The 72,089-nt window shown below is 35.5% G+C and overlaps 2 protein-coding genes and 1 pseudogene across 2 annotated transcripts in view; 1 reads left to right on the top strand and 2 right to left on the bottom strand.

Annotated features, from left to right (window-relative positions):
* The window catches only part of LOC143544217 (uncharacterized), a 2,767-nt gene extending 146 nt beyond the window's left edge, over positions 1-2,621 (top strand). Inside the window, exons 1-2 of the mRNA XM_077036367.1 lie at positions 1-1,616; positions 2,509-2,621. The exon at positions 1-1,616 is cut by the window's left edge and continues 146 nt beyond it. Coding sequence (XP_076892482.1) covers positions 1-1,616; positions 2,509-2,621 — 1,729 coding nt within the window. The remainder of the gene's footprint in view (positions 1,617-2,508) is intronic.
* A 29,092-nt stretch (positions 2,622-31,713) lies between these two features.
* LOC143544218 (uncharacterized) lies at positions 31,714-32,187 on the bottom strand. Its single transcript, XM_077036368.1, has 2 exons — positions 31,840-32,187; positions 31,714-31,764 (listed from the first exon to the last, which is right to left on the bottom strand). The coding sequence occupies exons 1-2, from the start codon at positions 32,185-32,187 to the stop codon at positions 31,714-31,716; spliced, it is 399 nt and encodes a 132-aa protein (XP_076892483.1).
* Positions 32,188-52,825: 20,638 nt separating this feature from the next.
* LOC143544224 (sugar carrier protein C-like) lies at positions 52,826-55,413 on the bottom strand (annotated as a pseudogene).
* Between the last annotated feature and the right edge of the window lie 16,676 nt (positions 55,414-72,089).

Raw genomic sequence — 72,089 nt, forward strand, 5'->3', positions numbered from 1 at the left:
AATCCTCAACGTTCTCAACTCCTTCCCGCCGGAATTTTATTCCGGCACCGGCGACGGAGAAAGTAATACCCTGTTCACAATCATTCAAACCCTTGAAGAAACAATAAATTGCTGTAACAAATTGGCCCAGAAGTGTATTGAAAACACATACAGTGGCAAACTGTTAATGCAGAGTGATCTTGATATTATTACCGCGAAATTCGACAATTCCTTCAAGGGTTTGTCTGAATATGTTACTGGTGATAATGGGTTGTTGTTGTTTTTGAATAATAATCACGCGATTGTGGTTTCGAAACCTGGGATTGGTGCGTCAAGAGACGATATTAGGTTTTATGTTAATGATTTGCTGTGTCGGTTTAAAATTGGGCGAGTTGAGATGAAGATGCAGGCGTTGGTTCTCTTTAATGAGGTGATTCAAGAGGATGAAAGGTATGTGAGAATTGCAATGGAGATTGAGGGGTTTGTTCCTGCGGTTATGAAGTTTTTTAGTTCGAAAGAATTGGGGATTCAAGAAGAGGCGTTGAAATCGGTGGCGGTAATTTGTGGGTTTGATTGTTATAAGAGTGTGTTGGTAGGATTTGGGGTTATTGGTTTGTTGATTAAGGGTTTGGAGAGTGAAAGCGAGTTGGGTAAAGAGTTGTCTGCCAGGTGTTTGATGAAAGTCACGGCGAACTGTGACAACGCGTGGTCGGTTTCTGCTCACGGTGGTGTGTCTGCGTTGTTAAAGATTTGTGAAAATGGTTGTGATGATGCTGTTGTGTCTGGTTCGGGTGGTGAGTTGGTTGGTTTGGCGTGTGGGGTGTTGAGAAATTTGATCGGTGTTGATGAAATCAGGCGGTTTGTGATTGATGAAGGCGGAATTCTGTTGTCGATCAAGCTTGTTAAATCGAAAAACGAGGCGTCACAAATAAGTGCGATGGAATTTATTCAGGTTATGGCGTCAGGGAACGAGTTTGTGAGGGGTTTGATTGTGAATGAGGGCGGGATTCGTATTCTTGTACGTGTACTCGATCCAAAATCTTTGTATTCGTGGAAGGCTCGAGAGAAATCGATTAGGGCGCTCATGATATTATGTGCAGATTCAGTTGGATACATGAACTGTTTGAAAACTTATGGGTTTATGGATCATATACTCTATTTTCTTCACAATGGTGAGATTTTGGTTCAAGAATCTGCGTTAATGGCTGCATCTTGGCTCTCTGCAAGTTCAGATGAGTTCAAGAAGTTAATGGGTGATGCAGGGTTTATTCAAGAGCTTGTTAGGTTTCTTGATGCGAAGTCGTTTGAGGCTCGTGAAATTGCAGCCGAGACAATTCTTCGACTAATGGCAGTGCCAAGAAATCAGAAAAGATTCGTGCAAATTGATCAAAATGTGAACTTGATTCTGCGACTGATTGATCCGGAAGAAGGTAATTCGAGTAACAGAAAGGTTTTGCTTTCAATAATAACGTCGTTATCGTTATGTAATGAAGGTAGGAAGAAGATATTAAGCTCTGGGTACTTGAAAAACATTGAAAAACTTGCTGATGATCAAGTTCTAGACGCGAAAAAGATCATTAAAAACCTCTCATCGGGTCGGATTCGAAGCATAATTAGGGGATCTGGCATTCTTGAATGTAATTCACTTGTTAATTGCATGTAAATCTTGATTTTGTTTATAAGAAAACAATGAAACATTAGATCCTTTGTGTGTAGTTTGTACCATTTCTAGAACTTCAAATAAAACTAGGCAATGCTATCAAATTCTGATTTTATTCATATAAAGTTTTCTGAATAAATTGTACTTGCTGAATATAGTGTTAGGGTTGTTGAGAGAAAATTATTAGTTTCTTCATTAAATGTTAGTTGGCAAATCCACCAGAATCATGATGTAACAGTTTTGTATTATACTAATTAGTAATTAATGTTAGTATGACTTTGATGACTATCACATTTTAAGTCATCACAAAAAGCATGTATTATCAGTTGCATTTGTCCACATGTCCTGAATTTATTTTTGTGGCATGTTTCTTAACATAACATAAAATTAAGAAGTATATGTCACACTTAGCAGGGAGAACATCACTATAACTCAGGTAAGGAGCGGTTGATATAAAAGCTTTTTATTTGAAGACCTGTCTGTCAGACTAACGCCTTTATAGAATATAAGAATATATGGTGGAAGAGAAAGACTTAAGTTTTATATGGTGTATTTAAAGCAAATGGTAACTTAAAATTGTTTGTAAGGTAGTAAAAGAGAGATTAGTTTTATTAAATAAAAAGAATTATAAAACTACATGATGATTAAATTATTGTACTAATCTTGTCAGTTTATATAGATTGAAATGGGTGATTTGAGGTGGGATAGGAGTTGCACATGGGGGGAGGGGCATATGAGGTGTAGCAATCAATATTTTGTCTACCTCTAATGATGTACAAGTGATACAGCAGACAGTACCATGAATAGTAGCTGTTCTTTGTGTCCATTTTTGTCCTTTTCAACTTCTTATGCTGAATTGGTATATGCAGGCAATAAATTTTGTTTGCTGGTATTGGATGATATGAGTGACCACTTCTTGTTATTGCTTTTGCAGAAACAGAACCATACAGACAGCATAAGCTTCCTCATAGATTCTACATAAGCTTGCTCAGAGATTCTATGATAAATTGAATAACCTAAGTAGATTTTCTAGGGACACCGCCCAATTGCTAAAACACCGGTCTATACGCCGCGTATAGGTTTATACGCGACGTATAGGCCGGTGTTCCTAGAAAATCCAACCAATTATGTCTTATTATGTTTTTTTTTTTATATTTTTTTTCTTTGTTATTTTGTTATTATTATTATTATTATCATTATATATTAATTAATTATTTATTTATTATTTAATATCCTTTCGGTGAAAAACAGTTAACACATATATATACAAAAAATCATTGTTAAATCTGTACAAATAAAAGAAAATACGACAACTAAAACATAAAATCTACGTGAAGTCTCCCATGTCCATGCCCATGTCGTCGTCGTGGCCCACGAGCCCTCCCGTACGCATCGCCAACGTCGGCGTCGTCCTCTCCCCTACGCCTCGGCCCCGAACCGTCCGGGGCATCCACGTCGTCACCCCGTCCGCGTCTCATGCCAGACGTGCTCGCCTCGTGGTCAAAACTGGGGGGTGGTGGCGGTGGCACGGTGTACCGCTGTCCAGACAGTTCCACTACCCGACAGGCAACAAGCCAGTCGATCTGGCGCGACATCTGGCTCATCCGCCAGTCCGTCTGGCACGACATCCGCCTCATCTCCAACTCTAGGGTCTCCAACCTAGCGTCGGTGGCGGGACCCAGACGCACCGCACGATATGTGCGTGGAACGTGCTGCGTCAGCCCCTAACAACAAAACCACAGAAATACGTTTAATACGAAGTCGAATTAAAATAAACGATAAAACGATAATATATTAAAACGTACCTGAGATGCGCCCGAATCCTCACGTCCGGCACCACCATCGTCAGGATCCCCGCCGGCCCCCTCCCCCGCGTCGACAGGCTCATGTACAAGCTCCACCTCTGGTGCCGCGATTGGGGGAGGCTTGACTAAAGGCACCTGGACGTAAGGCGCACGTACCCCCGCCCCGGCCACCAGTCGGTCCCACGGGCCGTGGGGCCCGGGGAACGAACGCACAATGTGCATGCCGCCGCAACGCTGGCGGTCCAGCGGGCATGGAGGGGTCGGAGTGATACGCAGGCCATCCACCAGGTCTCCATGGCCCAGAGATATCACAAGCTGGGTGACGTACCCGCCACCCATCAATGACCCTCGTCCCTGCCTGAACTGATAGGCAACAAAATAGTCTGAAAACCCCCTAGCGAGGTTGTAGTGCCTGTGAGTCAGCAGACACCTCAAAAAAAAAAAAATAGGTCGCGTAGGCTGTAGTGATCCGCGCCCTGATTGCGACCCGCAATGGACATCGCAATCAGCCTGTGAAGGTACCTGTGTAATATAAGATAACATAATTTATTAACAATAATAATAAAATAATGTTATATTATATTATATTATATTATATTATATTATATTATATTATATTAAACAATAGAATACATTTTAAGAACGTACCTGTGCAGCGGGTCCCTAATAGACGAGACCTTAGAACTGGTGCCCAAGGTCCTATCCCCGAAGTCGTAATCGCTGATGGCCCGCCACCATACCCGCAGCTCGTCCTCGGGCATCTGGTGGATGCTCTCCGTGTATATCGGGCTGCGTACCTCTTGCGCGGTGTATAAGCCCAGAGCAACCGCGAACTTCTCCATCGAGAGATGGACGTCATGCCCGAACATGCGGAAGTATACCTCCGACTGTGTCGTATCGGCGCCTGGCACCCTCATCTCAATCTCTGGCGTACCAGGCGAGCGGGGCCTGCAATAATATAATATAATATAATATAATATAATATAATATAATATAATATAATATAATATAATATAATATAATAATGTGGAGTAAACTTACGTAACGCGTATCATGGAGTAAACCTCCAGTGTCAGCTCCCGGTGAGCTAATAGTGGCATACTGAAGCATCGGCTCCAGGGCGTATCCTGTCCAATGTACTCAGCTGCCCGCTGGTGTGCGTCACAGGACTCCAAAAACGACCAGGAAATAATCGTGCTGGAAAACGGGTGCATCTGGCGTAGGCGAATGTATCGTGTGTGGGCGCCCGAACCCTCAGCGAACTGCACATGAGGGTAGGTGAGCAACACGTTGTTGCCCTAGGGGGGACCGCGGCCCCGCCCCTCGCCCTGCCCGAGCTGCTCGAGCTCGTGCTCAATCTCGTCGTCCACAAACTATAATAATAAAAAATAATAATTAAAACAATAACAATTACAATAATAACAATAAATAGTAATAATAAATATTAATAATAATATTTACAACAAATAATAATAATTATTATAATAATAATAATTATTATAATAAAAATATTAATAATAACAATAAATACTAATAATAAATATTACTAATAATATTTATAACAAATAATAATAATAATTATAATAAAAATATTAATAATAATAATAAATACTAGTAATAAATATTGATAATAAAATTTATAATAGTATTAAAAATAATATTTATAATAAGATTAATATTAATAATATTATTATTATAAAAATAAACAGAAAAAAAAAATATATCAGACGCGACGTATAGAGCTATACGCCGCGTCTGACAGTCCAGGTAAACCGACGGCCAGACTCCGGCCGACAGTTTTATCCATCCAAACAACATAATCAACATCATCACATCATCAACAACACATATTAATCATCATGTTAACCTAATCATCATCACTAATATAATATTAAAAAATTACCTCTATATCGTGTCGGTGTCGGTGTCGGGTGAAATCTCGTCGGCTCGTTTGGTATTCCGGTCGCCGTCCGATATAGGCTCGTGTGTGGGTGCTCGGTCGTTCGCGCGGGAGTTTTGAAATTTGAAAGTGGGCGTCTGAGCAGGCGTCCGCTGATAATATGGGGTCCTAGACGCCACGTATAGGCCTATACGTGGCGTCTTATGCCTAAGTCTGGTAGCTGAGCAGACGTCTGCTGATATAAGGGGTCTTAGACGCCACGTATAGTCCTATACATGGCGTCATAGGCCTATTATTTTTATTTAATTATCATTATTTATTAGTATTTATTATTTATTAGTTATTAATATTAATATTAATTTGTTATTTAGTTATTATTATTTATTATTATTATTATTATTTTTATTATTTTTTATATTATTTAGTTATTAATGTTAATATTAGTTTGTTATTTAATTATTATTATTTATTATTATTAAAATTATTGTTATTTATTATTTATTATTTAATATTTATTATTATTATAGACTTTTTTGTCCATTAATACTATACGTGGCGTCTTAGCCCTATATTTTTTATTTAATTATCATTATTTATTAGTATTTATTATTTATTAGTTAATAATATTAATATTAATATTAATTTGTTATTTAGTTATTATTATTTATTATTTATTATTATTATTTTTATTATTTTTTTATATTATTTAGTTATTAATATTAATATTAGTTTGTTATTTAATTATTGTTATTTATTATTATTAAAATTATTGTTATTTATTATTTAATATTTATTATTATTATTATTATTATTATTATTATTATTATTATTATTATTATTATTATTGTAGAGTTTTGTCCATTGATACAATGTCTTCTATAAGCTGTCTATATCTACGTTAAAGGATTCCCTTCGCCAACCCTGGCGTATGTCTTCGTACTCATTCAAACGCTGTCCGAACCTTGTTTTCCATTTGAGCGCCACCGGTACGGCGCTTCTTTCCTAATTAGGGTTTGGCCTAGGCATTGGGAAATCCCCTACCAGGTTTATATATATCCAGTGATCACCTCCCCAGTTAGCGATGCCTATAAGCTGTGGATCCGGAACCAAGTCAGGACCGATTCTCAATGGGAAGTAAGATTCGGTCTGATTGCCAACTAGGTTGACTAACACACGCGCGTATGTTTGAGCAGCCACGTGCCCGTGATCGGGTAAGCTGAACCAACGACTCAGTGGCGACAGTTTGACCGTGTTGTAGTACGGAATGCTAGAATGAACCTAACCGTACAATCTGTCATCCTCTTTGTTGAACATCGCCCTTCACCACCCTTCGTTCATTTCCAGCTCGTTCTGCATCGCCCGCCTAATATCCGGCCAAACTTTTTCATGTATCCCCAAACCCACTGCAATTGATCAAAAACCGCAGTTACCGTCTGGGCGTACGTTTTTGATTTCTGCGACGAACGGCTGGGCCCAGCTAGGAATGACGCTCCTAAACGTTTCTATCGCAGGTACTTGCGCAGGCGAAACCATCAAAGGAAACCCGAGGTGAGCTCCCGTAGGTCGTCCACGAGGAGTTTTAAACCACGACGCTGACTGGGACAACGAACGAGTGAGCGAGGATGGGGTGGGGTTTTCTTGGTTGGGCCCCTGTGACGAGGATGGGTTGTAGGAGCTGTGTTTGGGGAGATTTGGAACGGGGGTGTATGCGCTGTGCCTCGGGGGATCTGGTTTTTTGGGACACCCCCGAGGATCCTCTCTTTTTTTTTGGCTCCTTCTTTTTAGATCTCCCTGGAATAGCAGATAAGAGCCTGGCGAAAAAACTTTTCTTTTGATTAGGTTCATCTATGGACGATAGCGTCTCTGTGATGTCCCGTAGACCTGCAGCGTTGTCTGGCTCTTCGTTCGGCGGACAGGCTGGATCAAAATTAAGCCTCCTCCAGAACGGGTCAACATCCTCTATTGGGATACACGTGTCGTTAACTATGTATCCCTCAATCCGATAGGCACATGGCAGCCCCGAAGACGAATACAAATGGTGGTCGCATGAAGCGCCGCCGTCACGCATCTTGTGTATCAACCCATACTCGTTCACAAGTAGACCCAGAGCGTGAATCGACACCCTGTTTATTAGCTTCTTCAACCAGACGTGCTGTCGATGTCCTTCTATGACCTTTGAACGGGAGGCTTCAAAAGATTTACCGATTTCTTTCATCTGCGAGTTGACCATTTTAAGGATTTGCCTAGCAATTGTGTCGAGCGAGTTGTTGCTTCCATTGAGGTACCTTTTCAGATTTGCGTGCTGGCTCTCGACTCGGTTCGTCGTAGTTTCGCCGTAGTTTTGGCGTTCGTCGATCCAGCAGGCTACAAACTTGTGTTTGTATGGATCCAACCAGCTCTTGCGAATGTATTACCAGACCTCAGAAAAATAAAAGGAAACGTTATTAACACGTATGTTTAGGCTATTAAAAAATGTCAGGTGATACAAAGGACTCACCGGCTCTATCTTCCCGTATCAAATGACGCTCTATGTTGAGGCGACGGTGGTCGTACTCCTGAATCGTCGGCGATTGATACAGGACCTTCCACCAGTACGCAAAGTCTGTCCCCATTTCCGTGCTATATAGGCCCTTAAATTTTCTCCTTATATTCTCGGATATGTGCCACCTGCATAAATTTTTGGTGGCATTAGGGAAGACCGCGTCGCATGCGTTCATGAGGGACTGGTCCGCATCAGCCAGGATCACGCGTGGCTCCATGTAGTCGAAGAGCATTTGTTTAAGTTTCTCCAGAGCCCAGCCGAAGTTCCTCTGCCATTCCCTGATCACAAATGCGGCGGCGATACAAAACGACTGTGATGTCGAGGTCACACCGATAAACTGAACCAACGGCCAGTCGTACATGTTGGTGTTGTACGTCGTGTCAACCATCAGCACCTCAGAGAACGCACGCCACATCTTAATGTGACTTACTATGACAGAAGAAAATTTCCTCCATCCTGTCGTCGGTATCAGTCTCCCGGGTATAGAACGTGAAACCGTTGCCTGCGAGAAAGTTTTCCACCGCCTGCATTGGATGAAATAAAACTTTGCTAAATATTACAAGCACGACAAGTACACATTAAAACTACAAGTGTTTTGAACTACCTTGTCGCCTAGTAGCCCATCCCTCCTAATCTTGGCAGTGTGGTTGTATATATCTTTTAATACAGGTTGCACACCGGGAAACTTTTCGCAGAGGGCTGCTTCGATTTCTTACGGCTTCACGCCGGCCCTGTGTAAGCTCTCAACCATATCCAGCTGGTCGGTATTCATTTTTCTAAAAGAGGCACACCCCTCCTCGAATTCAACGGGATCGTGGTTGTGAGTCTCGTTTACCACTTGAACCCTTCAACATGCACCCCTCGAGTCGTACCTGCCCAGGATCTTAAACGTTCAACATTTTTTGATGCTGCCGGTACGTCTCATCGTCACCTTTATTTTGGGTTCGCCTCCACGATTGCATGCAAGGTGTTTTTCCTTGACCGCTGGACCATAACAACAAACCCATGCTCTCGTCCTCTAACTTTTACCCATTTCTCCAGTTCCTCGCGGCTCTCAAAAATCTGAAACAGTTTTACGCTAATTCTTAAGCCGTTTATTAAATAACATACAAACAAATAATATTAACTTAAACAAAACACACGGTGTCTTACAGCATCTGTTTTATACGAAACCTTCACCTCGCGTATGTAGTCGTCATCGTACCCATCTTCGTTATTTGGGTTTGGCCTGGCATCTTCATTTCGCCCGTGGTGCGATGAAGACTCGGTTCCATAAAACAGATCATTTGCTACTGGTGGCTGGTACGATGACGTAGCCTGACCTCCGTAATCCGACCAGGCGACAGATGACGGGTACGAAAGCTGTCTACCGTAATCTGACACGAAGTACTCCAACCATACATAAATTAGAAATTCAGACAACAGTGCCAGTGGTAATAATTAATAATAATAATAATAATAATAATAATAATAATGATAGCTATAATAATATAAAATATAATATTTTAATAATAAATAAGAATATTAAAATAATAATAACATAACCGTATATTTACAAAAAGACTGTATAACGAAACCTGGTTCAATTTTGGCAAGCCCGGCGAACCAGTGTTACCATAAAACTGTTCGGGCTGGGTATCATACCCGACATACTCCTAACAAAACGTAATGCAGCATGTGTTAGTAAAAAAACTACCAAATTCATACTAAATAAATATATAACGAAACCTTGTTCAAGTCGGGTAACCACGACGTGCCAGGCTGATCGTTAGCGGCGTAACCCGGTTCCTCCTCCGGAAATAAATGGTTAAACCAAGACATTATGGGTATACATAGTAGAAATGTTAAGTTGTTTTCCATTGAACGATGAAACAAGGACAACAACGACATTTATAATAAAGAAAGGAAAGGAGGGAAAGGAGGGTAGCTGGCCTCCAATAATTCAGCAACATCAAGACGTCACGTATAGGTTTATACGTGGCGTCTTAGTCATAAAAAGACGCCGCGGATAGGTCTCTACGCGGCCGATAGGGGAGCTTTTCTAGAAAAACCCACCCGCTTGTCTTGTTATGTTTTTTTTTCTTTTCTTTTGTTATTTATAATAATTATTATTAATATTATTTTAATTATGAATAATATATTATTATTCACAATTCGGCAAAGCGTGTTCGCTAGCAGGCCTTATATGGGAAAATTGACATTGTAAAACGACCCTTCAATTTATTGGCTGTTATCGTTATGGACATCTTGAATCAGTTACGGTGATTACCTTGGGAAAAACTGACAGTGCCAAACGAACCCTTTCTTGGATGCTCTCGGTATCGGCACCTCAAATCCGCCTCTTCGATATCTTCAAAATCCAATGCTCTTGACTTTCGGCCACCACCGGCAACCGTAGTTATGTTCACTCAATCACGTATCAGTCGTGCCTAAGCTTAAGCTTAGGCTTGTTATTAGTTTTATTTTTAGTTATGGGTATTCTAAGTTGGTCATGTTGCGTATATTAAAGAATTATCGGCTTTTATATATACGTATACATATATAGTAGATGTGCGTTATAAGAATTCATTGCGTCGAGATAACTAGCACCAGATCGAGACGCTAGTTTGATGAGTTTCAATCGCTCGGATCCGCGGTATATGTTAACGGCAGCGAGAACGTGAGCCCATATTTTGGACAAATAAGTGGAAATTCGATCATTGCTCCAGCTCAACGAGCACCAGACTGAGATATTAGCCGGGACCTACCTGAACCGGTTGACACGTATGCTGACGTGGATTTAGGCTCCGTGCTGGCACTGATATTAGCGGATACCGCGGATCCGAGAGATTCAAACTCATCAAACTAGCGTCTCGATCTGGTGCTGGTTATCTCGACGCAATGAATTTTTATACCGCACATCTACTATATATATATACGTATATATAAAAGCCGATAATTCTTTAATATACGCAACATGAACAACTTAGAATACCCCCAACTAAAAATAAAACTAATAACAAGCCTAAGCTTAAGCTTAGTGACGACTGATATGTGTTCAAGTGAACACAACTACGGTTGTCAGTGGTGACCGGCGATCAAGACCGTTGGAGTTTGAAGAAATCGAAGAGCCAGATTTGAGATGTCGATAACGAAAGCAGCCAAGAAATTGAAAGTTTATTTGGATATGCCAGTTTTCCCAAGTAAGCCACTGTAACTGATTGAAGATGCCCATAACGAAAGCAACCAATAATTTAAAAGTTCGTTTCGCACTGTCAATTTTCCCAAATAAGTCCTGCTACTAAACGCCCTTTATCGAATTTCCAATAATAATATGTTATTGATAATTAAATATTATTAATATTAATAATAATCATAAATAACATTAATAATAACAAAAGAAAAGAAAAGAAATAAAAAAAGGAAAAAAAAAACCATAATAAGACAATACTGGTGGGCTTTTCTAGAAAAACTCACTAACATAAATATAACATAATACAATATAACATAATATAATATAATTATATAATATAATAATATTATTATATTATATTATATTATATTATATTATATTATACAATACGCTATACAAACGCACCTCCGAAAGTCTTGCGTCGCCGCCTAACCCCGACATCTGACTCTCTGGCGTACATCAGGTACCTAATAATAATAATAATAATATTTTAGTACTAATAATAATAGAAAACTAAATGCTTTAATACTAATAATTATATGTTTAGAATAAAAATAATAATAATATAATAATTAATATTTTAATAGTATTTTACTATAATTATTTTAATAATATTTTAATAATAATAAAAATATAATAATTTATATTTAAATAGTATTTAAATATTATTGTTTTAATAATAATAATACTATTTTAATAAATACAATAATAGCATTTTATTTTACTAACAATAATATTTTCATAACAATAATATCTTAATAATAATATTAATATTTTAATAGTAATAATATAATAAAAATTTTAGCGCTGACGGTAACAATACGGGAAATCTATTTTAAGTTTAGGAGGCCCGACGAACTAGGGTTACCGTCAAACGGTCGGTGCCTAGACAAATTTCTAAAGTGAACCATTCACCAAATCTCTGTCTAAACATCTAAAATTATGTCCTAACATGTAAAAAATAAAGATAAAACAAAACCTGGTTTAACTCCGACTGACCGTTAGCGCCGTCCGGCATCTCCTCGTCCGACTCCGGAAACATACATGGTTTAACTCCGACTGACCATTACCCGTCCGACATCTTCTCTTCCGACTCCGGAAACATATATGGTTGTTGGTGTTGGTTGAATGAAGAGGGTGAGGGTTAAGAAAAAAAAAATAGAGGAAAAAAGAAATGGTAGAGAGGGAGGGGAGGGAGCTGGGCTTCAAAAATATATAAAAGCCAATGCGTCGCGTATAGGGCTATACGCCACGTATAGCCCGTACGATCCGACAACCCTATGACAGGCCAGGCTAGGACGTCAAATCGTACCCTAAAACGCCGCGTATAGGCCTATACGCGGCGCCTAGGGTGGTGGTCGGGCGGTGTCCCTAGCAGGACCCTAACCAAAGTAGACAAACTTTTTTTCTAGGATCAATAGTACGGTTGGTATAATAGGTCAGACACGATAAGACATGATTACATGTGGTGCTATACTTGAACACGATGCGATAAGTAATCGTGTCTTCACAAACCTGCTTAGAAACACGTTACCTGACGCGACATGCTTAGGGATGGCAGGCGCTATAAATATCATATATCATTATATCTAGTGAAACCAAAGTTGCCAAAAGTTCATAAAAGTCTTAATTCATACACAGTCTTTACATATTTGAAACAAAATTGATAAACATTTAATATAAAATTAAAACATCTACTAAGTAGGACATATACATTTTATTTTCTAAATAAGATTTCAAAATATAAACAGGTTTGAACATTTAAAAAAATAAAGCATATACCTAAAAGTGAGGATACAACACTGAATGTATAAACTGATAAAAGAAACGGATACCTGTTTTCTAATAGCGATTTTCTTTTAATTTTTGTGGTTTATTGGTGTCACACCTCGGTTCAGGGCCTATGCGTGACTACCCGGTTGGTACCTGTTTTGTAAACATATCAGAGTAGCATGTTCATTTTAGCCGAAGTCTTTTATATGTATTAAAATATTAATTTACCTTGCAAAATCTCTCGGGAATTAAATACCCAAGTTTTCAGTTACAAAACAATGTTATGTTATTATTACAAGGATTATATTGAAAATTTAACCATCTTGAGCGATCTTCTATCTTCATGACTCCTAATCCTTGTCTATCATTGTCAGCACCTAATTACCTGCATGGGTTGGAAAAACACGTCAGCTATGTGCTGGTGAAACGTTGACTCGATAAAACAGTTTTTAACAGTCGTTATATACAAACATAGTTTTCTGTTTCAAATCTCAGTAGGAACGCATGTCATTCCTGGGATTTGTACCACTGCCCTACACACACAATTCAAAGGTTCCCCGAGTACATAGCTCCTGTTCAGAGACAGCATTCCTCTAGACTATGTAACCCTATTGGACAACTGGTTATGACTGAATTGGTTTTGTATGCCAATTATCAGTTATGCATGGATCCAAACACATGTATATTCGGTCTAAGTTGCTTTTTATTATCTATTTTGTATTGTAACGATTTTAGAGACATATGATCTCATGCAAACATTTATCAGACTTTTTGCAATAAACAATTTGTTTATTACAAGAGTAAAATCAGTTCAGTAGGTAAAAGGTTTAATGTGTTCACCTGTTGTTGTCAGTTCGGTGATAATCAGAAACCTTTTCCTTCAGTATGCTATTAACCAATATTTATAATAGGTACGAATAAGTACATAAATGGTATATCTTGACTAATTTGCAGACTTTAAGTCTGTTTCAGTTCAGCAGACTCTTGGTCTGATCAGCAGACATTAAGTCTGATTCAATTCAGCAGACTCTTAGGTCTGACCTAACCTTAGTAGAGTTATAGTCGTTTTATGAAAATATACTTTGTATTTGATGTTTGGGATGGCACCCTTTGGCCTAATAGAGTCTATCACGTTGGCAAACTTCTCCAGGTAAGTAAACGGGTCCCGCGGCTGATTGGGATTTGTACGAATTACTTACCTTAGGCAAGAAGAATCTACTAATGATATCACCATTCCAGTTACTACTTGCCCGTCAAAATATAGTTTTGATAGCATTACTTCTTATGGAAGTAATGTCATTATTTATTTGGAAAATCAGTTATGTTTAACGACTATACCTTTAACTAGGTTCTAATTAACTATGAAATTAAATAACTAAAGTAATATCTTACCTTAGTCGGCTACTCGAGAATAAGAAGTAAGAAAATCAGCAGCTTGTCGGTTAGTGCTTCGCTTAATAAGGCAGCAGGCTATCAGCAGCGCTTCGGAACCTCGATTCTTGACTAAATTCGCTAGAACAAGCCCTCGGAACGTTGTAAAACCCTCGGCACACACTTCTAGGTTAACTATGTGAAAATGGAAGCGATTTGGGATGGTTTGAGGTTAAACCTTTAGCTGCTCTTTTATAGGCGATTTTTGGCTAACTTCGCGTCACGCGAACCGCCTTAGCGCCGTAATTTTATACGTGGCCTGTCTCGTGCTACCACGTGTTGACACATAGTAGGACACGTGAATTAGATTACTTAACCAGGTTTCACGCGAAGGAAGCCTTTGCGTCGCTCGAAGAATCAACATTTCTTGAATTGTGTGCCATCAGCTTTGCATAGCGCGAAGTAGTTTTATTCTCAGCTTCGCGCCACACGAAGATTCAGGAAAACCAGAATTTTCATTTTCAGCCCCTTAACTTTCAGATTTGACATTTTTAGCTCAAAATTAAACGGGGTATTTACACGGTGTTACAATTGGGCTTAAACTCAAGACCTCTCAATTCCAACCCAGGATGTTTGAAGGCTTTGCCTATGGATCACCAACCCAAGATGTTTGAAGGGTTTGCCTATGGATCACCAACCCAATGGTAAGAAAACAGATACTTGAAAACAATAAGTGAAAAATGGAGTATATTTTGTCTTAAAATAAAAAAGGAAAATGCTGTAAAAAAATAAAAACTAAGTTTCAAGTTTGTTATAATTAGTTGCTCATACTTTGTTTTGTCTCAATTAGGTCACTCAACTTTAAATTGTTTTTTAAAACGAGGGGGGCAACTACTATGTTATCGTACCTAACATATTTATTGACAACGAAATAAAAAAATGATGGTTTTAATGATGTTTTTGTTATTTATGAATATATAATATGAAGGTAAAAAAAATAGTACTAAAAGGGCAAATACCATAAAAAACCAACACATTTCCATAGTTTGCTCATAAAAGTCTGTTAACTTAGTTTTCACAATTAGGCTGTATGCTATGGTGAGGGGCATCGAAGCCCCTCCCAGTGCCACGTTAGCATCACGTGGGCACCTAGGGGGAGGGGGGGGGGGGCTTTGAAGCCCTTCTTCATAACGGCTCGCTATGGTTAAAGCCCCGTTAGGCGCCCTATTATATATATAAATATATATGTATATGTGTGGAAGAGAGAGAGAGAGAGAAGGCGCCGATCGTCGTGATGGCCGCCCCCTCCCCTCTGTGCCCGCCTCCACCGCGCCCCCCGGCGGTGTTCCTCCTCCTTCGGCGCCCATTATTCCCCTCCACCGCGCCCATAGCGTGGAGTCTTAAAGTCCCCCTGTTAAAATTGAAAGAGTGTGTGAATTTTTTTGAAAAAGAGACCTGGAACCTTTTGTAGCCGGTTGCTTACTTATCTTTACTTATTTCCATGTGATTTAATTTGTTTAAATACCAAAAGAAAACAAAATTCGTTGGAAATATTTTACAGAAACCCTAGTAAAGGAAACTGCAGAAGCGTCCTTGAAGGAAAGGGAGAACAGTAGAACGATGATTCAAATGCGGGCATCATTCTGACCAACGGATTTGAGGCATGTAATCGCAAATTGTAGTTCCAGATCGATTCGAATCTCAGACTCCGCGATCTTGACTCAAAGATTCGAAACATCAACCAGCAAACGAAAAGGCAGATTCATATGTCGAAAGAAATAAATCACATAAAGGAACCGAAAACATCTATCATTTCTCTGTTCTAGTATTGGGAGTCTGAAATGTAGATTGAAATTAGAAGCCAGTCACAACCCATAAAGGAGTTTGTACATCTGATTTTCAATCGCAAAACACAAACCAAATGGAAGAAAACAGAGGTTATATTATGTTTTTTATTAGAAAGTGGCAGAAAATTGTTTTATTTCAATTAAGGGTGCAGGTTCATATTATGAAACTATCGGTTATCATTTAATCCATGTTGGCTATCTATTTGGCTGCAATCTTCGTTTTGTTGTAACTGGAAACAATTTACTTACGAAACTGTAAAACACCTACTCTACAAGTTAAGGGTTTTGAATAATATTTCAATCTGTTTTTGTTTTCTTTTTGTGTTTAAATAAATTAAGCCACATTAGGGGAAAAAAAGACAAGTAAGCAAAACAACCAGCTATAAAGGTTCTAGGTCACTTTTTCAAAAAAATTCACACATTCAATTTTAACAGATGAAGGGACTTTAGTATGTGAAAATAGAGTTAAGAGACTTTTATGAGTAAAGTGTGAAAGTATGTTGGTTTTTACGGTATTTTTCCGTATTAAAACACTCATTGAAAGGTGAGTAATTTAATTGAGGTATCTTAAAAGTTAAAGTGAATTAATTGAGACAAAATTGAGACTTGAGTAACCTATCCGAGAAAAAAAAGGTTTTGAAATATAGAATAATAATTTATTTTATAACTTCGTAAATAAAACTCACATCATTACTATTTATGATTTCCTGAAAATTATGGGAAGTCATGCATCAGTCTTTGTGATATATTTTGTTTTTGTTAATTTTTAATTTTAAAACAACCGAATCTTATGAGTTAGGCTATGTGTGAAGGGCTATTTTTTAAAACAACCGAATCTTATGAGTTAGGCTATGTGTGAAGGGCTACAAAATAGGTGTGAATTTCGATACGTGGTTGATTTTTATTTTAGGGGTGTGATGATGGTTTTGTAGCCTCATCATATCTTCACGTCATATTAATTTTTTTTATAATTAAACTAGTTATTTTACCCGCGCGTTGCGCGGGGCAGCAACAAAACCCCAACGATGAAACTCGGGCGTTGGTAAAACCCTAGTGTTACGATGGCGAGTCGATGCGAATCCAGTAGGTATCGGTTACGTTCGTTACGGTATATATACCTTTGGTAAAATTTGAGCGTTAAAACCCAAAAAATAATTCGTCAAAATAACATAAAAAAACAAAATATTTGAAATGATGTTTATTTGGTCGGAAAACCCCGGCAGTGATAAAACCTAAGCGTTGTCGGTTCCGGACATTGAGGCAGTAACTCGACACAAATTCGGTGGGTTTTGATTACGCTTGTTACGGTACTGGAGCAAAAAAACGAAAAAAATATAAAAATTGAGGTGCACCAATGGCCAATTGGGTGGGTGGAAGGGGGGGGGGGGGGTAAACTTGCGCGTTGTGTATGCAAATTCGGTCGGTTTCCATTAGGTTTGTCATGGTACTGGAACTAAAACAAAAAAATTGATGTTTGGTTTGCTTCTATTACATTCGTTATAGTAACCGAACTAAAAAAACAAAACTCGCGGACTAATACGGTGCAGTCAAGTGACTCAGTAAAACACTTGCGGCACCAAAGTTGTTATTTATATATAGTAATAATTGAACAAATAAAAACTCATTAAATTAAATAAATAAAAATTCATGAAATTAAATAAATAAATAAATAAATAAATGCATTAAAATAAAAAAAAACTAGAATTTAGGACCCCATGCTTCGCGACAAGGCCATAAACTGGACAAAAAAAAGCATGTGTAAAAACGTTAAACCACCAACGCGTTGTGAGGTGACGCAAATATAGCCTGTATCGGGTTACAATATCAAAACTAAGCAAAAGAAATAAACCCGTCAATGGCAAAATACAAAAATTATCATATGTAGAACAAAAAAACTAGCACGTTACAGTTGTGAACGTGCGCAAATTCGGTTAATATTGGCGGTATCAGCATAAATTGGTAAACATGAATTAGTAAGCAAAAAAAAATTGTATTTTAAAGGCGTGGTATCAAACGTTGAAACACGAATGTAAAAACATGTGGCGATGGGATAGTTTAAATCATGAAAAAGTTTTGATCATTTGAAAGACCAACTATAACAAATACGAAAGCAAAGTTAAAAAAATCGTTTAATCAACAAATAAAACACGTAAATCTGGCACTTGCCCAAGTTTAAGGTTTAGAAATATAATTTGTTAAATATGATAATTAGTTGAAACAAAAAGTAAAATGAAGGAAATAAAAACATCTTATAATGTGTCGACTTCTACTGTATTTTTAAAAGTTAAAACATATATAAATAATAAATATTTAAGTAAAACTTAAGTAATAAAATATTAAAACAGAATATATGTTAAAAGTATAATAAAATAAATAGTAAATTGAATAGTGAACATATGAGTGAGGAGTAAGAATTTATTTTTAAATATATATACTAATAAAAAAACCAAACCTATGTTTGGTGAATCTGTAAAAGCATGTTAAAAAGAAAAATAAATAAAAAGTGAGTTTGTAGTGAGGATTCTAAATATCTGTTTTTTGTTTCCTTGTTTACAATTTACATAACCTTTCAGTTAATCAATCACAAATCAATTAATAGTTATATGAATTTGAGTTTTGAACAATGACCATGGTTTGAGCTATTAGAGGTCTAGACATTTGGCAAAACTAGCTGGTAGCTGTAGCTGAAAGTTGTTGGCTGGTGGCTTGAAGCTGATGGCTGTTAGCTGCAGCTTTTTAGATATATTAGATAGCTGGAGCTTTTAATAAAATGTATAAAATGATCAAAATAAGCATAACTAAAAAAATAATATTAAATATACTTACTTTGGAAGGTTATTTAAGTAATTAAAATACTAAAAGCTTGTAGCCTTTTTTAAACGCTACTAGTAGGAGCTTTAAACTTTTTCTCATGACCTAAAAGCTTCAAGCTCCTTCAACAAAACAAGACTTTTAATTAAGTATGGATTTTTTCTTAAAAGTTTGAAGTTTGAAGCCCTTAAAAGCTCATTTCCAAACATACTCAACGTCGCTTATTAGTTGGTTATATGAAATTGTCTCATGAAGTTCTAATCGAGTTGAATTCAAATGAGTTCAACGGATTCTTATACCAAGCTTACTAGGCTCGGGGGTCTATATATAATATATCTATTATTTTTTATAAATAGAATAATTTATTCAACACATTAAGTTATATATATTATTACACAAATAGTTATTATAAAATAAATTAACTTTATAAAACACGTGAATTTGGCTTAAACAGAAAACTCATATCTTTTAAATGTGAAATAAAAAAACCATGTTACTTTAAGAAAAATAAATCGAATACGCAAAAGTGGAGATAAAAATAGATAAGTGAAATAAAAAAAAGCAGATTATATATATATTGTACTTTCGAAAGACGATATGCAAAATAATGTATAAATTTTTGTTGTCTATGTTGTGGTTACATGATAAAACTTGTGTTACATTAACATAGGTATAAATATATATATTTAAAAAGAAAAAATAATGTTTGTGGTTTTCTTGTTAAATACCAAATGATAAAAAAGACATGAGATTATGCATTTTTATGATTTTTTTTGGGTTACTTTGTGTTTTACTTTTAAATATTGGAAGTTGAAACAGCGGAGGGTTTGTATATTACATAATACTAAACGGGCACTGACGGATGCTCGTGTGATGCGGCGGGCACAAGCCTTGGTAATTGCATAGCAATTATGAGTGTTCATGGTTTGGTTTAACATCTTGAAACTGATTAAACCGGTTGTCATTTCGGTTTCACGGTTGATTTCTTTTCATGTACTTTTAATTGGTTGGTTGGTTCCAATATTTCAAACTGTAGTGACGGTTTGGTTTGCGGTTTATACCGGAAATTGTCCATATGAAAGCGAACCAGACTGTAAATATGCATTTTAATCTTTTTAATTGTTTAGTATTAGACATGTTTTGTTATATATATTATAAATGTTAAAATATTTTTGAACAATGTCTTTTTTAACATAAGTAAACTTGATGATGTGCTAAAAGTAGTCTTAATATTATTAACTAAAATTAGGCTAATCTAGACACTAAGTAATAAATTCTAGACTCTTAACTTAACTAAAACTACTAACCGGCAAGTAAACCGGTCGACTCTAGTACAGCTAAATAAGCCAGATATCGAACCCACAAGACTCTTTAAATTACGTAACTAGCTAATTAGACTCAACTAATACTGACACGACTATTTGTTTGTTTAAAGGGGGGTTTTTTTTTAAAATACTAATTTAAGACTAATTAAAGAAAACAAATAAATAAACGAAAGTACAAGTTTGAGTAAATCAGATGATGAGAAAACTACCTAGGCTAGAATCTCCTAAATTTTAGTTATGAATTAATCGGGAAAATATTAAGTTATGGACTGGGATCGTAAAATAGACGCTTAAGAGAAAACCCGAACAGGACCCCTGACCCTTCTCAAGAGACACCTATGGGTTTCTAATAAGTTTTAATGCACACCAGTATTAAAAATCAAGTTTCCTTACGGTCACCTAATTAATTACAAACTAGTTCCTTTATACGAAATCCTACCTTACAGTGCGGAAATCAAAGGCAGCCTCATATATTCAATTGACTCGACAGACAAAGTTAATCAATCAAAACCTAGACGGACTCCTTACGAAGAACTAAATCTAGCAATCCTGATCAACAAAGACCTATCAATAACCTAGCACCTTACAGCTATTTAGGTTAGCAGCACACTTAGGTTTATTTAATTAAATAATATTATTCCTATGATCTTATTCGAAATCAATCATAAAATAGTCAAGAACACAAAGTAGATGACCTAATAGAAACCTATCATAATGACAAACAATAATTAAGGCAACTATGGAATAATAAAACTCAACAAACAACCCTAAGCACACATATACATCAATTTAATATAATTAAACCTTTCTAGTTAACAAAACCATAACGATAAATAAATCCCAAGTCAAAATCAAAATCAACAAAGGTTCATCATAAGCCTAGGCAGTCTATAATGTTTAGCCTAGCATGGTAAAATCAAACATAACAATAATAAAGGAATTGTCCACCCGAAAACATTGTCCCTACTAATGCAAATAATCCCCCACCTGATGCAAATAATGTCAACAACAATAATCCCCCACCAAACCCAAACAATAACAATAACAACCCTAATCCCCCTCGAAGGGAATATTCGATCAAAAACTTTATAGCCTGTAAATCGATTGATTTCAAGGGCACTGAAGGGCCAAACGGGTTAATCAAATGGATCGAAAAGACTGAATCTGTCCTCAATATCAGCAATTGTCCACCCGAAAACATTGTCAAGTATGTTGCCTCTACATTTACTGATCACGCATTAATGTGGTGGAACACTACGGTGCAGATAAAAGGTCAAGATACGGTAAATCGCATGACATGGGCTGAACTCAAAACATTGATGCTAGAACATTTTTGCCCAAAGAATGAAGTACATAGGTTAGAACATGAACTTTGGAGTTTAGAAATGAAAGGAGCGGATCATCTAGAGTATACCAACCGCTTCAACGAACTGGCTCGCCTAGTACCATGGTTAGTAACTCCCGAGGACAAATGAGTTGAACGTTATATCTGGGGTTTAGCCCCAGAAGTGAGGAGTTTGGTGAACTCTGTTGGCCATACATCATTTGAGAATGCCGTGACTCAGGCTGGCATCGTAACTTTTGACTTGGTAAGAAGCGGAGTGTTGAGAATGGTCGGGGAATCATCGAGTATGAAGCGAACCAATTATGGATCAGCGTCATAAGGAAGGCCAACAAATAAGCGTTCACGCCCGACAATACAAAATTATGTCGTGAGCAGTTCCGAGGTGAAACGAGACAGGTACAAGGGACCATGGCCAAAATGTGATAAATGTAGTTTTCATCATGTGGGTGAGTGCAGGTCATTAATCTGTCGGAAGTGTGGGAGAACAGGGCATGATGGCCCCAGTTGTAGAGTCAGTATGGGAATTGTCAACCGACCAACCCATGCAACTCAACCTCGTCGTCCGCAACCACCTAGACCGCAACCGATTCGTCAACAACCTATCCAACAAATCATAGCACCAGCAAACCGCCGTGCTTGCTATGAATGTGGTAGCACGGAGCATTTTAGAAAAGACTGCCCCAAGCTGAATCAAGGAGCAGTCACCGGTCGGAACCAAGCATCAACCTCTGGGGCGCCTTGGTGACGCGCGTTTGTTATCAGGTCTGGAGAAGCACGACAAGACCCGAACGTAGTAACAGGTACATTTGTTGTTTCTGATCAATATGCTTCTGTATTATTTGATACTGGTGCCGATAGAAGCTTTGTTTCCACTAGTTTTGTATCCCTGGGTAATATGCCAGTTAGTGAACTAACAAATCCCTATACTATAGAACTCGCTAACGGTAACTCTATAACTGTCAACCAAATAATCCAAAACTGTTCCATTATTCTTAATGACCACCCATTCCTTATTGACCTACTCCCGGTAGAGTTAGGAAGTTTTGATGTTATTTTCGGCATGGACTGGTCAACCAAGTATAAGGCGGTGTGTAACGACAAGACAGTTAAAATTCCCTTTTCGAATGGTGAGGTGATTGTAGTACAAGGAGAGAAGTCTGGTTCGATATTACCTTTCGTGTCTCATCTCAAAGTGTTGAAATGTTTATGCCAAGGTTGTATGGCATTTTTGGCAAACGTAACTATAAAGAACCCTGATGAGAAATGCATAGAAGAGATTCCCGTTGTACGTGAATACCCCGATGTCTTTCCCGATGATCTACCTGGATTACCACCGAACCGACAGGTTGAATTCCGTATTGACTTAATTCCATGATCAACCCTTATTGCTAAGGCACCTTACCAATTGGCACCCTCTAAAATGCAAGAATTATCTAACCAGTTACAGGAGTTGTTAGATAAGGGTTTCATTCGTCCTAGTTATTCTCCTTGGGGAGCACCGGTATTGTTCGTAAAGAAGAAAGATGGAAGTTTTAGAATGTGCATCGATTACCAGGAATTAAACAAAGTTACCATCAAAAACCGATACCCTCTGCCACGAATAGACGACTTATTTGACCAACTTCAAGGGGCAAACTATTTCTCGAAAATTGACCTTCGATCCGGTTACCATCAAGTTAAAATTCAAGCAGAAGACGTGTCTAAAACGGCGTTCCGAACTCGTTATGGCCACTACGAATTCCTGGTTATGCCGTTCGGACTAACTAATGCTCCCGCAGTTTTCATGGATCTTATGAATCGGGTTTGTAAACCGTATCTCGGCAAATTCGTTATTGTGTTTATTGATGACATTTTGATATATTCAAAAACCAAGGAGGAACACGAGCAGCATTTACGAACCATTTTGGAATTGTTAAGGCAGGAAAAGTTGTATGCCAAGCTGTCAAAATGTGAATTTTGGCTACAAGAGGTACAATTTCTAGGGCACGTTGTTAACAGACACGGTATCCATGTAGACCCGAGTAAGATTGAAGCCATCAAAAATTGGCAAGCCCCAAAGTCACCGAAAGAAATTCGCCAATTTTTGGATTTAGCTGGGTATTATCGGCGTTTTATTGCTAATTTTTCCAGCATAGCCCAACCTTTAACTCTTTTAACTCAAAAAGATCGTGCTTATGTTTGGGGAGAAGAACAAGAAGCGGCTTTTCAATTACTGAAACAGAAACTATGTCAAGCCCCGATACTGAGTCTTCCAGAGGGAACTAATGATCTGGTAGTTTATTGTGACGATTCTCGGAAAGGTTTAGGGTGCGTACTTATGCAAAAAAACAAAGTCATAGCATACGCTTCTCGACAATTAAAGGTGCACGAGAAGAATTATACTACCCATGATTTGGAACTGGGCGCGGTTATTTTCGCACTTAAGATCTGGAGGCACTATTTGTATGGCACCAAATGTACAGTATACATTGACCACAAGAGCCTACAGCATATTTTCGACCAGAAAGAACTAAACATGAGGCAGAGGAGATGGGTAGAACTGTTAAATGACTATGACTGTGAGATTCGATACCATCCAGGCAAGACTAATATAGTAGCAGATGCTTTGAGCAGAAAAGACAGGATCAAACCACTACTGGTCCGAGCACTTGAAATGATCGTCCAAACCAGTCTCACCGAACAAATTCGTATTGCTCAAAACGAAGCTCTGAAAGGAGATCACTTGGAAGATGAAAACTTGCATGGGACCGAACAAAACTTTGAAAAAAGAACTGACGAAATTCTATACTACAAAAAACCGAGTTTGGATTCCCACTTTCAGCAATCTGCGTGACTTGATCATGGACGAAGCCCATAAGTCCAAATACTCCATTCACCTAGGAACAGATAAGATGTACAAGGACTTGAAGGAGTATTATTGGTGGCCCGGTATGAAAAAGGATATAGCCACGTACGTTAGTAAATGTTTAACTTGTGCGAGGGTTAAGGCTGAATATCAAAAACCTTTGGGAGTGTTGCATCAACCGGAAATACCACAATGGAAATGGGAACAAATTACCATGAATTTTGTAACACACCTCCCAAAAACTTCCCGAGGAAATGATGCAATATGGGTGATAGTTGACCGACTAACCAAATCCGCACACTTCCTTCCAATCCGAACCACTTACACAACCGAAAAATTTTCTCACATTTACATAAATGAAATCGTATCCTGACACGGCGTACCCGTTTCAATTATTTCTGATCGTGATAGCCATTTCACCTCTAGTTTCTGGCAAGCCGTACAAGAAGCTTTGGGAACCCGAATTGACCTAAGTGAAATTTTCTCACATTTACATAAATGAAATCGTATCCTGACACGGCGTACCCGTTTCAATTATTTCTGATCGTGATAGCCATTTCACCTCTAGTTTCTGGCAAGCCGTACAAGAAGCTTTGGGAACCCGAATTGACCTAAGTACCGCTTACCATCCCCAAACCGACGGTCAATCTGAGCTAACCATTCAAACCTTAGAAGATTTGCTTCGCGCTTGTGTACTAGACTTCGGTGGGAATTAGGATCAACATCTTCCACTGGTTGAATTTTCGTACAACAATAGCTATCACAGTAGCATTCTAGCGGCACCATATGAAGCGTTGTACGGGCGGAAATGTAGATCACCCTTGTGTTGGACTGAGGTTGGAGATACCCAAATTACACGATCTGACTTGATTCAAGAAACCACTGACAAAATCCGTAAAATTACAAGTAAATTGAAATCGCCCGAGATCGACAGAAAATCTATGCTGATGTTCGTAGAAAGCCGTTATCCTTTGAAATAGGCGAGAAAGTTTTTCTAAAAGTATCCCCATGGAAAGGTGTCATTCGATTCGGAAAAACCGGTAAACTAGCTCCGCGATACATTGGACCGTATGAAGTAATTTCTAAGATTGGTCCTGTAGCCTACTGACTGAAATTACCTTTAGAGTTGAGTTCTATTCACGATGTCTTTCACGTATCAAACCTGAAAAAGTGCCTTACTGAAGAAACCGAAATCGTGCCATTAAAAGATTTAAACATAAACGAAAAACTGAATTTCGTTGAAGAACCGGCGGAAATATTAGAGGGAAAAAATAAAACAATTAAGACACAACAAAATCTCTCTCGTCAAAGTTCGATGGAACTCAGAACGGGGACCCGAATTCACGTGGGAGCGGAAATCCGAATTCAAAAAGAAATACCTGCACTTGTTTCCAAACAAAGACAAAATTGAATAATCAAATTTCGGGGACGAAATTTTCTAATGGAGGGAGAATGTGACATTTAAGCCAAAACAAGGTACACCTCAGTACGTATTTACCGATTAAGCAAATAAATGTCTTTTGCGTAACAAACGAACGATTAACCGAACGGGTCGGGTTATGACCTAGATATCTCGGGGGGCCATCTATAAGTGATATACGATCTACACAAGCAAAAATATTAGTAATATGGCCTTAGTTTGATAGCAAACAAGTTAAACGAAAACATGCTCGTTTAACTACCCGTTATAGATTTAAACGCGAAAGATAGTTACAAACCAAGCATTGTATCATCCGTTAAGCCGAAAAAGACTTACCAAACACTTATTGGAAATTTTTTAAGCGATTCGTGAAAATATTTTTGATTTTTACAAATATATAGTATGTTTTTATAAATTTACACAAAACTAGCCGAAAAACACTCGTTTTCGCGCTGTTTAACGCACCCGATAAGTTTTTCGCGCCAAAAACCAAGCCCGAACTAAATTTGGACTGGGATTTTCGTATTTGGGCTTGAAAAATCAGAAACTTGGGCCAAAATGGGCCCAAAGTGGGCCCATATGGCTTCCGATCGCAGCAGCCACCCCATCCCCTTTTTTTTTACTTTCACATATAAACTAGATTTGAGATATTTTTACACATATTTTCACATACAACTTCTGGAACTCTTCTTCTACAGCCAAAACCAGCAAGAAAACTAGGTAAAAACCTTATGATTAATCGATTTTTGATTCGTTTAAACTCGTTTAACAACATATAAACATGTCTTGATTGTTAAAAATCATAGTTAATCATGTAAAACTCTCAAAAATCATTCAAAAACATAATTTGATGTTAAACCTAGTTTCAAATCAGAATCATGATCTTTTTTGGCCATAAACACGGATTACAGGGTTGAAACGGCGTTTTTACGGTTCAAAAGTTCGTTTTTGTGTACCACCGAACCCTATGTTAAAGGGCTGTTCTATTGATGAAACTTGCTTGTTTTGTGATATAAGACTTGTATCTAGCCTACATAGGAGCACAAGAGCCTGAAAAGTTGATTAGAAAGGCGGAAACGAACCAAAACCGCTAAGGTAATGCCGAAACACTCGCTTATGTGCTATTTAGGTTAATTTTGTGATGTGCATATTATTAGGCCTTGAAATTTTTCAGAGACATCAGGGACCAGGTCTTTGAGTCCCTGTTCAAATTTGGTAATTTTTCGACCATCCGAGAATATTTGGCGAATTTATTACCGAATTGGGACGTTTATTTGGGAAAAATAGCTAAAATACTTCAAAAATTATGAAATTTTTCTTGGAACTCAGATTTGATGTATTTTGATCACATATGAATTTTGGGATCATTTGGAGAAGTCTAAAAGTGTTTTGTGTATATGCGTTCGTGTGAATTTTTATAGCCGAATTTGGGCCGAAAAGAATATTACATGAACTTTTTACATTCTGGAATTGATACAGGTTGTTTCGGGACATGATTTGAGTATTCAGGAAGTTTTGGAAATTGTTTGGGGTAAACGGACGATTTTCAGGCGAACTATAGCTGATAAAATGAATTTTTATAAATTAATAAATCAGTAAATAATTCCAGAAATATTTTTATAAAAATCTACATATTTTAATTGATAAGTTTCTAAATTTTCATAATTTAATGATTAACGGTTAATTAATTATGCTAATTTAAAGATTAAACAGATTTAGTTTTCATAAAAACCGGCAAGTTCGCGATTAACGAACCTGCGGGAATACCAGAACACCAAGAGTAATCAAAAATCATATTTTTGGACTAATTAAGTAAAAACGAACTTTTCTATGAGAAACCTGGACAATCCGGATGGATTGTGCGCGTTTCTTCTTAAATCAAACTAAATAAACGGAAACGGGCCCCGTGGCTAATCCGGGACCCCAGTATGTGATTCTTAACTTAATAATCTTGTTAACCAATACATTTACCCAAGCTTATTTTCCCATAACTGTTTTCTGAACGCGTAAACGAACAATTTGGCCCAGCTGGGAAAACAGGATTCTGAGCCAAGTTCGGTTTTAAGTATTAGACATTGAACAACATCACAACCTAAGCCTATTGCCACTCTCTGGGCGTTCCAGCGACACCCAGATTCGTTATACAGCCCAGTTTAGTATTGAGATTATAATAATATTAAAATATTAATATTATTATAATATTGATTATAGGAACTACTAATAGCAGACCGAACAAACCACAAGCTGATACAGTACTGATTATCTACTAAACAGTGAGTTTCATGACCCCACTTCTAAACTGTTTTACGAACTTTTGGGGTGATAAGCATGTTTGATTATATATACATACCTGAAACATGTATTGATGTGAATTATCTAAGTGCTAACACACGAAAGTCCCCACTGTAACATCCTAAAATTTTAATGATGAATAAACGAAGTTATGTTTAGTGATTTCGCGTAATTAATTAATATCGGGTAAGGAGCGGGTCTTGGACTTGGATTAATTGGGATGGGTTAAATGAGAATGGGATTTCAGGGGTATAAATACCCCCAAAATCCCAAAATATCTTCATTTTTACCATACTCTCTAACACTTCCAAAACACACACACCACACACCTCAACCGCCGGCGGCCGGAAGTGAGAGGCGAGATCCGAGAGTGTGAGAGAGAGAGACTAGTTGTGATTAAGCAAATAAACAAGACCCAAACAAGCTCAAAAAGGTATGATTCTTGATCTTTGAAGTTTAAAGATCCGAGCTTTTAGTGTATAAACGACCGAAAATGGTCGGGAAGCGTGGTGGGTGATGTTGAACCGTAACAAGGGTGTTAAATCGCTCGAAATGTTGGACAGAAACCGAAACTGCGGCTATCTGGGCAACTTCACCTTCATCTGGGCAACTTCGCCTTCAAAGCGATGAACTTCGCCTGCAAGCCAAGTTCGCCTGATGAACTTCGCCTGCAAGCTAAGTTCGCCTAAAGCTAAGTTCGCCTGATGACAACTTCGCCTAGAGCTAAGTTCGCCTAGGTTTAACTTCGCCTAAAGCTAAGTTCGCCTAAGGTTTAACTTCGCCTAAAGCTAAGTTCGCCTAAGGTTTAACTTCGCCTAAAGCCAAGTTCGATTAGAAAATAAATTAAAAACCTAATGAAAAATGTGTTAAGACAGTTAATGGAAATAAAATTTTTCCAAGCTGACCTGGCAGCTCGACCCCAGCCAGGGGCTCTGCCCCTTGGACCCTGCCAGGGGCGCTGCCCCCGGACCCCCGTTCGTTGTGGGTCATATAAAGATAGAAATACATTATGAGAAGTGATAGTTAATTGATACGTATACTTGTTATACAGTCAGCCGTGCACAACTGAAGAAGGGGATTACGATTAACGGTGAACGTAACCGTGTTCAGGTGAGTTTCTAGCCCCATTTATGTGTTATGTTTTCGGGGCTGTGTGCATACTCAATATGTTTGTTAATACGCTTATCCTAAGAGATAAGTGTATGCCTTATGTGGATAATGTGAAATGTGTGAATGATTGCTTGATGGTACGTGAACGATCTTCTGATATTGCACGTACTGTCAGGTTGTAACGCTAAGTATAAGATAAGTATGATATGTATGCTTATGTGTATGAACGTGATAAAGTTAATAAAAGAAGGAAATGACGGTTGCATGGTTGTATGGTTACAAAAAGGGTACCGAGCCCTAATAATACTCGAGGTATGATGTATGGTTGTATGGTAACGAAGAGGGAATCGAACCCTACTAATATTCGAGAACTAGGGAACCGAACCCTACTAATATTCGAGGAAAGAGGGAAACCGAGCCCTAATAATACTCGTGGAAAGAGGGAAACCGAGCCCTAATAATACTCGTGGAAAGAGGGTACCGAGCCCTAATAATACTCGAGGAAGGAGGGTACCGAGCCCTAATAATACTCGAGGAAGGAGGGTACCAGGCCCTAATAATACTCGAGGAATGTAGGGCGTAATGCTCTTTATAACGTAAGATATGAAGGTAAGTTAATACAAAAGAAAGAATGAAAGTATGAAAGAATGAATGTATGAAAGTATGAAAGTATGAATGAAAGAATATAAGTTTATGTGTATTGTATAGTGTATGATTAACTAGAACTCACTCAGCGTAGCTGACTTTTAGTGTGCACGCAGGTGAGTAGGATGAGGCAGCTCGCTTGAGGAGACACATGGCACTGAACAAGAGTCTGGCATCTGAAGACTTATGATGTTTTAATTTTAATGCTTTAATGTTGAAAGACAAAGGATGTTTTGAGACAAGTTATGAATTATGTAAAGTTTTATGAAAGTTTTATATTCCGCGTAAATTTTCTATTAACTCTGATATTTAGAACTGTGTTTATGAGTAAATCCAACAGGAAAGTAGGGCTACCGGTAACGGGGCCTTACACCCACTAACACAGTGATTAACTTCGAGCCGGTGGCTTGTGAATAGTACTATTGGTTTGACAAACCCAAACGGAGCCGGCATGTATTGCTGAGACTTTACCCCGTTTGCACATGACCATAATTTTACAACACGCTATGTAGTGTTAGACATAGCTACTTGGGGCATGTTGTGGGCAGAAATGGGCCACAGTGGTTGATTGAGCGTGGGAAATGGATGCACGCAGCACATACTGTCAAGGCTTCACTGTAGCTTAGCATAATTACATCATTTACATACATACATACATACTTATTTCATGATTACAAGTGTTAACTTGTGAATACTCATTACTGTTTTCTCGAAACTCGTGAAACTCACCAACTCTAGTAGTTGACCTGTTTTAAACTGCTTTTCAGGTGTACCTAAATCGGAATGATTTGGTGATCTGTTACTTGCCCAAAGGTGTGTGGTTGATGCTATGTGAATAGAAGCAAGGATACTAGTAGTAAGATCGTATAGTTAATGAACTAGTTTGGTTTGTATCACCTAGACTGTAAAACAATGATAGAACAATGAAAGGTAATATAATGTAAATTAGTTTGTAATGTTTCTTTATAAACAATGTTGTTGATACCAGAGGTGTCTGTTACATTCCCGTTTTACGCTTCCGCATTGTGCTAGTCGGGGTGTGACATATAACATGCTATTGCACACAACCATTAGTTGCTAACATCAAAGTAGATAATAGAAACATCAAATTAGAACCTAACATCAAAGTAGATAATGAAAACAAATAAGCACAAACAACCATTAAAATAAGTAATCCTTAACCATTAGTTGCTTTCAAGATCCATGAATTGAAAGTCAAATAAACAAGAAATAAATAAAAAGGTGATAAATGTAATAAGATACCAAACAGAATCATAAAATTTACTAGATAAATGCATTCTTATCTCCCTTAATTACCTAAACCCATCATACCTTTCAGCAAACGCAACCGCATATTAGGAGAACAACAAAATAATGATCTTGCTTTAGCTTGATTCTCCACCAAATAATTAAAAGCCAGTGTTATTTCATCAGGTCCCAAACCCATCGGTTCCAATTCTTTAATAATTTCATCACCCGTGTACTCACGATGATTAACTCTTTCAAGTATTTTATTGCTCTCTTGAATAATTTTATTACCTTCAGCAATAGCATTAGCCACACTACCAACACTATTCATAATCACCGAGGCTAAACCATCATCTTCTTGTTCGACTTTTATTTTTCTACTCTTATATTTCTTTGCACTTGAAGATAGATCAGGTAGAGAAGATGTAAGATCAACCACATAAGCATCATCATCAAGATTGTATTGGCTCTCTAGAATTACATCATTGGCAGCTAAGAATTCATCTAGTTCTGGAGGTGTTTCTGTGTTATTGCCATCATCATTCTGCAATCGAGCCTTTCTTTCTTTAGCAGTTTCAGCTTGTGCGCCGGATGCCCTATCTTTTGCAAATAAATATAGCATTTCATGATAGTTTGACACTCTTCGTCTTCAACATTGCAGCTTTTGGCTCTGACTATTTAACAAAATCAAGATAATTAGTATAATAAAAGATAATTAGAATATTCAAGTAATTAATTAAAACACTTACTTCTATTAGTTTTTTCCAGACTTCATCCTCCGCTTCAATTAGTTGAGTTTCAAGATTCCATGAGAACCCACTTAATGACGTTCCGTTAAACATATCATACCAGGTAGAAAAACGACTTTTCAACGTTTTTAAACGATTCTTCAAATGACTTTTGGTAAATGTCATTTGAAGATTTGTGCTAAGCTCTGCAACCATATTTTTGTACGCTTGTGGAGTAAAATTTCCACCAATCCTATAACCGCTGACCTGCTGCGTTATCATGGATTGTATGAACGCATTATCCATAGTTTCTGTCCACATCATGTTTTCTTTCTCACTAGTATTTTCACTTGCGTCATGTTTGCTCATGATGACTTGCAATTGGTAAATATAATAATAGTTAATAATACAAATTTACAAGAATACATTGTTAGAACAATTAAAAACTTGCAATCGATAAATGTAATAGTAATTAATAATACAAAAACCAAATAACATAAATAATTTCAAACACCAGTCAATAAATTGTCAAAATGAACTACTGTAACGTACTATTCTAAAACTAATTTGACATATCTATTTCATCTTCTTGTAACATCAAATATTTAGTCCACATTTGATTTGCAATTGAGTTCCTTAATTGGTCTGCTTCAATACTACTCTCTCGTATGCCTCTAGTACTATGGCGTTCTTCCTCAACCGGTCCATTTAACACCTCATGTAAGACTTCCTCTTCAAGATCTTTGTCTCGATTTTCCTCTAGTAAAAAGTTATGTAAAATATAACATGCCAAAAAGATGTCTGACTATGCTTGACAAGAGTAAAATGGTTCGGCTGTACTTCTAATGATAGGAAACCTCTTTTTTAAGACACCGAATGCTCGTTCAATTGCGTTACGTAATGACGCATGACGAAGGTTAAACAACTCCTTTGAGTTCTCGGGGGCACGGGTGGAGTACTCTTTCAAGTGATACCTAACGCCTCTATATGGTGTCATTAGTGAGATTGTATGAGGCAAACCCGCATCTACTAAACAATATTTACCTATAATTAAAATATGATTAGTACTACTCTAAAATATTATAACAATTGAGTAAACTTAGTTTTGAGAAATTACCCGTAGGAATTATTAGTTTATCATCTCTACTAAGTGCATTCTTTATAATTCTCGAGTCTGATGCAGTCCCCTCTCAACCGGTTAAGATATATGTAAACTTTAAGTCAAATGTACAAGCTGCTAATACATTTATTGTCGGGTATCCTTTACGACCACGATATCTAGCGGCATCTTTGTTTGATACTTTGACACGAACATGTTTTCCGTCAATTGCCCCTATGCAATCCTTAAAAAAAGGATATCTTTTTCTCTTGAATTTCTTTTGGAACAATATCACCTTTAGGTTGTTGTATGTAATGACTTTCTAACGATATAATAGCTCGTAGAACTCTATGGAAGCACCGACTGGTTGTTGATCTAGAACGACGGTATATCCAAGATGCTAATCTATTTCTCATGTCATTACCTACAATATGCAAAAATCTTGCAACTTGCTCTTCCACGGACATTCGTTGAGTAGGTCGAAGACCACCGTCATGCTTTAAGATATTGCACAATGTCATATAAGATCTCTTACTCATACGAATAAGTTCACGACATTTTCCACTATTTGAAAGGTCATGTAACATCTCTTCTCGTGCATATCGTCGTTGTAAAATTACATCTCTAGTAGGTATATTGGCACGTTTTTTGGTAGACAATCTATGTCGTGTAATGAAAGCTACCAATACGGAGTATTTGATCATCCATAGCAAAGTGCCAAAATTCACTTTAAAAAGAAAAACAAAACATATATTTAACACAATGAAAGCAACTACTACGAATGGCCAAATATATAATTAAAAACCAAGAGAAAATACAAAGACTTCTTCATAATGTATCTATGTTGAAACCTGGGGGCTATCTTACGGGTATTATTCTAAACTCCTATGCTATATGGTAGGTGCAATGTTAAAAATTTCTACATAACATGTTAAAATTAACTAGCATCAACTTTTGCTTTTTGGGTATTAATATGTGCAATTGAATGAACTTGCAGAGCAAAGTACCAGGTTGCTTTGGGCCACAATTTTCAAAATTTGTATATGTTTACTTCTCGTATAAATTTTAGTATGCTATTATCTATTTAATACATTCATACTTCATTGACTTTTGGAACAACTGAGCTTCTGTTCACAGACCTTGAAAGCATTAGTATTTTGACAAACTAATACCAACAACAAACATATACTATGAAAGATTTAAAAACTTCATGTTGCATTCTGTGTCAATTAGATTAGGAAGAAAGCTAATCTAATTATATTAATTCGATAAATATGGGCAATTGCAACATTAGATGTTTGTAACTAGGGCAAACCATGGAAAACTGGATTAGGAAGAAAGCTAACTTGATTCAGAATGAAGTTCGACTCTAGGAAGATGATGAGATGTTCAATTGCATATGCAGATGTATGTTTGCGCCAAAAAGATGCAGGTTAGCGCCAAAAAAAACTGTTGTAGTACGTATGGAGAGAACGTCATACAATCGTGTATAATTAAAGAATAGATTTGAGGGTAATTTAGGAATTGATAATGTTTTCTCTCCTAATCTCTCCAAGTTGGGAAGATTAATATACGTTCCAATTTTCCAGCCTTTTCTCTTCTTTCCCCTCCTCTTCTCTCCTTAAAAATTCATTGGAACACACTTTTTTCACCTTTTCCTATCATTTCCTTCCCCTCCCCTCTTTAAATGAAACTCGGGAACAGAGCGTTAGGGTCAATGTCAAAGTCTAATATTGTTACAAACAATTAATTGGATTAAGGAGCGAGATTAGGGGATAAAATGGCTCGCCGGAGTTCGCGGACGGTGGCCGGAAATTTCCGCCGGAAAAACGGGACAACAGAGGGGGGGGGGGGGGGGCTGGGGTAGGGTTATGATATAAGTTAGATCTATTTGCAGCTTTGGTCCTTCATTTATCAACTTCTTTAAATTCAGAATTGAAAATATAGTTACATTATAGACCTTGAACTTGGTAATATAATAAATAGGTAATAAAAGTTAAATGTTTGGATAATTTTTTCGTATTATGCATGCCTAGTTTGAAGATCGTTTAATTTTAAATCCCGGAGTTTTCGTTTATTTAAATAAAACGAATAGAATACTAACGAACGATAAACTTAAATAATCGAGAATGTATATAAATAATGAACTACGAACAAGAATACTACGAATCGATGAAATTAGTCAGTCTAACGAATATAAACACATGAACAAGAAACGAAACTTGAAATATATGTCTTTATAGATATAATTAAAACCGAAAATTCAAAATGGGTCGGATTTTTGGGTTTGAAAAGTAACGAATGTTACACTAATCTTGGTAAATGACTCGAAATCGACAGTTAACATAATCAAACTAAACCGAGGCTGAACCATCTTCTAAACACTATAAATACTCGTCTAAAACTCAATTAAAATCGCTCACACAATCCCTACAACACCACGATACTAAACCCTAAGCCAATTGCAGTAATAACAGCCGTGCAAGTCTCTTTTGAAACCAATTCGGGCCGTGAGTTTTAACGTCATCATTCTCCTTTAAACCTTCATCTATTTCGGTAATTATATTATGGATTCAGTTCATTTTTGATCATCTAACGATAACCCTAACTCAATTTGAATCGACAATTAACAATTAACACGAATTCAAGATCTAGGGTTTGCAATTAATTTGTGGAAGAACATAATGTGTGTTTTAAAATTATTAGTTCCATGTTTTCAACAAACAATCAGCCTGGTCTGTTGGTCTACCTATTCTTGTTAAGGCCTGAACCGGCCTGGGACCCGGGTTCGATCCCTCCCAGGCCTGGTTTTGTTTATTTTTTTCTATTTCATTTTTTTAAAACCTTTTATAATGATATATTATCCAATAAATCTTATTTTTATTAAAACCGAACCCCAAACTATCATTTTTCCGGACCTTTAAACTTTTTCGACAACAACATATACAAATATATATATATGCATTGTTATATATTTATATATAGTTCATTATATTTTAAGATGAACCGAACTATCTTAAGAGGTTCAAAATAATTTTTTTTATGTATTGATAATGATTGTTTATTTACAAATACATAGATAGATTTTATACACAATGTTTCTTCATTAAAATATACCTATAGACATATATATATATATATATATATATATATATATATATATAATCTTTACTTATTCTATTTATCTAATAATAATAATGGCAACAATAACGATGGTAATAATAATATTAAATAATAAATAACAAATATAACAACGAATTGAAACCCGAAACGACCACAAATTATTTAAACCGATTAATAACCTTAATTACGTAATAAGTCTTGATAATATTGATTTATATTTAACAACTAGGAATCTTCGTCTGCAAATCTCGAGGAGCTCGACCGTTTTCACTTTATTTATTTGTCGTTTCATCTTCACTAATCCACTCGTTAAAGGTAAGTAATTCACATCCCCCTTTTTACCGTTTTATATTTTGGGGGTGTTATGCGTTCACAACTCTATCATTTTATTTCACTACAATTCCATTATTTGCGTTATAAGATATTGCTCAATTAGTTATACGTGCAAATGTAATTATGTGTTTATTTTATGTTTTGGTGGTTGGTATCTCATCCTCATCCTCATTAGTATGATCATACGCCGTCGGAGTAGCTTGCTATCTATGTGATTCGAGAGGAAAGACAATTTTTATGTTTATTGTTATGCTAGTTGTAGTAGTTCATATTTATCGCAAGGAATTTTCATTTTTAATATTATATGTATTCAAACACCGTGATTACTTGCTCAACTTTATGTTGACAAACTATGTATTTTCACGCATAGCGCAGGTAGCAATAATGGATGAAGCAAGAGATTAAAGAGTAGATTGGACTTTAGGTTACATTGAGTAATAAAGACGGATTTTGTTCTTATTTATTTAAGTTGTAATGTTTATTTAAATTCGAGACAATGTTTGTGTTTTTGCGTACTTGAATTATATGAAATAAATAATTTAGATATTGACACGTGTATTTACTTTAGTGTCTTTTGAGCTATGATACAATTATGTCGCGCCCCGGCATATTCCGCCTTAGGTTGGGGTGTGACAGATTGGTATCAGAGACGAAGGCTATAAGATTGGTGGTTACACGTAACGACCTAGTAGCATGCTTAGGGTTCCTATACGTGTTCCAATATGTGCACCCTACTTGTTTAAATGTTTTTGTACATAGCTTAATTTATTTAAATTGTTTATCATATACAACTATACACGAAAGCACACACTTATTCCGAGGCTATGCCTCAAAGTCATTTTCAAAACTTTAGGAAGTGCAATGCGAGCCTGTATACCGATCCTTTAACACCAAGGCTTGCGAGCCTAAGGAAGTGCAATGCGCATACACCTCAATCAACCGTGAGACCTGGCTGCCTTCCTGGAGAGTGAGGTGTGAGTGTGAAACTTGTTAGGCCAAAGCGTACCATACCAAACGTTCACGAATCTACTACCCTCATTGTATCAATCGTGGTCATGTGACGATCACGTCCTTAATTTATAATCGAATTCACGGTGATACGTGGCTAAATTCGGTCTTCCGTATTGTGTTTTAGTTAAATAGTTGGGTGAAGTACACAAATACGGGGTGGTTCCCGAAGTACTTCAACCATCTATCTCAACACCCCTCACAACTCAATTTTAATCGATTTTATTTGGTTTTTGATATTTTCATTTTGTTGGAAGGAACCATGGTGATTCATGAAATCCTAACCAACAAATGAAACTTTATATTTCAATTTTAAGTTATTATTTTAATATATTTCAACAACCTTTATTTGCTTTTCAATCTTTTCATTTCATTGAAAGGAACCATGGTGATTAATGAAATCCTGACCAACAAATGAAACCTTATATTTCAATTTTAAGTTATTATTTTAATATATTTCAACAACTTTTATTTGGTTTTCGATATTTTCATTTTGTTGGAAGAAACCATGGTGATTCATGAAATCCTAACAAACAAATGAAACATTATATTTCAATTTTAAGTTATGTTATCATTTTATTTATTTTCCTCATAATGTTAACGATGATAAAACTTTGCTTCATAAGTGATGCACTTCTCAACCTCAACCAAAATCCCAACCTCAAATTGTCAAACAAAATTCACAAGTATCAATTTACACAAACCCGCATATTTACAATATTTACCCAAGTCTCATAAATTTTACACAATTTTCCCTGCAGCATGTCTTCTCGCCTTATCAACCATACCCGCCGCGTTGGCAAATCTGGCCATCGCATGTTATCTCGCATTACGAAAGGAATCGTGGAAGCCCTCCTGATGTGTGTCTAATAACCCTATAATAATGACCCTCACAACTAAGCTTTAATATTAAAACGAAAATCCTAAAACCACACACAACCGGCAAGTGTACCGATTGCAAGTAGTATAGACCTAGGAAGTCCGAGTATCGAACACGTGGACACGTAAGACGCTAACGATTACTAACCCTAGACAAGACCTACCTTAGAATAATATTATATTGATTTTTGAATTCTTTTAACTTAACTGAACTAACTAGATTGACTGACAACACTTACCAAATATAGAAAACTTAACGGGAAACTAACTGTGTTAACTTAGGATGGAGAAAAACATCTACCTAGGTCTGAATCAAATTGTAGGCCTAACAAGCTAATGGATTGAATGACTTCAAGACATCGGTCCCTAAAGATGACACGACTAAGGATCGCTCGGGCTCACTGGATCACCTCTCGGTCTCACTCAATAAGCATAAACTACTCAAAATCGCCTAAAACGACCAAACCGGGAAACAATTGCTAATGTGTTCTAATGAAGGATCACCTCTCGGTCTCACCAACACTCGACCCTAATGGCAATGAATACTACACAACCAAGGATAGAGGAACAATTCAACTTAAACCAAAATAGATCAACTAGTCGCTCAAAGCACCTAAACCTGACAAGAAACGAACTCGCTCTCGCGCAATCCTTATTCTAGCATGAAAAGGCAATGAGACAACCCTAACTTCTTATCACCTCTCGGTCTCAAAGAAGGTGTCTAACCGCTGTACTTAATCCAAATAATCACGCAACAAAACCCTATGGTGGTACCTACCGCAAACAAACCCTAAACACCAAGTCTAGAATCAAACAATGCATCGATCAATTAACACAAAACTAATCAATCAACACACGGGGTTCATGCAATGAATTACCAAAATTTCCAGCCCTTAAACACAATCTATTTCATGTCTAAGTTAAACTTTACAATAGCAATTAAGGTCTATTAATCAAACAATCCATAAAATCTATCAAACACTAACAATAATCATCATTCCTAGGTAGAACGAACAAGATTAGCCGAGAATCATAATTGGACAGCAGCTAGCATTCAATAAAAACATTATATAACTCATACCAATCATCATAATAATCATCCAACGATCAATTCTACTCATAAACAATTCAATCTCTTAAGCAATTGCAAAACAATTCAACAATTAAGCAAGAAACTAAAATTGTATGAACAATGAAAAAGATGTAAGGATATGAGATGTTCCGGGGCTGCTTTAGGCTGTAAAAAAACAGTGGTGAATGATCCCGAGGCTTGGTTCTTGTGTCTTCTTCCTTCCCTAGCCGCCACAACCTTCAAACCCTAGCCGAAAAAAGATTTCTTCTTTGCTTCCTTCCTTCCTTCCTCTGCTGCGATCGCAGCTGCTACTGCCCTTAGGGTTTTTATTTTTTATTTTTTATATATTATAATATAATGTAAGATTTGGGCCTCCATGATGCATACGGTCCGGGCCTTGAGTTTTACTTGAAAACGTATGCGTAAAAGGCTCGTAAACCACTCCAAAAGCTCGGTTTCTTTCTTTCTTTCACCCAAAACCTACAATATGAATAAAATTATGCAAAACCTATCTAAAACAAGTTAAAACACATAAAATGAAATACAAAAACGTAGATAAAAGGTGCGGAAAATACGTGTGTTTTATAACACATCACCTCCCAATAGTCATCTCTCAACTCCAAGCCGTGAATGCCGCTAATGTTCCCGCGAACCCTAATGTTTTCTCTATCAAGCAATTCACCAACGCTAACCCAACCGATTACTTTGGGACTGAGGGTGCTACAACCCTTCTTCATTGGTTTGAGCACATAGAAAGCGTGTTCCTCCACTATGCATGTCCGGATCACAAGAAGACCATGTATGCATAAAGTGTTTTCAAATCAAGTGCCCTTACTTGGCGGAATAGCAAGGAGAAAGACCTTTGGGCTGAGGTTGCCATGTCCTTGCCATGGGATGACCTCAAGAAGCTCATGCTAGAAAAGTTTTACTCGAAATATGAACTCCAGAAGTTGGAAGAAGAGTTTTGGAATTTGAAGCAAGAGGGAGGTGATAATACCGCTTACAACAATCGGTTTCACGAATTGAGCATCCTTATCTCGCACATGGTCCCTCCCTTGGAGCGTGCGATTGACAAGTACATCACGGGTTTGCTGATGCAAATCCAAGATTCCGTCCTAAGTCGTGACCCGAAGGAACTTCATGAGGCCATTACCCTAGCCAGTACCCTCACTGAAAACCACGTTAAGAAACTTCGTGACCCGAAGGAACTTCATGATCTAATCCTAAACAGCCCCTAAACGAGGGTTTCGGTAATACCTTTGCGTTTTTCGTTTGTTTCGGCCTTTTTCTCGCTTGTCCGGGTTCTTGGCCTTCTAGTTAATGTATCTACCGGTCACATATCACAAAACCAAGCATGTATCATTAATCAACCAGCCTTGAAACAAAGGGTTTCGGTTAGGATTTCAAATCGAGTTTTTGAACAATAAAAACGCGATTTAAAACTCCTAATCCGTGTTATGGCAAAAAAGAGTTATTGATTCTGATTTCTAACCATGTTTAGGATCAAAATATGATTTTGGATCATTTTTAGGGTTTTTACATAGTTAGAAGTAATTTTTGATAATCAAATTATACTTTCATGTTTATAAACATGTTTAAATCAAGTTAAATTTGATCAAAAATGAGTTTTACCTTTAGGTTTCTGCTGGAAAATGGAACAACAAGGGTTAATCAGTTGCAAGGACTTGATATGTTGTTGAATAACTTTTTGATGAAGTTTAAAACGTAAATTATATAGGGGGGGGGGTTTCCCTATGTCGGTCGGAATTAAAGGGGCCCCCCTTGGGCCTCACTTTGGTTTATTTCACGTCATTTTGCGTGACATACGTGAAATCACGAGCCCAAATTTATTTTGGGTTTGGTTTTTGGCAAGTAAAATAGATCGGGTGTGACAAACAGCACGAAAACGGTTGTTTTTCAGCCAAATTTTTGTAAATTTAGAAAAAACATATCATTTGTTTGTAAAAATCCAAAATATTTTCACGGGTCGCTTAAAACATCTCATATAAGTTTTTTTGTAAGTATTTTTAGGCTTAACTGGATGATACAATGTTTGCTTTGGAACTAGCTTTCGCGTTTAAGATCATAGCGTATTGTTAAACGAGTATCTTTTTGTTTAGCTGGTTTGCTATGTACTATGGCCATAAAATAAATATGTTAGCTTCTAATATATGTATATTACTTATAGACGCCCCCCGGGATATCCGGGTCATAACCAGACTCGTTTGGTTATTCGTTTGGTCATTACGCAATACAAGGCTAATCGCTTATTCGATAAGTAAACACTAAGGTATACTTAGTTTTGTCACGAATGTCACACGGTTGGTTTAAAATTGAATTTAAAAATATAATATGGTTAAATGTGAGGGGCAAACTTGTAAGTTAGCTGAATTATGTTTAAAAGACAAATTAACCTCTTTTTATGCATGTACTTTGTGCATTAAAATATATAAAACTCTTAAAATTAAGTGTTTTAATTTGTCACTTTTTGATATATTATATATAGTATAGATCAATAGAAAACCCATATAAGCCATAATGAGATGAAATAAATGTGTGAACCAAAAAAGGTAGTTAACGATTCTTTCTTTCTTCTTCTTCTTCTTCTTCTTCTTGGTTATCCCCACCTTTCAATCCATTGTCACAAAGCACATGTATAGCAAGTTCACGAATCGAGCTGAACCTAACGCGGGCTTACTCATACTTAGTTTGGTTTTAAACCAAGCCAAACCGAACGGTTTGAATTTAAGGAAACGAGCGTTATATTGATACTTGAACTTGGTTTGGTATGAAACCTAGCGGCTTGGTTTTGGCTTGGTTTTGTACAAAGTTTTCAATTTAAAATTTCTAAAACTCCAAAATGTCATTAACTCAAGACGTTTAACTCTAAAATGTCTAAAACTCAAAGTTACAAAAAAGAAACATACATAATAAGTTCAACAGAGTACCTGTGACTAACCTAACTTAAATACAAAATAAGTTCAACTACAAATCTAAAACACAAATCATGATTGAACTCATGTCTACGATGCTCTCTACAACCATCTCCATGTCCAGTACATGTAACATTTTATAAATTGAGTTTTGAACAAATGATCGTTGTCAGCTATCTAGCAAATAGAAACAACACGAGTTCTCATTAAAAATACAAAATAAAACTAAGCATAAACATGCTTTAACCTGAATTAAGCTCATTGAAAAACGAGCTCAAGAACTTAATATGCCAAGAACTTTAAGAATGGGTTAGAGTAGAGGTGCACAAACTGGGTATTTTATGAACTGAAACCGGTTCCGAGTATGATAAAGGTTAAAACCGGGTCGGATAGAAACAAGTTCCAAGTATTGTCTGGTATTTGACCGGGTTCCGAATGGATGTTTGGCTATGATATTTACACGTTAATTATTTATAAAATGCATCTATATTATTACTAAGTATATTACTTTTACTTATTTCTAGATATTATAGAATTCAATATATAAAGAACCAAAATGATTAATTTTGTTATCTATGAATTAAATTAATAGAGTTGTTAAATAAAATGCTTATAAAGAAATCTCAAACTCACGTGTGTTCATCACACACCTGAGAATTGAGATATTGAAATTTTATTATTATACTAGTTTGAGATCCATGTATTACACAGTAATTGATGAGAATTTTAATCTTTAAACATCAACGTCTGCTTGTAACTTTTGATAAGGCAATTTATAGTTGTCCATGTCAGAACCCACAGGCTCTTTAAAGTACAAACCAACCATAGATAATGATTGGCATTTGCTTTTGTTTATGGTCATCGCAAAACGCCGTGCATCTTTCCAAATAATCAAAAATTCGGATTTTCAGGTATTTAAGCACGGTAAATGATTTGACAAGATTAAAAAAATTTGTGATTCTAGCTTTCCGATATTAAATCCTTGATTTCTTCCCTAAAATATATTTGCCTAAAATAATCTATTGATTTATATTTAGTGAAAATTGAAAAATTAAAATAATCTTTTATTGCTTAACGGATCAAACGGGTAGAAGATAGACCAAAGTGAGTTTTTAATGCATACACAAAAGTGTTTTATTGTATTACTTGGATGATAACTGTATTAATATAGCTTTGTCATCATATTAAACACATTATAATTCCTTTTGAAAAACTTGACAAAAAAATGTTCCAAGGTCAGCCTGACATCTACTAAAAATTTTAAACCTATTGATGCAATGAACCAATGATAAAAACATTACCCCTTACAATAATCAACTAACTGATGCAATGAGCCAATGATGCAACACATGAAATCAAATCCTTCTCTTTTTAACTTCAAATGTTAATGCATAGCTAATTAACTAGAATTATAGGTGAGCATATCTGCAATTTTATTAATTTACAGAGATTGAAAGTTAAAAATTGATTCTTAGTAGGGGTTCGGGTTTGTTTTTCGGGTTTTGGGTTTTTCGGGTTGGGTTCTTCAGGTTTCAAAGTTTTAAGTCTTGACCCAAAACCCAACCCAAATCTCTCACTGGTTTTTCGGGTCGGGTAATCCGGGTTCAAGTTTTTCAGGTTGGGTTAATCGAGTTTCGTGTATCCTAGAAAACAAAAAGAAATAAAATAAAAACTACAATGCTAAAATTAAAACAACATATTCTTTTTCGCTTGTAATGTAATTAACCAATAATAAATAAACATTAGCTAATAAAACAATTCGAATGAAGAGTAAAACATATTCCAATCATAATCGTCTTTTATCAGGCGTTATTTGGTTGTTTAGTTACAGTTGCTATTAATCATATATGGAAAACATAAATTAACAATAAACAGTCCACCCATAATAGGTGCAATGATAACAGTCGATTAGGGTCAGATTCTGACAATTTTAGTGGCTAAGGTTTAGCCTATTATACCTAAAAATATATTTGGTTTTATAACTAAAAGTTTATTCAGGTTTTTGGGGTTGACCCGAAACACATAAATCAGACCCAAAAACTAACCCGAATTATTTTGGTTTGGTTTAGTCTTTTCTCGGGTTCGGGTTTTTTTGGGTCAAGTTAGTTCGAGTTCGTGTACGAGTTTTCTCGAGTCAGGTTTCGGGTAAATGCGTTACAATATATAAGCATAAAACAACTAACCAATGCCTACTTCAAAAGGTAACATCAGATTTAAGTGAAACTATAAAACATGAAACTAAGAGGAAGTTGCTTACAGGGGCTGTGATAATAAAAAAGATGTAGACTTTTGATGAATGAATATACAAGAACAAATTGAATTGGGAAATTAGGACAAAAGCATAAAACCTAATATATACAATAACTCACCTAGGGTTAAAACTAAACAAGAACGACCTCCATAAAATTGCAAATCAAATCGATACTTCCGATTTCTACAAACGAAAATAGGAATTGATTAGACATTGACGCAATTGAAATGGATTGGAACAAAAGTATAAAACCTAACACATACAAAAACTCACCTAATGTTGAAATTAAGCAGATACACCTCCATAAAATTGCAAATCAGTCCGGTACTTCCAATTTGTGCAAACGAAACAAAGAACTAATTAGACATTTACACAATGGATTTAGCACATGAAAGAAGAAATTAGATAAAAGATGTGCTGGCTTCATATGAATCCAAGAGAGATGAATCGAATGTTGGATGAATATGGAGGAGGATGATGTGGGCCGCCTGAGATAAATGGAGTGGTAGGTCGTCGGATTTATTTGCTTCTGGCATGTAAACAATCAGAGAGTGTAACCTAGGGCTACCATTCTATTGAAAGAAAAATAAAACGGGTCAGAGAAAACATATAAATCTGAAAAAACATATTAGGTCGGGTAATAAGCCAAAAGGGATCCAGAAAAAACCATATTTTGTAAATGGGTTGGAAAAGGGTGAGGGGGTCTAAGAGAGTGACAAGTGGCAAAAGGATATATTCTTTTATTAGAGTAGTAGAAGTAGATTAGATTATTACATGTGGTTGTTTTGACAATGGCATCATGTGGGCTTTTAACACAAAAATACTTTGATCAATGGTGTGTGCTGTGGAGTATATAAATAAAAGGAAAATTAAGCCTCTGGGCCGGTGATAACAAAGCCCACAAATAAGAAAAGTCACAATCCCATCAAATGGAATTATAAGAAAAGAAGGGCACGACAATTTGAGGGGGTTGCACGGAAGACAGAAGGCAACGCCTTTTCTTAGGGCTGTTGTGCATGCAAATCAAGAGGGAATAATGAGGTTGAGGCAAGGCTAACCAGTAATCTCGTTGTAACTTCCTTCAGGTGAACGGTTCATAGGGTTAACAATTTTCTCAGTTTTATATTTGTTTGGATTTGTTTTTGACGTTGACAACGTTGTATAAACAATTTGCTGTGTTGGTTTATTTAAACTATTTGCATGTGTTAGTAATTCTTACTTTACATCTTGCTCGATTGATGTGACAACCGGCAAAATTCAGGTCAATATCCGTACAACCCATTGATAAAAATAAATCATTATTATTATTCGTAAGCATTTTAATACGCATGCATGATCATTCATCATTTAGAGGTCGTAAATTCCAAACATGTTCATTATATATATTAGGTAATTATAGGAATTACCGCGTCATACGTACAAATATCCGTCACAAACAAAAGTTGGTGATACTATATTTTGGATACTAAAATAGTACTTAAATATATTATAGTGTATATAAATAACAACTCTGAGCCGTGTCCAAAGCGTAATGAAAAACTAGAACTTGGTGAGCAAACTTAGTATAAACAAAATGTAGTGAAACTAAATATAAAATATAAACCTAAACACCAAACTGATGGCTACTAAGTTATGTTACTATACAACTACAAGTATAATGCACTCATATTTAAACCTTTGTTATACTAAATTAATTATAAAATAAATATCTAATAATAATTAAACCAACCAAATTTGGCACATGCATGCATGAATCGTTTGGTGGCTCACCACAAGCAAACAATACACCACAAAACCCCATGCCTTATACTATATGGTGATAAAGTATAAAAGTAAAAGAAACTAAGTGAGATTGACCAAAAGACCATGACAAATTTAGTAATTTTACAAGAAAAGTAACAAAAGAAAGTCAAGAATAGAAAAGTAAGTGAAGACCCCACTTTTCCTTTCATCTAACCCAATTTGAAGCTCTCAACCCAAAGAGAAACTTGTCATCTAGTATGATGACAAGACAAAAAAATATGTGCCATGCATGCAACCCATCAAAGTACAAAAGACATGGAAGGATTCTTTCACAAAATGAGTAACAAGAAAAGTCTTAACATAGAAGAAAGAACAATGTTAATGTATCTTATTTCTCCGTAAGCCGATCCCACCACCATTTCTTTAATATAAATCAGTTTATACACATGCACACACTAAAACTTTGTCCTCTAGTTACTCCAAATTTGCATGGAGTGATTATATAAGAAACCTTAGACCAACCACACCACCACATTTTAAATATTTCAAACATACTAGCTCACCACACTCCTTTTCCTTTAACTGTCTCGACCAAACTCTTTCCCCCTCTCATTTTGGTTCAAACCTAACAAGTTTCTCCATGGCCTAGTCAAGTCTAGAAAGGGTTTTTAAGCTCAAGGAGAAACCAGGGACTAGGAAGATTTTTGTGCATGTGCTAGAAGTTGGTTTGGAGTGCTCAAGATTATTCCCATTTCCTCACTAGAAGTCTTCACCTAGCTTGTCTAGTGGTATGAACATCATTCTAACCCCCTCCATACACTAAAAATCTAGTTTAGGCTATGCTTAGTTCATCCAAGTAAAAACAACAAAATAAAAACTAATAATAAAACAAAGTGGCTAAAGTTGGTAGGGTAAAATTTCGTAACATAAAATTTTGGAATATAAGATATGGTTGGTAAAAATATAATTGTAACTTATAGATCATGTAATGTTCAACTCAACTAATAAGTATAAGACGTACAACTTAAGATGACCAAAAGTTATATTTAACATTATATTTAGTGGACTAAAAACACATAAAAATGAGTCATGTTTGAGCAAATAATTATTTATGGGCGTACTAAATTATATGATGGTTAAACTTAAACTAACAAGTTACTTGATATTATAAAATAAGATTTTCTAAATTTATTACCTTTGTGTCTTGAAAATATTATTTTTCTTTTAAAATATAATAAAGTATTTTAACTTAAGAACTTATTTTAACCATACATAAGAATAAATAAATTTAAGATTATATATTTATTTAAACTAGTTCGATGTTTTGCGTAAAAATATAGGCATATCTATACTTATAATTAATAACACACATATCTAGTAGCTATTCACATATTTAATTTCATAAAATACCATAAAAATACAAAAGTATGATTATTTATTAAAATCATTTTTATAAGAATATAGTGTATATACATTTTCAAACTATTAACTAGTATAGCCTACCAAATATATCTATATTTTTAATAATTACTTAAACATATTTTAAAACCCTTAACTATATATATGAGATCTATTAACATAAGGATATAAATACATTTTTTCTTTAAAGTAGATATATAGTGTAATATATATTTATTTACTATTACTTATAAAGATAAATATGTGAGATATATTTATGAAACATAACATATTAAACTTAACGTATCACCAACGAGTCATACCACGCCTAGGTCTAGGTTGTTGGATGAACACATAGCATAAACCGAAATAACTAATGTATCGTACCGACCTTAATTATGGCCGTACTTGTCTTAGGACACACTTAGGTCAGATTCCGTCAAGATCTTTTGTAATCATTACTCACTGACGCTGAGGTGAGTTTCACAACCCCTTTTTACTGTTTTACTATTTTTGGGGTGGAAACATACTTAATCTTTTAATGCGTAATAAATGATCTTTATATAATCATGAGTAACTCGAGGCCCTTAGATCTTCGGATCAATACGTTCTATAATCATTAACTATGGGTTTAGCCGAGGAATATGTGGGTAGTACTATCGGGATTGATCCCCCGCTCATGGTTAGTAGCTCTAACCAACGTGATAATGGTTGTATATTCTCTAACTTTATACCGTGGTGTTACGGTAACGGGCAAGCAACAACGGATTTAGGGTTGATTATAGGCTCATGTGTTATATATTAATTCGTACTCCTTGCAAGTTTACGGAGGATCATGCATTACATTATTTTTTGTACCTTACATGTTTTAAATTCTTTATTTGACATAAACGTTTTAACTTTTGAAAATAAATGTTTTATATTGTGTCATTAAACTTGTGAGCTCACCAACATTATGTTGACGTTTTCAAGTATGTTTTTCAGGATGCTAAGCAAGTAAGAAGAAGTATTGTGGGTACCAAGCATTGCATGTCGGATCACCTATTTTGGAGGATTTTTGTCTATAACTTAACTTGTTTTTAAGTCATAGATTTGAAAATCCTATAATTAAGTCATGTTTTGAAATACTTTCAAACCTTTTATTTTGTAAAATAATTAAACTATTTGGTGATCTATGAATGTGATGTTTGCTTTAATCAATAACTGTGATTATCCATGATTCGTCGCACGCTCGCGTTTCCGCTAAGGCGGGGTGTTACAATTGATGACAAAACCTTGTGGTTTGTTAAGTGACAAAGAGTAGGTTGATTCACACTAATAAATAGGATAATTCAATTATAAAAGATCTGATGACAAAGACCTGTTTTTGAGTACCACCAAAATTAACCGACTTGCCAGCACCTTATCTATACGGTGTCCAATTAATCAAACGAGTTTTGTGTGAAACCTAGAACTTGAAAACCGGAGGAAGGTTGCATTTTTCTTAAATTGTTTAAAATCAATTTTCTAATTTTCGCTTGACATCATTTATCCACCTTAGTTAAATTCAGATTAAACAATTAGACAAACTTTGTAATACTAACCACATGCTCCTCACGGATATGATATCCTATTTACTATGTCTATATAGTTTAATTAGGTTTTTACATGACTAAAACGACGGCCGTCACCGGGTGGGGTCCGATTCCAAGTACAGTGGAGAAACCCAATACCTATTCGTACCCCCAGTTGGGGTACGATAGGTGATGTAGTAAAAATATGCATATTATTATATAAATATTTCTTACACTTTTAAGTGCTTTGAGCTAGGTTTTTATTGAATACTATTCTTGGCTGGCTCATATGTGGATTTTTAAGGTTTAAAGAAACAATGAGCTAAAACAATTAAATAGACTAAGTAATAAATACTATTGGCCGTTTTATAATTTGTAATATAGATATCAAAATGGTACAATCATCCAAAATACAAAACTAGAGATACTAATGGGTGTAAGACGAAATTTCAAACCATGTTTACACATTTAGTAATAACGTAAATTAATTCACACCAAAACAATTATTAAAGTAAAAATATAATGAAACTAAAAAGAAGTAACTAATATTTTTGGTTGGTGTTGAATTACAGGAAGGAAATTATATTGTCCGTGAGCCTCAACTTAAAATTACTTGTGCTACATATATGATTAAATGAAATTAATTGAGATTGGCCCATAAGCATGGCTCTTGGGTTATAGTTGAACCGACCCATGTCGGTTCATATATGAATCAAGGTTAAATTTATGAAGAAAGGATGGAAAGTTATACATACATGAAGGCCCACCAGAATTAAGTCAAAAAGGGGAGAACCCTATTACAAAAAGAGTTACGGCCGAAAGAAAAAAAGAAGAGAACAAAGTTTGGGGGAGTTCGACTAGGAGGCAGGCGCAAGGAGGGAGAAGAGCTCGTTGTTTCGAGCAAAGAGCGTCAAGATTCAACACCTACTCATTGAAACATCATTATTATCTGGTTTGAATTTATTGTTTTCGTTATGAATTCATTATTTGAACATATTTATTTTTTTTGTCCTTGAGTATGGTTGTAGGTTAAAACCTTAGACCGCTTAGGCTTTATGATGAACTTTTGTTGACGTTTGGTTTTAGTTTGGACTTTGCTTTTGTTATGGTTTATGATTAAGTAAGAGGTTTCTTGTTATTTATTCGATGCATATGTGTGCTTAGGATTGCTTGATGAGTTTTATTGTTTCACAGTTTCCTTGGTGATTGTTTCATATGATAGGATTTTGTTAGGTCATCTACTGTTCGTTTTTGACTAGTTTGTGGTTGATTTGCAATAAAGCCATAGGAACAATATTAATAAATCAAATAGACCTAAGTGTGCTGCTAAGCTAAATAATCTGTAAGGTGATAGATTATATGATAAGTCTTTGTTGTTTAAGATTGCTAGATTTAGTTCTTCGTAAGGAGTCCGTCTAGGTTTGATTTTTCAGCCTTGTTTATCTAGTCGGGTGAATACTTTAAACCACCTTTGATTTCCGCGCTGTAAGGTAGGATTTCTTATAGAGGTACTTATCAAAAAATAAATTAGCGACCGTAAGTGAGTCTAATTAAACTGGTGTTTTTAAGAACTTAATAGAAATCCATAGGTGTCTTCTGGAGAAGAGTCAGGGGTCCTGTTTGGGTTTTCTTTAAGTGAATAATTTAAGATCCCAGTTCCATAACTTAGCATTTTCTAACTATTTGATAATTGATACATTAAGGATTCTAGCCTAGGTGGTTGTTTGTCATCATTTGAATTAAGTCTAGGATTAAGTCGTATTTAAGTCTTAGTGATTAATTTAATATTAGTTTTTAGTAAAACCCCCCAATAATATAAATAAATAGTCGTGTATGTAGTTGAGTCTAATTAGCTAGTTTACGTAATTAAAAGAGTCTCGTGGGTTCGATATTCGGACTTACTTAGCTGTACTAGAGTCGACCGGTTCACTTGCCGGTTAGTAGGTTTAGTTAAGTTAAGAGTCTAGAATTATTACTTAGTGTCTAGATTAACGTAATTTTAGTTAATAATTTTATAACTACTATTAGCACATCAATAGGAACCGGTTCTGAGTTGAATCCGAAACCGGATATTTTGTGCACCTCTAGGTTAGAGCATTCACGGTCCCTTCAACCTAAGACTAAGTGAATGATCCTTTGATTTTCTTTTTTTTTTATATGAAAGGCCAATTTTATTAAATCAAAAGAAAGATCATTTATAAGACACTAGTAGCCTAAGTACAAACAAAAACATAAACAAACAACCTAAGACTAAGTGAATGATCCTTTGATTTTCTTTTTCTTTTCTTTTTTTATTTATGAAAGGCCAATTTTATTAAATCAAAAGAAAGATCATTTATAAGACACTAGTAGCCTAAGTACAAACAAAAACATAAACAAACAAGATATAAAATCAAAACATACAACCAAAGGAATGATTCTTTGATAACTTCATTACTTGTGAGAACTCGAGATGACTGCATTTAAACAAAGATTTTTTGAAATTCTTTTTGTATATTATATTTTAACAAAAATAAAATAAAATATTGAGTCTCCTTCCCGGGTTTTGGGGAGGGGCGAGGCCGTTGGTGTCGGTTTTTTGCCCGGCTTGTTTATAAAAGTTCACTTTTCAAAAAAAAAAAAATAAATAAATAAATAAAAAGAAAGAAAGAAGCAAAATAGTTAGAATACAAATAAAACCTTCACCTCAAAAAAAAATAATAATAATGCCATATGTAACTTTGCGAGATTACATATATACAATCTCACGAGCTACTTATTTCTTTTAATTTATTTTTATATTTACAATGCTAACGTATTAATTGATGGGATTTGAATTTGAGCATGGCTTTCACATGAATCTTTTAGATATTTAAAGTGTTGACTTTTATCAATTTTCTTGGTATGTAATGTAAGTGTGATGTTTTGCTCCTATGCTCCAACGCAACATAACTAGAATGCTTCACTATTCTTTGATGTCTTCTTTTTCGTTAAAGTATAGAATTTACATACATGTCAAGAAATCATAAAACAATCAAAAAAAAAAAAAAAAAAAACAAAACAAAAATATGAAGCTGGTGGAGACTCCGAGTCTAAGAGAAGCCCATTAACCAAGAAGGCCCATTGTAATCTAGCAGTCTGAATTTATTTGTTTAGTGTCATATGGGCTCTGTAAAATACAGAGCCCATATGACACTAAACAAATAAATTCATTAGATTAGAGTTAAATTGATATTGATAAGAACTAATAATTTTGTTTCTTACAACCCATCAAACACAATGTTTACAAAGCTAGCATCACAGTGAATGAGTCAAACGTCTAAACTTTAGTGTTTATGGATTTCGTATGACTTTATGAATCACATACTTCGGATAAGACATAAAGCTTCTCAAAGAACCAAAGACTCTTTTCGATGAAATTCAAATGTGTGAAAAGTTTGGTGATGAAATCAGACCAATTATAGGGGGTTGAACACACATGCATACATACATGTTCCTCGTTTTTTAACCACAGCCACAAGTCCACAACAACCATAAAAAAACCATCACATGCCTATTAAAACAAACTTATATTTACATCTATAGATGTATTTATTCAACAGTTTGCAACTAAGTCTCTCTATAGGCTGCCTTTTCTTACACTTTGTTAACCATCTCACCTTTCTTGTCCATTTCAACTCCATTTGGGTGCTCAACACCATCCGTAAACCTTGACCAGAACCAATGCTTCTTCCACACAACCACCATTTCTTCAATTGGAATGTTCTTTGTCTCGGGCAAGAACACGAATATAAACGTGGTCACGACCACCACCCAGAAACCAAAAAAGAGGAAGAGGCCGAACTTCAGGTGGCAAAGCAACGTTAAGAACACTTGGGGCTATAATGAACGTGAAGATCATGTTCACGGAGACAGCGATACTTTGAGCAGCTGATCGGATTTCAAGCGGGAAGATTTCACTTGGTACAAGCCAACCTAGTGGACCCCATGACCACGCGAAAGCCGATACATATATGCATATGAAAATCACCACCACAACAGCATACCATTGTGGCAACGCATCAGCGGTTCCATTTATTCCAAACTTGACCCCTATTAAAATTGCTACAGCAACCTGTTTCAAAGAAGTATAACAAACAATTCGATCATAAGAAAGGTAGATGTAACAAAACAACAAACAGAAAATGACAATTTTACCCTTGTATGTAATTTGATTAATAATCTACCTGAGAAATAAGCATTTGAGTGCCACCTTCAAGAAAAAGAAACCTTCTTCCCCATTTGTCCACTCCATATATTGAAACACACGTCGCAATAACATTTACAGTACCCGTCACGACAGCTGACATAAGTGAAGCACTGGCCCCAAACCCAATTGTTTTGAACAAAACTGGGGCGTAAAACATAATGACGTTGATCCCAGTTAACTGTTGGAAAAACGGAATCAATATAGCCACATTAAGTTGTGGCCTATATTTCTTTTGTAACAAATTTCTCCAAGGATGCTCGATTTTTTTGGAGGCTTCGCTAGCCATGACCAAATCATGAAACTCTTCGTCCACGTTGTCAACGCCTGAATTCTTCTAAGTTTGTGCTTAGCACCTTCTTTGTTGCCTCTCTCAATCATAGAGTTGGGGGTTTGTGGGAGTATAAGGGACCCCACCGTTATGATCAAGGCGGGGACCACTGCGCCCCCAAGACTTAACCTCCATCCTCCTTTGATCTTTTCGAAAAAGTGATTTAATATATTTGCAACAAGGATTCCAATCGTGATCGATAACTGGAACCCGATGTTGAGTGCCCCTCTATGCCTATATGGTGCCATTTCAGATAGGTATAATGGTACAGCCTGAAATTAAAAAAAAAAAAAGAAAGTAAATCAATTAGAACTAGAAAGTAAATCATGACTTTTTTTTTGGTAATACTGTTGAAACTATACTTTATTAGTTTTAATGAAAAATAGTAAAAGTAAATAGTTAAAAGAAAAAGGAAAACAGAAGGACAAAAACTAAACATTTATTTTGAAAATAAATTTAATGCTTTTGATCACTATTGGCCCAATTAAATATGTGGTAAAGCAATTAAATACTATTACAAATATATATATTTACTTGACAATAATCTAATTTTATAAAGATAACAATTTAATAGCATTAAAGATTTCATTAAAACACTTTAAATACACTTTTATAAAAAACTAAATTATAATAATATTTTTTTTAGTTTTAATTATATCTAATTCTTTTCTCAATTATAAATTGTTTATTGGATTATATCGAAACAGAAGGCAATCGGGCAAAAAGCTGCGCCGCTACCCGTTTTTGAATCGCAAAACCAGAAAAATAATTAATGAACGTAACGTCAACCAGGAAAATCCGGTTCATAGTTGGGACATTCATCGGTCAACTAGTGACACTTATCCATAATTTTATTAAAAAAATATTTATATAACCGAAATTGAAGAGTATATACAAGTAATGGTTACACAGTACCTGGTTGGCAAACCCGATTCCAAACCGAAGTAGGATCCGACCCAAAATGAGCATCCAAACCCCTTGAGCGAACCCGTTGACCAGAGCTCCGACACTAAACAAAATGCCACCAAAAAGCATAGACAGTTTCCGGCCAAGTGTTCGTGTCACAACCGATGCCACTAGCGACGACAATAATGCCGCTAGATACAGTGATGATGTAAACACCGTCAATATCTGGCTGTCGAACTTACAATATTGGTTAGTTGATGTGTCCGCAACCTGTTTTTGGTACACCGACAGGAAAAACTTCTTTAAGAACGCTTCCATAGACGTCACTCCACCTATAGATAATGCATCGTTCAGTAACCATTTAAAAATTAATAATAGTAATAATTAATTGAAACTCAAACTTATATTTATTTGTTTTATGTAACATGCATTAATTGTTATCGTCCAAAGTTCAAAAAACTTTATGGTGTTGACTGTTGATAACCATAATATATGTTACACATAAAAGTAATATAAACATAAATACCGCTAGATCAGTTGACCTCACATCCTATATAGTTAAGTCCGTCAATCCATCATTTTTAAAGAAACGTAAATCTAGTTACCGGATATGCCGATGTCGTAACCGAAGATGAGGCCACCCATGCCGGCAACTATGCATGTAAAGGTGACGTAGAGAGTTAGGTTTCCCGGATAAGCTTTATCGCCACCGGGAGAAGCCGGTATTCCACCACCAGCCATTGTAGTTTGGTGGTTTGAGAAGAACTCCGGTGGGTAATGCAGGGAATAAGGCAAGATTATGAAAAGTTTGTGCGAAAGATAAGGAGGATTGTCTTGTGTATTTATAGCGTGAATTAATTTTTAGTTATTTTTTTGGATTTAAGTTTATTTTATTATTAAATACATTAATTGTATTTTGAAGGATCATCATTATTAAATTGGTTATCCAATTTTGAGATATCATCGTTATTAAATTCGTAAGCTAGTGGTATTAAACCAGTGCGTTACAGAAGGAATGTGATGTGAATTTGGTCAGGATTTGTTCGATTCATTATGGTATAATTGCTATTGTTAAATGCTTGCAATTAATTTTTATCTCTCATTTTAGGAAAAGAAAAAAACAATCATATAAATCTTCCATGGATAACAATATTATCTGAATGATTCGTTTTATCAAGTTAATTATTATTCTTATTAAAATTAATTATTATTTATATATTAAAAAATAAAGTTAACTATTATTCAAGTCTTTTTTTAATGGCAAATTTCATAAAAAAGACTAGCGGGAAACTAGCTAAAACCATAAGATAAACAACCTACGAAGCTAAAAGGCCGAAGTTATATGCTTAAGTTGTCAAATGAGCAAACTTAAAAAAAAGGAAATAAAACAAAGAACAAAAAAAAGTTGCATAGAGCCGAATTCAATCTCAGGTCTAACTGCTGGTCCAAGGCTTCAACCAAATCACACTTAAGAACTCTGCTCTTTTTTAAAATCGTCGTTTTCTACACACACATATATATATATATGTATATATATAATGTTGCAGTGTTATTAGATAATAAAATAAGATGAGTTTGATCTTGTCTAAGCTCATACTCGTCTCGTTTCGAGCTCTATTTTTTATAACTGAACTTAAATAATAAGTAGTATAAAATCATACATGGTCCTTTATTATTTATTAAATATTTTTATCAAATTGCTTAGAGTGCGGGGTATGGAACCGGGATGGATTAGGATGGGTGACATGGCACGAATAGTACAAATGGTGGAGATTGCCTTGTCAGCAACAATAGAAACTATCCTGATGGGATTACTTTGCCAGTCGTTCCAAACCTTCAACAGTCTCATGATCATCTATATGCGACTGTTTAATATGAAAAATAGCCTTTTTAGTTAATTTATAAAAATATCATATAAGTTTTTCTTCCACACCAATCTTAATTCCCTTCTCCCCAAAGTTTTAACCCACGGTATTTGCAATGGATCGATCTAAAATTTCGTCAAGTTTGATGATTAAGCATTTGTGATGAACACTTAAAAATTTCAAACTCTCGCTATCATTCATGTATCGTCAATCCATTATTTCAAACTCTCGCTATCATTCATGTATCGTTAGAAGTTAAAGATACAACATGATATAAAGAACTTTGTAATTTTATTATTGCAGTTTTATTTATTTGAATAAATTTGGTCGATGAATATATGTGTGAACTCTCGGGTGGGCATATAATGTAATTTTATTTTATTATTGCAGTTTTATTTATTTTTGCCCTGCTGGCGGTGCACGCATATAATGTATATATGTGTGAACTCTCGGGTGGGCAAAAGTAAAATTGCACTAATTTTAACGTTATTTTACTAATCTCGTGAAAATAAGGTTAAAAGTGGGGGAAGGTTATTCAGGCATCATGTGGTGGCGTTGATAGCCGAAAGACAAGGGCACATGCACCAATCAGCCGGTGTCCCGATGATTGAGTGCTATGTGCCTTATGTCCAAGGCTTGATGCAAAACTACTATCGAGCCGAGGGTCTCATCGGAAGCAGCCTCTCTATCCCTATGGGGTAGAGGTAAGGTTGTCTACATCTTACCCTCCTCAGACCCTACCATAGCATTGCTATTGGTGGGATATACTGAGTACGATGATGATGATGATGATGGTCGATGAATGAGATAAATTAATGTGCATTTCATTCGTTTTTTAAGAAAACTTTGACTTAACAGTTATATATATAGTTTAAGCCATTGAATTTCACTAAGTTGAAAATTATGTTTGTTAAGACACCAATCTTTTAAAAAAACTTTCAGCAAATGTAATTTTTAAAAGATTAGGTTATGTAATTCAAAAAACGATAGCGGTGCAGCTTTTTGTCCGCTTATCTTCTGTTTCGATGTAATCTAAACATTTGTTTTTGTGTTTGAAATAAAGAAATAGTTAAGGCACTAAAAAAACAAAGAATAAAGATGATAATTGTTTTTTTCTAAAAGTGATTTCTATTTAAAAAAATCAATGTGGTTGGATGTTTGGATGGGTGGGATATAAAAGAAGTCCACATTTTGTTCTTAACTTTTTTTTATATGCACTTATATAATTTGATACTTATAATCACAATTTAAGTTAATTTAACTGTGCAAAAAAAATATTCGAAGGATCGAGTTATTGAATTAACATTTATAAGTTACATGAAAACATATTTAATACCCGGTTGAATAAATGTATGTTTAGAAAAAAATTATCAAAATATGTTAAATTTAATCGATTATGGCATTGTCCACTCAATACTTTACTTTAATAGCATAAGACCCTTTTTAGACTATCTCCAATATTTTTTTGATTCAAACTAGCTACATCACTGCAGCTTTCTTAAAATCCACCTTTTTTATTTTAACAATACACATTTTCAAACCATCTTTATATTTTCACATCATCACTTACTTTTACATTTATTTTAAATAAGAATTTTACAATACTATTAAATATTTAATTTTTATAATTTTATTTTAAAATAATAGCGAAACATGGGTTGAACGAGTAGGACTTCTTGTAACATTTTTTCTTTACTTTTTTTGTAAGGACTTGTGTAATGGTTTTTTTTCCTAGGGTTCTTTGTAATGTCTAGGACTTCTTGTAACCTTTTTCTAGGGCTTCTTGTAACGTGTTTTTTTTCTAGGAATTCTTGTCATGTTTTTTTTATTCGAATTAAGCATTGTAAAATAGATGATAAAATCGTTAAAACAATTAGACATTAAAAATGTAACCGTTAAATTAGCCGTTACGTAAAAAATACACAAACAAAAAAAATACATAATTATTGAAATAAATATAAAAACTATGTACATGTAATATTTTAATATATTTTATAAATATAAATGTGTGTGTGTGTGTGTGTGTGTATATATATAGGGGATGGGTCTTGCGAGAAGTGCGAGAAATGAATCTGAGCCATTGATATGCTTGATCTATGGTTCATAATCATAATGGCATTCTTGTAATAATATGGAATTAATTTATAAGGCTTTTATTGAAAATGGTTACTTTGGTCTTATTCTATCATAATAAATGTTTATAATTCAATGAATTCTCTAAACATGCTAATAAATCATTTAATGATTAATACTAGCATAATATTCCTATTCGTATTTAATACCAATGTTTGACTTCATTTTTTTTTCTTTTCTTTCAAATATACAAATATTGAAATACATCACGATATAACTTCAATTTGTTGTTTTTTATTTTTTTTCATTTGTTTCAAATCATAAATAATTTAATTCATGAAATTATTTTACAAACTATTTTACACAAATAATATTAGGTAAGTTCATATATATATATATTGTGTAAATGATTTCACGAATGTCTATGCGGAAATTTTATAAGTGTAGGCTATTAGCATGATCTATTATTTATTATATGTAGTTTAATGTAAAAAAAATTATTTCATAGTGTGTAGGTTCATATATATACTGTGTAGGTGGTATTTTGAATTGTATATGTATAAATTATATCTTGTGTAGGTTCATATATGTAATGTGTATGTGTATATTTTATCGTGTGTAGGTCCATATATGTACCATGTACAAGGTATTTCGAATTGTGTATATGTAAATTTTATCGTATGTAGTTATGTAAGTTCATGTATGTACTGTGTAAGTGGTATTTCTAATTATGTATGTGTAAATTTATCGTGTGTAGATTCATATATATACATTGAGGAGGTGGAATTTTGAATTGTATGTGTAAATTTTATCGTATGTATGATCATTTTATGTACTGTGTATGTGATTTTACGAATTCGGTATAAAGTTGAAAATCTTCATAAATTTGGTTAAGTTCAAAAAATTAAAATGAAGGAATTAATCATAAATTAAAAATACAAAAAAAACAAGCAATTTAAAAAAAAATAGTATGCAACTTAGTTATATTTGTTGATAAAATGAAATTATGAAGACCGATTATTTTATGGCAAATGAAACTAGTTATATTATAAAAATATTTAAATTAAAAACAAAAAATATGTAACTCATCCCACACATAAGTTACTTGCCATATATGAAAAAAAAACTTTTTACTAAGATGCCCCTTCTATTAAAATAAATCATAAATAAAAGAAAAATTATGATTGGTTATAATTACTTTTCGCACTTCTCACACTAAGAAACACTTCTGAAATGAACCTAATCCTATATATATATGCTATGACCTTAGTCCCTTGCATCAGTACACATCCCATTCCAGTATGTGAAGTGAAAGAGCATGATAAGGATCTAGATCATGTGATTACAACGACGCATTCGTCATTAGGTATGCGATTAGGCTATATTACTTTAAGTGTGTGAGGTGTGTGTATTGAGAGAGTATTTGGACAGAGTAACGAGAAGAAAAATGAGGAATAATCAGAACTGTTACATTAGAATAGATTACAAGGGTGTAAATAGAAGATGACCCCATTCTTTAAGATAAACTTAACGAATAGGTCATTCGTTACAATTACTTAACGAATAAACAAACTTATTCGTTAATACATTAAAGATAGCGAATAGCCTTCATTCGTTATGTTTCATTCGTTAAACTGTGTTAACGAATGGGACTTACATTAATACGAATGTGACCCATTCGTTACGGAGTAACGAACGTGTCTTACAATTAGGCGAATGATATAATTACATTAAAACCCCTATAATAATAAACTATTACATTAATATCCTGATAAAGACCGAGACGTACAAAACATGCATCAATATGAAGCATCACAATAGACTATAAAATCATCTGTTCCTTATGGCAAAGCCAAAATAGGTTCTAGTGTTAATTTCTGCTTCAATGTCTTAAATGCCTCACTTTGCTTTGGTCCCCACTCGTATTTTACTGACTTACGAGTTAGCGAAGTCAAAGGTATTGTGATATGGGAGAAATCCTTGAAAAATCTTCTATAGTACCCAGCCAGACCTAAGAAATTTCTAACTTCGGTTGGTGACTTGGGAATTTCCCACTTTGATATAGCCTCAATCTTTGCAGGATCTACATGAATACCAATTGCGTTTACAACATGCCCAAGAAATTGAACTTCGTGAAGCCAAAACTCACACTTTGAGAATTTAGCGTACAATCTCTCATTCCTTAACAGCTCGAGTAGTATCCTGAGATGATTTTGATGATCATTTTCCGATTTAGAATAAATAAGTATATCATCGATGAATACGATAACAAATTTATCCAAATACGGTTTTCAAATCCGATTCATCATATCCATGAATGCTGCCGAGCATTAGTAAGTCCAAATGGCATAACCGTGTACTCATAATGTCCGTATCTCGTTCTGAATGCGGTCTTCGGAATGTCTTCCTCTTGGACTTTTAACTGATGATAGCCTGAACGTAAATCGATCTTAGAGAAGTAACTTTCTCCTTGTAGTTGATCAAACAGATCATCGATCCTTGGGAGTAGATATCCATTCTTGATTGTTACTTTGTTCAGCTCTCGGTAGTCAATGCACATTCTCATTGAACCGTCTTTCTTTTTCACAAATAGCACTAGAGCTCCCCGTGGTGAAGAACTCGGTTTTATGAATCCTTTTTCTAACAATTCTTCTAATTGCTTCTTTAATTCTTTCATCTCCATTGGAGCTAGTCTATACGGGGATCGAGCAATAGGTGTTGTACCCGGTACTAGATCTATTCTGAACTCAACTTCACGATCTGGTGGTATTCATGGTAATTCTTCTGGGAAAACATCAGGAAAGTCTGATACAATTGGTACGTCCTCTAGTTTCTTCTCCTTGGGTTCTTCTGTCACGCATGCCATGAATGCTAAGCATCCTTTACGCAAACATTTATTAGCTTTACACTGAGATTAAGCTAACGTGACCAGCATCCTTGTCTCCCGCAATTTGGATGGTCTTTCCATTTGCTATACGAATTTCAATAGCTTTCTTATCGCATAAGATACGGGCTTGGTTATCGGATAACCAATCCATACCTAGGATGATATCAAAACCAGCTAGTGTCATGGGCAACAACTTAACAGACATGTTCTGCTAACAAAATTTCGTCATTCTTCAAGACTTCGAATATTCTGACCAAATCACCATTGGCTGTTTCGACTATGAGGGATTTATCTAGCTTATCTAAGGGTTCATTTAATAGACTACAAAATCTTTTATCTATAAAACTTTGATTTGCACCGGAGTCAAACAAAACCCTAGCATAGACATTATAACGAGAAACATATCGGTTATGACGTCCGGAACTTCTACTGCTTTTTGAGTGTTAAGCACAAAGACTCGTGTGTTTCCCTTCTTGGCCTCATTCTTTATACCACTACTGCTTATACCGTCTCCTCCAGTTTTCTTCTTCGGGCACTCAGAGTGAAAATGTCCCAACTTACCACAACCATAGCAAGTTAGCTTATTCTTCCAACATCCTGATGTTGGATGACCCACTTGCTTACAATTAGTGCAAGTGACTGATTTATCAAAATTGCATTTCCCAAAGTGTCTTCGATTGCAAGTCTTACATACTGAGATTGATGACTGGGAGTCCTCTTTTCCCCACCATACTGTTTATTATTTCCCCTATCATTCCTCTTGAAGATAACTTCTTTCTTAAAGATACCTTCTTTCTTTTCTTCTTCACGGGTTCTGATCAAACCATTCATCATGTAACCAGCCAATTCCATGGCCGAATCAGTGGTTTGAGGTAGAGATGATCTAACCATATCTCTAATCTCCTTTGGCAAACCCCAGATATAACGAGTGACCTTGTTATTTTCTGGTGTTACTAAGTGCGGTACCAACCTACAATACTCCAGAAATTTTGTATTGTAATCCTTTAGATTCGTACCAACCACCTTGTGGTTCAAAAACTTGGTTTGCATTTCATCCTTCTCGCTCATTAGGTAAAACTTACTGATCAAGAGATCTTTGAATTCTTCCCAACTTAGCTTGTACATGTTTAATCTACCTTTGACTTGTATAAGGGTGTTCCACCATTGCAAAGCTTCGCCTTTAAACGATTGGGATGAATACTGAATCACTTCTTCTTCAGTACACTTACTGATAACAATAATGGATTCGGTCTCTTCAAGCCATCCTAGTGCAGCAATAGCACCATCGCTTCCATAAAAGTCTTTAGGCTTAAATGTCTGAAACGTCTTATAACTATAGTCTTTCTCCTTCTTTCTTTTCTTAGGCTTATTTTCTTCATAATCACTACAAGCGTTAGAGCTGACATGTTCGTCTTCATCTCTTTTAGACTTGTTAGATCTCTCTTTGCTCGGTGATTCTTGCTTCTTCATAGCCTCGAGCATTGCTGGGAAAACATCGGAAATTCCTTTTGCAATAAGATGTTGCATATCCTCTTTCGTATGAATTGATCATTAGTAGGAGGGGCAACATTTGTTTCCTGATTTTCAGCAGTTCTCTTTAATCTTCCTGACTTTCAGCAGTTCTCTTTAATTTTCCCCGAGTATTCCTTGAGGGTCCGCTATTGACGTTAACGTTTGAATTTCCTCCATTGCTGGGCAATAAGTGGCCCCATCTTCTTCTACATCAGGGCATTTTGTACAAAACGCCGGAGACATTTTGAAGCCCAAATGCACCAAAGCGCTTTAGAGGCGGTGGACCTGGACGTTTTGTGAGTTTTCCCATACCTTAACGACCACTGCGTTTGGTATGATAGAAATACGGTGTATGAAGAGTTTATTAGTTAAAAATACTATATTTTTATATTATTATTTTTAAAAATATATGTCAAGTTTAAATTGTTGTTTTTTTATAGATTTGGTTGGATGTGTTAATTCATTTCATATTCTTACATAAAGAGGTAAACACAATATTTATTTCTAGTTCTGCAATTGGAATATTCACAGTATAAACTCATTTGGATAATGGTATAACTAATATATATCCATAATTAAATTTATTGGTTAATGGTATACTTAATATATATCCATAACTAAATTTATATTAAACATCTCAATTCTATCTACCTATTTTAATAAAGGAAAATAACTAAAGGCACGTGTCACTTGGAGATTTATTCCTAGCATAAATTTTCCGTTCAAACTATTCTTCTATTTTATAATGAAAACATATTTATGTCAATGTAATCATAATATATCAATCCATCTTTTAATTAAATAATATATTACCTAAATTATAAGGAATAAAATATACGGATATTTATATCGATATAATCAAAATATTCATATATTTAATAAAATAAGTTCTACCTTTTTATTTATTTAATCAATTTATATACATTTTTGGGTGTAGGAGATGAATGTGGATAAATTTAATGAACGATATCTATAGGTTTAAGATATAAAGAGAATAAGAAAATTATGAATTAATAGCAATTTTAGTCACATATTCATTCAACCTCCATAAAGTTTTCATTCATCTCTTTCGAACATGTAATACAAAAACGTGTTTTATTTATACTAATTTATATACGATGTTCTTTTTTATTTTATTTTTTATCTCATTCATCATGAAACATCTTATCATCTTTTGTTAAAATTCGTTATTCTATAAAAAAAATATAATTACAAGTTATAAAATCATTAGGTGCATCTTTTCATGACAATGAAGAAATTGCGTGAGAATACACCACATATTCATACGAATATTCTATTAAAAGAATTTAATTTGAACTTATAAAACCATTTATATTTGATAAAGTATAGGTTTTTTACTTTAATCATTAAATGATATGATTGGTTAGAACCTCTTCTCGCATTAACAATCACTTCTGATATGAACCGATTTATTAGTCCTTTATCGTACAATAGGTACGCGACATTCTGAAACGTCGATTTTCAATAACCACACTAACCCTAAAATCAACTACGCGAGCCGGTCTTCGTCCACCTTTGCTCCCACCAATTTGGTCCACCTTCACCATTACCGTTCAGCAATCCATCACCGTCCATCGTCGCTACCATCATCTACCGTCGTGAACACCATCTTCTTCCGTCACGACCATCAATCATTGTTCATAGGTCAATTGATCAAACTGACCAATGAAATTAAAATTTCTGAATCTAATTGATCAATTAACCTTGAATTAATCCAATTAATTATTAATTTGAAGCTTCAATCGATCAATTTTGAGTTTTGAGTGATGAGTTTTAACCATGAATGTATCAGGATTTAAGCCTGAACGTTTTAGGTTTTTTACCTGAACGTTTTAAGTTTTAAGCCTGAATGTTTTAAGGTTTAACATTGAACGTTTTAGGGTTGGGAATTTGGCTTGAACGTTTTTGGTTTTTTAACACTGAACGTATTTTGCGTAACTAATGGACGTTAAGCAGTTATTGTACATTAACGCACCTCTCTCTCTCTCTATATATATATGTAATATAAATATATATATAATCTACCTATATATTAAAGCAACACCATTTTTCCACTTGTCGTTCAATTAGACCCTCCACATAGGCTCCAAATGTCTAAGTTTCTATTTTTTTATAATTTTTCCTTCATGAATGATAAAATGAAAAAATATGTTGTTGGTGGGAAGTGAACTCAAAACCTTACTTTTAAAATGTTTATGGCTTACCAACTCAACTAGAATTAATTGATGTTAGTCCTCTTTTTTCTTAATTGGTGTAAATTCACAACCTTACATTTTATTACTTTTAAAATGCAAATACAAATTATTCTTAATACTCTATGTATTTTAGTAAATTATTTATATCTTATGAATCCATAAGATATGTTAATATGTATATTATTAAATTTAAATTTTTTATTTTATTTTTTAACAACCCGTGTATCACACGGGCTCTATCCTAGTTAACTAATATGATAACACACATAAGGAGGCCATATCAATAAAAATCATGTAATTCGTTTTTAGGGTAATTAATTTTGCCTAACACAAAATTAACAAGTGGATAAGATAGACAAGTTTATCAAATATGAGAGGTTCATTTTGTAGGTCCTGAAACCGAATCCGACAAACGAACGGTAAATCTAATGATCGAGTCGCTATCGGTTGCAAAATATTAAATATATGATAAATGAACCGACCCCACCCAAGGTGAGCTCCCCTTGGGTGGGTGATTTATACATTACAAAACACACACTAAAATGAAATACACATGTCCTATTTATAGCTAAAACCAAACATTCTAGAAGATGTCACACCCGGCCTCAGGGGCCTAGTCGTGTGACCAATAGTTGGTACCGGTTCTGTGAATTCGTCAAAGTTTGATTACGCAGCGGAAAATGTTTAAAAAAATATTTATTTTCATAACATAGGGAATTAAATACCCTTTTTCATTTTACAAATATACTTACTTTATAAAACAAGTTAATATGCTTCGTTTACAAAATTAGCTGAGCCATCAGCTGTATTCTATGCCTAGCGATCTTCTATCCCCACCCGCAGATCCACTTATATACCTTACTCATGGTTACTTGAAAACACTTTAAAAGAATACGTCAGCTACATGCTAGTGAATAACGCTGACTCGATAAAAGGTTTTCATAATTCGTTATGACACAATCACCAAAAGCGTTCCACGACTCAGTGGGTCTCAATCCCATCTCATCGGAACTAAACATACGCACAAACTACTTAGTGGACGGTTACGCGCCCTAGAGATAGTTACTTGCCTCATGGTCAGTATGTCTGTCGTGTGCCCACCACAGATCATATATGTAAGGATCCAGATACATGCGTATTTTAGCCTGAGTGTATAATACTACCTTGTATCAACATGTTTTAGAGGATTTGAACCAACCCTCATGTAAATACTTTTCTAACTATTTACATATGGATAACCCTCCATAATCTTAAAGAGTAAATACTTTAAAAAATACATATTCATGATATTAAAAAGGTTAAGCGTATTCACCTTTTAATCAGTTGCTCAACTAACAATTTCTCTGTGTTTGATGAACGATTACCTCGGACCTAGAGTTCGGGAATAATAATTTAATAATTTATCTAGCTCGAATGATCTAGCTTCAGACCTGTAGTCCAATTTATAGCTTTAAACCTTGGTAAAACATTTCTTTAAAGATAAAAGTCATTTTTATTCAAAATGATTACTTTAATTCGTATGACGTTTGGTGTGGCATGTTTTGGCCTAATAGGTTCGAACACTCTCATCAAGATCTCCAGGAAAGTTAACGGGTCCCACGGTTGATTGGGATTTATACGAATTACTTTCCTTAGAAAAGAGACTCGATTACCGGTATTGTCACCCTTTCGGTTACTACATGTCCGCCACGCTTTTCTGTTTAATTATCTATATATATATATATTTATTTATTTATAAAAAAATTAATGTTTCTTCGTTTAGAAGAAATTCAATTAATAATAGTCTTTGCATATAAAACTTTATATATGTAAAAAGCTTAACTATATCTATAAACTCTTCAAGGTTTAGCCTATACCCGAAACTAGGATCTAAGCTATGAATTAAAATATCTTAAACATAACTCTTACCTTAAAATGGGTATAATGCTTAATGTCTAACGAAGAGTACTTTGACTATACGTAGGGTCTAGGAGTATGAAACGTCAAAACTCAATAACGGTGTCGGGACTCTAACTCGGTGGCATAAACTTCGAGAGAGTGAGAGTGGTTTGGTGTTCGGGATGTCACAAATGAGCAACCCATGACCACTATTTATAGTTGAAACTCACGCCGTTTGTCGGACCATCGCTCGCCATCATTCATTCTTATGATGACTTGTGTCCTTTCATGTTGACATTTGGCAACACATGTCATTCCATATGATTAGTCATTGGACACATGTCGATTTCATCCGATTAGTCATCGGACATGTGTCGCTTCATGCGATTAGTCATTAGGACATGTGTCGCTTCATGAGAGTTTTATATATTTATTTTAGCTAAATGACTAAGTGGTCCCTCAGCTTCCTAAATTGACAAAATTGGTATGGAAATTTTTGGGATGTTACAGAAGATCTCCCCGTTGAAGCTAAACGCGTGCATTGAAGCTCTCGTCTCGTATCCAGATTTCCCGTCCACTTTAATTATTAACTTGACCATAATATGTTTAATGGGTTTTGTTATTTTGATATCGTAAGTCACATTTTTGGCCTTACAATCACCCCCTTAACTTGTGATATCAAAACTTTGTCACACCGTGTCTCGCATCTTCTTAAATCACCCGATAAACCAAAGCTTATTCGTTTCAATTCACCCCCTCAAGGTATGACACACCTAATTCATTTATAAAGGAATTCTCGCTTCTTTATCCATCTTGGATCTTAAGCAATATAGGTTGAGAAGAGCTCGAATATCCATAAATAGATTTCGAGTTACCGGATTCAACGATCAAATGACAAAACTCAGTATTTCTTCTTTAAATCCAAATCCATATCCAATTTGTTCAAAGTTCACCACACGGATCCAACTTCTCGAATGTATTGAAAATAATATAAAGATAACAAGCTTTGAACACGGTTAAACAAAGATGAAAACCCGTTCAATTTTGACTTTCTTCAGTTTGGTTAACCTAAAAAACATTCATTTACTCGGCCGCAACCTAGTTGGGCCTTGACATGGCAGGAGAACGATTTCCAGAAAAATGAAAAGTGTAGTACCATATCTTTTATCTTTGATTACTAAGGTGATACAAACCCTAGCTATCCAAGTTCAGTCGTCTACAATCAATAAACAGATCTGACCCGTTCATCTTCACTGCCATTCTCACCAAGGGTTACCAACCACCCTCGCCGGAAAGTCGCCGCCATTTGTCACATGGTGGTAGCCGGAAAATCGTGTAGCCGTCACCATTAGTAACCATCATCGCCGACAACACCATTCGCCCCACAACTACCTCTTACGTTCTACACCACCATGGACCACCATGTAAGGCCCCGATCCCGGAAACCCTACCTTGGCGTTGGATTTACTCATAAACACACTTCTAAAATCATAGTTATTTAAAACTTTCGCGGAATAGTTAAAAAACTTCATACATTACATTTCAAAACATCGAATCTTGTCTTAACATACAAAATATCCTTTCATAGACATAATATAAGACAGTCATAACACTTCTTCATAGATACCAGTCTCTTTAGCTCATGCCATGTGTCCCTCCTCAAGCCAGCTGCCTCAACCTATTTGCCTGCGTATATACTAAAAGTCAGCTACGCTGAGTGAGTTCTTAGTTAAGCAGGTAACATACATCTCATTCTCATTCTTACACATTTATATATATATTTATATATATATATATATATCCGAAGACACATATTACATTCGCTCTTACGTTCTTACTTCCATACATTCATACTTCTTCTTTCTTTAGTTATTTCATACGTACATATCGTTCTACGTTTTAAAGAGCCTTTTGCCCTATAACCTTCTCAGATATTATTAGGGTGTGCAACCCTTTCATTCTTCGCTTATATTATTAGGGTCGGCAACCCTTTCATTCTTCGCATATATTATTAGGGTATGCAACCCTTTCATTCTTCGCCTATATTATTAGGGTAGGCAACCCTTTATTCTTCAACTCTACATATCATACATACCATTCATACACTACACATATCGTACATACCTTTCTTTCATTAGCTATATCTGTTCTCATATACTTCTTCACACATACGTTTAACTCTTTCTACACTAATTAGGTATATTTATAAACATTGATACGGCATACACTTACCACTTAAGGTAAGTGTATTAACTAATCACATTGAGTATGCACACAACCCCAAAACATAACATAGAAATGGGGCTAGAAACTCACCTGGGTCCTATTTCTCTCTGAGTTAAGTGTAATGCCCTTCCTTAGCTGCGCACGGCTAACTGTATAACAAGGCACGGGTATCAATTATCTATCACTTCTACTTCTTACATCTAGGTGAATGAGACCCTCAACTAACGGGGGTCCGGGGGCAGCGCCCCTGGTAGCGGGGTCTAGGGGCGGCAGCCCCTAGCAGGGTCCAAGGGGCAGAGCCCCTGGCTGGGGTTAGCTGACCTGGGTCACATTTTAATAACAACTTAAACAATTTCGCATGGGAGGAAGTTCGCATAGAATTTCGCTTCGCATAACCTGTTTCGCTTCTCAAGGCTGAGCGAAGCGAAATGCCTGTTTCGCTTCTCATGGCTGAGCGAAGCGAAATGCCTTCCTTTATTTGTTTTTACCATTTTAAAGCCATTTTACTTCGTGGCTCCTCCTCAGGACCTGATTTTTACTCTTTCTCAACTTTCGACACATTCTGACACCATGCACCTGATCCTGAACCCATCTCTCATAGTCCAAACGCCACCTTTTTACCTTAAAGTGCACCCAAAAGGTTATAACTTACCAAGTTTATATTTTTCTTACATTTCACAACCCGATCTACCATTATATCTGTTTGCATTCCGATTCTAACCATAAAACTTAACCATTTAAACCGAAACTTACCTTTTGCTTCGGGTTTGAGTTCAGATCCGGACAATACGAGGATCTGGACATGCTCTTGCTATTTGAAGGCACTTGAACACCAAAATCTTCCTCACTTTTGCTTGGATCCGAATCCGAAATGCTAAAGAGAAAGTGTGTGTTTTCTAGTGTGTGTGTGTGTTATGTAAAGAAATGGTGAAAGGATGGGGGATGGCCTTATATAGGGAGCCATGGGCCCCACCATCCACCTCCATTCCAATCTTATCCAAATACAAACACGCACACAACCAAACTAACGACACACCGCCCACATGTTACGTCGCCACCACCGTGCAATCTTGTGGCACCTCGCTGGAAAAACATATTCTGTGACATCACCACCGCCAGCCACATCCACCGGAACATCCATCCTCCGACACCGCTCACCACCACCAAACCACCGTCACGGCTTCCTCCTTAGCTACCTGTCACCAGCGAACAGCCGCCAACCACCAGGTCACCGCCCACTGTCTTCACACAGCTGTGAGCCACAAGTAATTGCAACAATCAGAGATAACCGACACTCACCAAACTGAATATCGAAGTTTGATTTTTACGTCTCCGATATCTGGAATTGTTGCCGGAAAAGAACCGTAGGCCCACCAGAATTTCGACGCATGACGGAACGGTCCCGAAACATTGGATCTATGAAGACGAACTTCTAGCACGATTATTTCCTACTTTATTTCCAAGATCTTAAATTTTATTTTCAAAACTTCAACGGGTCTTCAAGAAATTAACGTCTCGGTTCGGGTAATCGCGAAAATAAAATGCGAATATCAAGAACAAAGTTGAATCAGTTGATTCAAACCCGCTCTGATACCAAATGTAGGTCCCGAAACTGGATCCGACAAACGAACTTTGTTCTTGACAGATATTTGAGACGGGTGCGGTAAATCAAACGATCGAGTAGATAATAGACGGATAATATAATTAGAAACGATCTCTTTATCGATTGCAAAATATTGAATATATGATAAATGAACCGACCCCACCCAAGGTGAGCTCCCCTTGGGTGGGTGATTTATACCTTACAAAACACACACTAAAATGAAATACACATATCCTATTTATAGCTAAAACCAAACATTCTAAAAGATCTCCTTGTTGAAGCTAACGCATGCACTGAAGCTCTCGTCTCGTATCTGGATTTCCCGCCCACTTCAATTATTAACTTGACCATAACATATTTAACGGGTTTCATTCTTTTGATACCGTAAGTCATATTTTTGGCCTTACACATTTTCGTTGAATTTGAAGGATCAGAGGTATGAAATTCGATCATAAATCCATACCAAATGATTTCTTCATATGACATGTGCAATGAGCCATCGCAACCTTTCATAACATGTCTTGCCAACTAGTTGGTTATAATCGTTATAACCGCTATAACCATTATAGTTACATTAGTCTTGATGGTGGTATTAAGGATAAGCAAACTCGGTACTGGTACCGATGGGTACCGGTACTGAAATCGTTACCGATTTGCCACTGTCGGTACTAAATCGGTACCAAAGCTTTGAGTTTCGGTATTGGTATCAGTACGGTACTAGTACCAGTACGGTACCGATATTTCCCAAAATTTACCTTAAATACCGGTACCGAACCAAAAATTTCGATGCCGGTACCAAGAATTTGCAATTTTCAGAGTTGGATTTTCGATACCGATACCAGTACGGTACTGATCTCATCCATGTCTGGTACTTTAGTTGGTACTTTCATGAATGATTTTGCTTCACTTCACTTGATAATGCATTTATATTAATGATTTTGCTTCACTTCATTTGATATATCCTTAATTTGTTATCCAAAAGATTTTTTATTAGCTTCAAATTTGTTGAATGCATATGAGACAAATATCAGCTCCCATAAACGTACTTCTACGATTTGATCTTCAACCTGGACTAAAAACGTTGGTACATTATTGCTGTTAGTGTTTAAAGTAAACCTTTGGGCTTTGAACTAACCAGAACATGATCAATGTAAATA

Source organism: Bidens hawaiensis, unplaced genomic scaffold (assembly GCF_021521415.1).
Source record: "Bidens hawaiensis isolate Kalapana, Puna unplaced genomic scaffold, B.hawaiensis_p1.1 tig00013503_1, whole genome shotgun sequence".
In the NCBI taxonomy this organism is placed as follows: Eukaryota; Viridiplantae; Streptophyta; class Magnoliopsida; order Asterales; family Asteraceae; genus Bidens; species Bidens hawaiensis.

Bases quoted from the DNA above. Each gene is read 5' to 3' on its own strand.
- LOC143544218 (XM_077036368.1), bottom strand. From the start codon at position 32,187: ATGAGCAAACATGACGCAAGTGAAAATACTAGTGAGAAAGAAAACATG. The intron at 31,765-31,839 runs GTAAGTGTTTTA...TTTGTTAAATAG, and splicing joins TCTGGAAAAAACTAATAGAA to TCAGAGCCAAAAGCTGCAAT.